The following is a 72,089-nucleotide window of genomic DNA, read 5'->3' as shown; positions in this document are numbered from 1 at the left end:
CTTGTAGTGTCAGTTTCTAAGAATGGTGCCCTGCCACACATCACAGAGGCAGAGATTGAAACGGCAATCCAAAACTGGCTCAGGCTTAGCCAAGATAGACTTGGAGGGCGGAGGAGGCAAAGACCGGAACGTTAAAGGTGAGCCAATCAATGAAACTACATCTCAACAGTCGTAGCCAAAAGATACAAATGTTTTTTTTTTCACAAAGTCTGATGCTTCAGTGTTTTTATCTTTTTGTCAGATGCTGCTTTGGTATATATAAGGGATAATCAATGGCTTGTCGTTCATTTAAGGATTTTAAATGCAAGATGTGAGTTGCGAAGTGCATTTAAAATTGTTTAATGCATGGCAGACTGTTGAATATCCTTCTTATTCCATGGCCATTTGCCAACTTATAGACAATTTAAAACTAGTATTGTTCTTTGCAGATCAATATTTTAAGAATGAGTAAAAATGACAGTAATTTTCGTCAGTTACGTCACAATTAATTTGCCTACTTTAAATCCGACACAGGCAGACATAAGGTAGAGTGATGAGATTACATTTATTTAAATGAAATATTTATTTAAAATATTTAGAGAGAGAAAGGTTCTCTAATAGCTGAAGTTTGCTTCAAGTGTACTTAAAAATAGACATGAAGAAGTGCTTTAAAATTATATTTATTGAAATGCATTTAAATGGAATTAAAATCAAACTGAAAATCTTCAGCAGTTTAAACTTGACTTTTTAGTCAGGAGGAAGAAGTCCTAGGAGGGAAAACACCTTAAAGGATTAGTCCATTTTCTTAAAAGAAAAATCCAGATAATTTACTCACCACCATGTCATCCAAAACGTTGATGTCTTTCTTTGTTCAGTCGAGAAGAAATTTTTGAGGAAAACATTGCAGGATTTTTCTAATTTTAATGGACTTTAATAGAGCCCAACATTTAATACTTAACTCAACACTTAACCCTCTGGGGTCTAAGGGGTTTTTAGGGCCCTTGGGAAGTTTTGACATGCACTGACATTTGTGCTTTTTTCAGTTGCTTAAAAACATATTAATGGCAAAAGTCTCATAACACTGTGTTCATCACAAACTGGGCTACAATATCATATAATCAACATGTATGTACATGTTTGTATTTTTGAGAGAAAAATGTTTATGCGTGGTTTTTGAAAAAGCAAAATTTTTAAGTCACTGATATAACTCCACAAAACTCATTCTAAACATGTTTTCCCAAGACTTTCCAAACTGGATCTAGTAGTCTAGAGTTTTTTCTTCAAAATGATGTGAAAATCATATGGCCTACTCAATCACATAAAGCAAGATATTGATTTACAATTTCTAAGACACTTTTGCTTGGGAAAGGCTGTATGCATGGAGGTGGGAAAGCTCCTGAATAATCAGTGATTGACAGCTGAGAGACAAAAGAGTTGAATAATGAGCCACTAATGAGCCTTGTGTTGATGTTCAACAGGAATAACTTTCTCTGTAGTAAAACCATGATAAGGTTTACTTTTCAATATAATGTAAATACACACACACACACACACACACACACACACACACATTATATATATTTATATATATTTCTATTGAAATATTTTCTATTAATTTCACAAGTATAAGTTACCTTTTAAAAACCATAGTAGCTTAATCATGGTAAAGATACTGTTTGGCCATCTTAACATGAACACACTTCAACCCAGGGTTAGTGTTTGGTTGGCCAGCGAGAGGTTTACTTCTGTGCAGTAAAAAGCTCAAAAGAACAACTGACTATCGTTGTCTGGACTCTTATTTGTGTATTTGTAATCATTATAGTAGAAACACAACAAGGGACACTTCAATGGCGCGGGGGTGTGGCGATCCGATCTCATTACAGATAATGAGGTAACTGGCGAAATACGGTACTTCTCCTCCTTCTCATACAGTTTACACCGAATGACAATATCTGTTTTCAATTTCACTTATATCATTTAAAAGGAGACATTCCAAGCATTATGTAGACATTTATCTTTTGTTTCTACACCAAGTATTCGTTAAGTTACAGTTTATTTTTCTGACGCGTTTCTGAAAGGACTTCACTGAGGGAGAGAGAACAGAACGTGCATCATGTTTATTTTCTTAATTTTGCGAAAAGCACAACATTCTGTTTTTATTGGGAGTGGACAGAAAAAAACTAGACACTTTAACGTTTGAAATGATGTATAAATCATATCTGTATGTCAAAAATCAGCAGAGTAATTTAAGTCTCTTTGCGGAGTGATTGAAAAATAAAGAGTTTGCGGCGCCCGCGCCACCGTCGACCCCAGAGTGTTAATGTCTTTGTGTCAGTTTATTGTTTAAAATGGTCCGCAAATGTGCGCTTATTATATATGTAACACGTGACCTCCCTACGTCACTACGCATTTACGTCAGGTCGGGCTGGACCGGACCTAGACGAAAAGTTGTGGTTTTAAAGTACATATTTTTTATTTTTTTTGTCAAAAATGACAATCGTATTGCTAGATAAGACCCTTATGTCTCGTTTGGGATCATTTATAGACCTTTGAAACTCAGTTGAAAAAAAGTGTTGAATTAAGTATTAAATGTTGGGCTCTATTAAAGTCCATTAAAATTAGAAAAATCCTGCAATGTTTTCCTCAAAAAACATAATTTCTTCTCGACTGAAAAAAGAAAGACATCAACGTTTTGGATGACATGGTGGTGAGTAAATTATCTGGATTTTTCTTTTAAGAAAATGGAATATTCCTTTAAGAGAGCCAAACATGGCTGATTCTATAGGATATGCCTTATAATAGACACAATTTTATAAAAACATTTTAAATAATATATACTTCACTTCCGATTTGGACTCACAGACTGATTCATGAGCTAGGGAACTTATTGAGACACACAGAAAGTGTTTAAAAACAACTTTTGAGCCTATGGATGTGTGACCATCCGCTCTGGTGGCAGCTTTCTCCAGTCACAGTTATGTGATGTGAACGTATGGCTCAAGTGTTTAAAGAAGCCTCCTTTGCTTATTCTAAAATGACCAATAGGTGATTGAATGATGCAAACGGTGAAGTGGTTAATGTGATGATAGTAGTAGAATATTCCATGACTGGGAAAGGCTCTAGGCCAATCAGATTTGAGAACTGGTGTATAACAAGATGCATATCTATTTATCTACGTTTTCTTTAGATGCACCCTGATGTTTACACTTCATTGTTAAATATGGCCTACTGTACAAACATGAAAATGCTATAAAATGAATAAAGTGCATTTTAATGAACAAGGGATTTTTTTGTATTTAGACTTAAATTTACCTTTCATTTAACTAGATCATTCAGGGCCCAGTAGATGTCTGTAAACGTTTTTGTTTAATCTTGGATTTGTGCCTCCACAAGAACAATAGGAAGAAAGGAGCTATATATTTTTACAAACATGTGGCATTTTTAGGTGAAATCATTACTGCTTTCATCGTCTTTTGTTTCAGAGGTGACATGATATCAGCGGTTACTCTTGAATTTGCCTAGATAAGCCAGTAGCCTCGCTAGTCAATAGTCTGGACACACCTACTCATTTATGGGTCTTTCTTTTCCTGACTATTTCTACGTTGAAATTCAAAACAGCACATCCATGTAGTAAACAAAAATGTAAACAAAGCTAAATTTAGCCATGAATGTGGTGATGACTTAAATTCATTTTTAATTTTAAGAACCACCTTAACATAGACCCTAAGAATGGTTTGCCAACAGAGTTCCTATACATGTTGACAATTTGGCCACTTTTTGTTTAATAATGTTAATTGATAAGCATTCCAGCTGACTATTTCATGTATACTATATAAGTTAAAATAACTTAAGATAAACGATAGTATATTGAAATTACTTGTAAATCTGAGTTGATTAAACAAAGGGGCAAAGGATTTTTATACAGCGTGGGTTCTTCAATGTTTATTGGTTTAATATAAAATCAACCACTGGCATGATTTTAAATGTGTGATGTTCACATGTCTCTCACTGGCTTTCATATATTCTATTAAATTTAGAAGGCCATACTTAAAAAGACTAAATATTTGCGACATTTGAGACATTGTATTATAAAGCTCTTAATTCGTTCTCTGAGTTTAATAATGACCAAAGGTTGTGTCTAATATAATGTGTACATAGTAAGCACTGATTTGCACTGTCCTAAAGTAAGTGTACAATAAAATGTAGTTTATAAACTTACATTTTGTATATAGAAACTGTCACGGTAGAGAAATCCACTGTTTCCACCGTGTCATGTGTGTGTGTGTTTGTTTGTTCACCAGCCATGTGCTCATTAGAGCGATCTCCTGCACCTTTTTACTATTCAATAAACATTGTTTTTTACCTGCATTTGCTTCCGCGCATTTCGTGTCATTACAGAAGGATCTGGCCAACATGGAAGCAGCAGGAGAACAACCCATATCTGCGTTGGAGTAATTCCTTCAGCGATCTTTGGCTCGTATGGATCACCAGGACAAAGCCATCGAGGATATGCGGAAGGCCGTCCAGGCAATGGTGGCAAAAGTGTCCGAGCTCTCCCAGCGATCTCCACACACCACGCCACCCACTGCGCCGCCCACGCCGCCCGCACCATCTTCACCTCCAGGGGGCAGTTTTTCTCCTGAACCCAGACTGCCGATTCCCAAAAAATATTCTGGTGAGCCCAACTACTGTCGCATTTTCCTGTCTCACTGCTCTCTACATTTCGCCCAACAGCCCCGGTCATTCTTCCTGGAGGAGACAAAGGTTGCATTCACGCTCTCGTTGCTCACAGGAAAGGCTGCCCTCTGGGGGACGGCGGTGTGTGAGAACAAAGACATCTGCTGCTCCTCGTTCGCCCGTCGGTCTGAAGAAATGAAGAGGGTTTTCGACCGCTCCGTCGCCGGGAGAGAGGCCGCCCGTCTCCTCACGGAACTACGGCAAGGGGAGCGGTCGGTCTCGGACTATACCATCGAGTTCCGGACCCTGGCGGTGGAGTGTAGGTGGAACGAGGAGGCGCAGTGGGATCACTTCCTGCATGGGTTAGCGGATCGGATCCAGCGAGAGATCGTTACGGCGGAGTTACCGACATCCCTCAATGGGCTGGTAGATCTAGCTATCCGGGTAGACGCGCGCCTAACCACGGCTGCCAGGAGGAAGACGTCTACCAGAACCCATCAGTACACCGAGTCTACCAGCCTCTCCAGTGAACCCTCCGCCGGCGGTCTCTCAGATCCAGAGCCCATGCAGGTGGGTCGAGCTCGGTTACCCCGGGAGGAGAGGATACGGCGGAGATCCCTGGGACTATGTATGTACTGCGGCGAGCCGGGTCACCAGTGTTTTAGGTGCCCGGTAAAAGACCAAGCCCGGTAGTAAGACGGAGGCTACTATTGGGCGGGATCTCTGCCAAGAAGACCTCGACTACATCTACTCTCCTTCTGGCGAGACTACGGTGGTCCACCAGATCACACACAGGTCACGCTCTTCTGGATTCAGGGGCGGAGGGCAACTTCATCGACAGTACCCTCGCACGTAAGCTCCAGCTACCCACTATACCACTCACTTACCAGATTGCGCCCTTCGCCCTCAATGGTCATCAGCTTCCCACCATCAAGCACACCACCACTCCGGTCACTCTCATCACATCTGGCAACCACACGGAGAAGATTTCGTTTTTTATCACTGACACTTCTCTCTCCCCCATTGTTCTTGGACATCCTTGGCTCCATTCCCATAACCCCACTGTTGACTGGAAACTGGGTTCTGTTACCAGCTGGAGCGAGGAGTGTCATAAGTTCTGTCTTGTCTCTGCCTGTTTAACTGTTTCTGAGTCTGTGTTTCAGGGGGAGGCAGTGGATTTGTCGAACGTGCCCGCCGAGTACCTCGACCTGAAGGCGGTGTTCAGTAAGTCTCGTGCTGATTCTCTTACTCCACATCGTCCCTATGACTGTGCGATAGACTTATTGCCAGGTACGTTTCCGCCTAAAGGCAAGTTATACTCTCTGTCAGTTCCTGAGATGGAGGCCATGGAGAAATATATTTCTGATTCTCTGGCAACAGGGTTCATTCGCCCTTCCTCTTCTCCAGCGGGGGCGGGGTTCTTTTTTGTGGGTAAGAAGGACGGGTCCTTGCGACCTTGCATTGATTACCGAGGGTTGAACAACATTACGGTAAAGAATACCTATCCTTTGCCGTTAATGTCTTCAGCCTTCGAGAGGTTGCAAGGAGCGTCTGTCTTCACTAAATTGGACTTACGTAATGCTTATCATTTGGTCCGCATCTGGAAGGGGGATGAATGGAAGACTGCTTTTAACACCCCTCGTGGCCATTTTGAGTATTGCGTGATGCCTTTCGGTCTCACGAACTCACCAGCGGTCTTCCAAGCACTCGTTAATGACGTGTTGCGAGACATGATCGATCAGTTTATATATGTTTACCTGGATGACATACTGATCTTTTCCTCGTCTCTCCAGGAACATTTGCGACACGTACGACGAGTGCTTCTGCGGTTGTTAGAGAATGGGCTTTTTGTCAAGGCGGAAAAATGCGTTTTTCATGCACAGTCTGTTTCTTTCCTAGGACACATCATTTCGACTGAGGGTGTTCGCATGGATCCTGAAAAGGTTAAGGCTGTGGTAGATTGGCCATCCCCAGAGTCTCGCAAAGCCCTGCAGAGATTTCTGGGGTTCGCCAATTTTTACCGGCCTTTTTTTTCGCAATTTCAGCCAACTAGCCGCGCCTCTGACCGCTTTGACCTCCCCTAGTTTGACGTTCAGGTGGTCAGACGCAGCCGTGGCTGCGTTTGCCAAACTGAAAAGCTGCTTTGTTTCAGCTCCTATTCTCGTCACCCCTGATCGCTCACGTCAATTCATAGTGGAGGTCGACGCGTCAGAGGTGGGGGTAGGAGCAGTGCTTTCCCAGCGGGCATCCTCAGACGGAAAGGTGCATCCTTGCGCGTATTATTCTCACCGTTTATCTCCTGCGGAAGTTAATTATGACATTGGCAATCGAGAGTTGTTGGCAGTCAAGCTAGCATTGGAGGAATGGCGTCACTGGCTTGAGGGGTCGGGTGTACCCTTCATTGTGTGGACGGACCACAAGAATCTCGAATACATTAGAACCGCCAAAAGACTTAGGCAGGCTCGGTGGGCACTGTTTTTCGGACATTTCGATTTCACTCTTTCATACCGGCCGGGTTCCAAAAACATAAAACCCGTTGTTTTATCCCGTCTTTTTGAGCGTTCCGATCGTACTGCTACTCCCGAGCCCATTTTAACGGAGACCATCATTATCTCCGCGCTCAGATGGGAGGTTGAATCGAAGGTTTTGACAGCCTTAGAAGGGGTAACGCCCCCGGCTCGTTGCCCACCGAACCGTTTGTTTGTGCCGGAGAGGTTTAGGTCTGACGTCCTCCAGTGGGGCCATTCTTCCACTGTTGCTTGTCACCCAGGGGTTAGTAGAACTAGATTCCTAGTCAAGCAACGATTTTGGTGGCCTGGTATGGCTCGTGACGTCCACGACTTCGTCTTGGCTTGTTCGGTTTGCACCACTGGTAAGACTTCCAATCGACCTCCGGATGGGTTACTATTACCGCTGTCAGTCCCTTCGAGACCCTGGTCCCATATCTCGCTAGATTTCAATACCGCCCTCCCACCCTCTAAGGGTAATACGGTGATTTTAACCGTAGTGGACCGGTTCTCGAAGGCGACTCATTTCATTCCCTTGCCCAAATTACCGTCAGCCAAGGAAACAGCGGTAGCTGTCATTGACCACGTCTTCCGTATACATGGCCTCCCGACAGACGTGGTCTCTGACAGGGGTCCCCAATTTGTGTCCAAATTTTGGCGAGAGTTTTGTAAATTACTAGGAGCGACTGTTAGTCTTTCATCCGGGTTCCATCCCCAGAGCAATGGTCAAACAGAACGTCGAAAGGGTGTTGCGATGTTTGGCTTCCAAGAATCCTTCGTCCTGGTGCCAGCAACTCTCAATTGTGGAGTACGCACACAGTTCTCTGCTAGTGTCAGCTACGGGCATGTCTCCTTTTAAGTGTAGCTTAGGGTACCAACCACCTAATTTTGTCAATACTGAATCTGAGGTGTCGGTCCCCTCCGCACACGCACTAGTCCAGAGGTGCCACCGTACCTGGAACAGAGCTCGTAGAGCTCTGCTCCAGGCAAGGTCACGCACCAAGGCTAAGGCCGATCGCCACCGGTCGAAGCCTCCTCGTTACGTCGTCGGTCAAAGAGTGTGGCTTTCAACCCAGAATATTCCGATGCGTTCCGTTTCGAACAAACTTGCTCCCAAATTTATTGGCCCAAAATCATAAATCCGGTAACAGTGCGTCTGAGCCTTCCTCCGGCGTACAGGAGGGTTCACCCGGTGTTCCATGTATCTAAGATTAAACCTGTGATTTTTTTCACGCCTTAATCCGCCTGCCCCGGTTCCCCCCCCGCCTTGTATCGTTAATGGGGAGTCCACATATTCGGTTAACCGTATTCTGGACTCCAGACGGAGGGGACGCGGATTTCAGTATTTGGTGGATTGGGAAGGTTACGGTCCGGAGGAGAGAAGGTGGGTTCCTGCTCGGGACATACTGGATCACCGCCTTATAGATGATTACAATCTACAGGTAAGACAGGCTGGGAACGTCAGGTGACGTCCTAGGGGAGGGGGTACTGTCATGGTAGGAAATCCACTGTTTCCACCGTGTCATGTGTGTGTGTGTTTGTTTGTTCACTCACCCCAGCCATGTGCTCATTAGAGCGATCTCCTGCACCTGTGTGTTGATTGTCTCGCTCCAGCTGATCATCATTACATCACTCCATAAATACTCACCTGACTTTCTGTTCCTCGCCAGATCCTCACTTTGTGTTGGCTCCCGTGTTGTTTGGTTGTTCCGTGTGTCTTGGATTACGTTTTCAGTTGGATGTTGTTTGTCATCGTCTTCATTTGGATTTACCCGTGTTCAGCCTGGATATCACCACTGCTCACCACTCCATTACCGACGCACTCTAATCCAACATCTGCCACCGTAGTCAACGCCACCATTGCCCACAACACCGGACTGAGCTACTTCCGCATTGCCTTTGAATACTCTCTCTTTGTTTACTATTCAATAAACATTGTTTTTACCTGCATTTGCTTCCGCGCATTTCGTGTCATTACAGAAACGAATAAGATATTTATATAAACAAATACTACTTATATTATAAACTTTCAGGTTTTATTCGGTAAACTCTGAGTTTCTGGCAGTCCCCTTCCCTTTTTAAATACTGCAAGTAGCTGTGTTTAACTATCTTGTTAGTTCATTTAGTACATTCATTCATTACATAGATTTTTATTATGCACTGTAAAACATTTTTTAGCTGTCTTTAAGTTATAATCAAATTGCCAGTGCAAACCATTTTTACTTACTACTTTACATTTTTATATATTACACTAAACTTTTTAACTACAAATTTAAAACCATGAATTGAAATGCCTTGTAAAGCTAATGATATACTTGGGTACAGAGACCGTCTAAGTGACTAAAATGTCATGTACTTTTATAGAGGATCCTGTAGATGATAATGTTGAGTTAATTTGTAGAAAGTGATATTTATGTTATGAGAAGATTTTGAGACACTGAGTGTTTTTTTTGCCACAAAATAAAACGTAAAAATATACAAAAATAAAATAAAATGAGAACCATTTTGTATGGCAGAAGAGCACTAGCTTGCAGCACCTCCACCTCTGGTGCAGTAACATCATCACATGTTACTGCGCCAGAGGTCGAATGCTGCAAACTAAGTGTTCTTCCGCCATACAATATGGTTCTCATTTTTAGCCGCTTTAAAAGTTGCAACACTTTATTTTGTGCCACCATACTTACTCATGTAACTACTCATGTAGTAGTCTTTAAATAGGGAAAATATGGAAGTGTTTGGTAGCTTCTAAATTCATCCCTGTTTGGAGCCATAGGAATGAATGGGGCTAGGGTAAATGCTAATACATTCACATCACGCTGTATAAAGATGAAGTGCACGCATTGAAAAAAAACAGGGATGTATTATTTCACCTAAGTTAAGGTAAGAACATAGTAAAATATAGAAAAACTGTGTAGTTTTCCTTTAAGCTGTAGCTTATAGCGCTAATCCATTGCATAGTACCCCACAGTTTGGCTAGGGCCGGGTCCGCTTACTTTTGGGAGCTTTTCCACTGAGTTCAGTTCATACCCAATACGTTTTTAGTACCACCTCGGTCAGGGTTCCAAGCGACCCAAGCTGATACCATAACGTGATGCGAAGAAACACCGAAGTGTTACTAAACTCGATGGAAAAGCTTATCAAGCCAAAGTGAGATGAGGTAAGTTGACCCGACCTGACCCAAACCATTGGGTAGTATGCAATGGAAAAGTGCCATTATTGTTAATACACGTTTCCCGAAATGTTCTTAGTTACGTATATCCTCTTTAAGTCATACATTCGGAAGGTTGGTCTGGAGCACTCTTTGCTATACCTTATCCCTTTTGACTCAACTAGGTGCCATCACTATGATAAAAGCTTGTGTACATGGCAGTCTAAATATCTGTAAAAAAACGTTGCAATACACTCTGTGTTCAAATAGGCAAATCTTTTTTTTATTTAAAGAATAAAACATTCACATTATTATAAATTTTTCAAAGGTACATCAGCTGCAAACTATTAGACAGGCTTAAGTGTAAGGGTTTGGTGTTGTCGTATTTATGTCTTTTATTTTAAAGTTATTTTTTCATGTTCAGGTCTTTTTGTCACGACAGGGTTGGAGAGACAGGACGCAAACGCAGAGTTCGAACCAATAAATAACATTTAATAATAAAACTGGAAACAAAACACGAGGAGTAAAATAACAGGCATGTAAGTAACACAGGAACATCCAACGTGAACAGGAACAGACATGGAAGTAATGACAATGACAATCTACCGGCAACCGGTGTGACAGAAACAAGGCATATAAATACAAAGACAATTAAACATAAGACAGGTGTGGTGTATTGGCTTAATGAGTCAATGAGAGTCCAGGTGAGACGGATCAGTGCAATACACAAAACATGACACGGACTAGCCGTGACATAACCCCTCCCTCTACGAGTGGCTACCAGACACTCAAATAAACACAAAACAAAAACAAAGTCTGGTAGCAAGAGTCCAAGGGAGGGGTGGAGGGCTTGGGGACCCTGGCGAAGCCGGCAGCCGCCGGGACGAGACCAACAGGAACGGTTGGCCGGACTGCGCCAGGAGAACCGGAGCGATCGCTCCGAGAACCGAGGCAGACGAATTACCCCCCTCCTGGGAATCGTCGGCGATCAGCTGCCCCCGGAAGTCATCTCCCATCCCCTCGCGGAAACGGAGACCCTCTCTCGGTAGCCACCCCGGGGAAATGATCGGGCGTGGTCCGTTCCGGATCCCCCTGCGAGCAGGATGGTGGTCCTCCGAGGGACCGTCGTCGACGACTCAACCGTTGGGGGACCGCCTGGGCCGATCCCCCTCCCGCATGCTCGCGGGAGCGAGCGATCGCTCACGGTGGTCCCCAAGAGACATCGGGGCTGATGGGGAATACACCCCGATGTCACTACTCCCCCTCGACAAAACTCCTGGGGGAGCCGCCCTCCGTGAACCCGCTGCGTCCAGTGCTGGCCGGTAGATTCTGTCACGACAGGGTTGGAGAGACAGGACGCAAACGCAGAGTTCGAACCAATAAATAACATTTAATAATAAAACTGGAAACAAAACACGAGGAGTAAAATAACAGGCATGTAAGTAACACAGGAACATCCAACGTGAACAGGAACAGACATGGAAGTAATGACAATGACAATCTACCGGCAACCGGTGTGACAGAAACAAGGCATATAAATACAAAGACAATTAAACATAAGACAGGTGTGGTGTATTGGCTTAATGAGTCAATGAGAGTCCAGGTGAGACGGATCAGTGCAATACACAAAACATGACACGGACTAGCCGTGACACTTTTATTTTGATATATTCATTGCCATGTTTCTCTCTAGTTTCACTATTCACTGATGTGTCATGTTCTGATTGGTTCCTTTTCTGTATATATTGCCCTCATGTTCCCATTGTCTTTGTTAAGCTTTGTTAAACTGTGTTTGGTAGGTTTCTGTTGTTCATGCCATGCAATTATGATTTTGAAATAATCGGGTATATTAGAACAAGTGTAGACAAAAGTACTACAACAAAATGAATGTGTTTTCTTTACTTTCCTTTTTCATAAACTTAGGTGGAATAGACCCGTGTAGGTGGGTTCCGCACTCAGGAGTGCAAACTTGTCACCTTTCGGCGAAATTCGCCGTTTTTGATACAAAATAGGTCATTCTTGTGATTCGTCTAGATCCGATGAGTTTTTGAAAATGAGGGGTGAGGGGGGTCTGCGACATGGTAGCAGTAAATGAAATTATGAAAATCATGTCCAGCTATTGTGGTAACGATGTCAAATTACTAGCCAGTTTGGCGGGTTATGTTTTACAATTTATAGCCACCTCATTTGCTGCCGAAGTTTAAGCAGTCTGCAGATTGAGTGCACATACTTAACTCGTAGTATTTTCTCATTTGAGGTTACGCGCCCACGTCACGTTGCTGTGCGTGTGGTCATAAAGCTTAACATTTGTTCACGCACCGCAGTTTTAAGTTAAGTGATTTTAAGCCGTTGACAACAGTGCTATATGCGCTATATACCTGTTTCTGTTTAAGAGGAGCGTGCAAGCCGCGTATCCGCTTATATAAGAGCGCTTGTGTCTTGTCACCTTTTTCACCCCTGATGAGTTTGCACCCCTGCGCACTAAAAAAGGTTTGAGCACCCCTTATTACACTATGGCAAATATATTATCTTTATTTACTCCACGACCCAGGTGGATACCTACTCTGTAAAGGCACAACACGTGAAACATATTTTACAACAGCTACTATGCAGAGATAAAGAGAAGCTAAATAGTGAGACTATTCGCTGTATAACAGCTAACAAAGAAAAGTTCTAAGAACGTTCCCAATGTTCCCAAGAATGTTCTGCCAACATAAAAAGTGTCCAGTTTTCTTGACATTCTAAGAACGTCTGGGTTGTCTGAACGTTAGAGGAATATTACATTTTACCATTTTCAAACGTAATGACAATGTCATGTTTTAATGTTTAAAACAACTGTTTGTTTATATTGACTTGTTTGTTTGTTATGTAAATGATAGAGAAACATTGCATTTTATTATTTTAGAACTGTTATAAAACATTATTTCTGAATGTTCGATAAAAATACTGCTGTAGAAAACAAAATTCAATTATTAGGTTTAGATGTTAATGATTTGATTTATTTAAAGTCAACATTATTGTGATTAGTGTTTGTTTTAGTTCTCAAGGGACTCTTGACCCTTGACTTTTTGTTTGTTAGTTTTTTCATGGTTGTATTACTTTGTGTGTATAAAGCACATTTGTCACAGTAATGTAAAGTTGGTGAATTTCTGTAGTGGTTGGTACATAGTAGTAAAGATCATATTCTAATTAATTGATTTACCAATCAAGTTTCTGTTCTGTCAACAATGTATGTGAGATCCAGCACTTTCAGTTTTTTATTAAGGAGTTTTAGAAGCTTTGGACAAAAATAGTGAGAGTGCTGGATCTCATATACATTATTGACAGAAAATAATCTGGTAAGTAACTACTATATTAAATGTGCTTTATACACAAAAAGTAATCCCTAAAAGTTTCCCTTAAAAAGGGAAAAACTAACAAACAAAAAGTCAAGGGTCAAGAGTCTAATCACAATAATAGTGCCTTCAAATGAATCAAAACATCAACATCTAAACCTTATAAGTACTTTTGTTTTCTACAGCAATATTTTTACAGAACATTCCGAAAAAAGGTTTAAAAAAAGTTTTAAAATAATAAAATGCAATGTTTCTCTCTCATTTACATGACAAGCAAACAAATCAATATAAAAAAGTTGTTGTTTTAAACATTGTCAACATTAAAACATGACAGTGTGATTACGTTTGAAAATAGTAAAATGTAACATTCCTCTAACGTTCAGAGAACCAAGAAACATTCTTAGAACGTCAAGAAAACTGGGCTGAGTTCAGTCAGCACAAAACGTTGCACAACGTTTATTAAACAGAAACGTATCTCAAACCCTGTTGCACACCGATGCACAGTGTTTCCAGAAAACATGTCGTTCAACCCGGAACCGTAGCAAAAACGTTGCGCACCTTTTTGAACTTGAACATGTCCCTGGACACTTTTTAGGCCCTATAACGATCTAAGCACATTGTCTAAAGCGCACTGCGCAACGTCTAAATGGGCGTGTCCGAATGCACTTTTGCTAATTTAACGACGGGAAAAATGGTTTGTGCGCCGAGCGCATGGTCGAAAAGGGTTGGTCCTTTTTTTTTTATGTTTAATGGGAGTATTTTGGGCGTAACGTGCAATAACCCAATGAGACTCTCGGCTCTCATCCGCTTTAAAAGCCAGTTTGCGCTGGCGCTATGTCTAATCCCTATTTAGATTACGGACTTTGTAAACTGAAAAACTAAGCGGAGGAAGAAGATCCCCAGTTTAAGATTAATGTTAAATAATTGTGTTGTTTTTCACTTGTATTGAAATTGTTATTTTTTCATTAAAACCTTTAAAACCCGTTTTCTTTTAGTCATGGAAGTAAAAAAGCAGGCTTTTAATTGCTTTAAATGTATGGCTATCCAATATCATCAAAAAATAATTTACAAGTATGTAAGAAAAGGTTTGTACTGTAAAAATACTTTATTTGTAACAAACAGGAGATAAAGAATTTACAAACGGCTCTCCGCAAGTCTCAGCACTTGCAGCATCAGTTTTTTTAAGCATTACTTAAAAATGTTTCTCATCTCACCACAGAGTTGTCATATACAATAAATCTGTGAGGTAGCATTTAAAAAAAATATTTAAAAACAAATGCATTTGTTTAAAGCAAAGCATTTATTTACTTACCAGGCTGCAGGTGAAGCAGCTCTTTGTGCCTTCTAACGTCTCATAAGTCCTCATTTATGTCCAAGAGACTCAATAATAATCTTTTACATTCCATCCTTTAATCTTTCATATTTCAAAGCGTTTTTGTGCTGCTGTACATTCATATGTGTTAAGCAAACCCGTGTTGTCGTCCTGTTTAGGCGCATATTACTAATGCGCTCTTTAAATAACAAAAAAAACATATTGCGCCATTGACTTTAGACTTTAGACCAGGTTTTTGTTTCATTTAAAAAAACTTTGTTGAAAGGCAAACAACAGCTTAATGTCTACAGGTTAAACAGCACTTCTGCCAGTTGATCTCAGTTTCATGTCCTGTAATCTGTCCTCATGTATGTCAAAGAGACACAATTATACTCTAACATTTTTATATTTTAATCTTTCATGTTTAGAAATGTTTATGTGCTACTGCCCGTGCCTGTGTGCGTTGTTGTCCGGTTTATGCAGATATTACTTGGTCTTACAAGGATATATGTTCACACCATGTTCTTTTATGTTGGATGCTCTTATGTAGAAAACAGTAAATCACAAAAAAATGGCTATAGGTTTTTCCAGACCGAGTGACATTTATATAGGCTATACAGCATATTGTCCTCTGCAAAATAAACGGACCCGGTGGGTAGGCAAATTGTGACGGCTTACGGATGACAGGGGAGAGCAGTGATGCAGACGTTAAAAAACTGAAGCCCCTGATCTGGTTAAAGCAAACTGAAACTACTGAAAACTATTTTTTTCCTAACTGCATTTTCTCCATGTTTTTACTCTGTTACAAGCTGCCAGAAAGAATGTCTCTACCATCTCTACTGTGGGGCTACATTGTCGCAGTTCCTTTATCGCCCTTCTTCTCTGTTAATAAAGTATTTAAAGTGTTTGAACTTGAGTTGTGTCTGTTCTTTATATCAGAGACAGGGGGCGGGTTTACTGTTCACAGAAAAATAGCAATCTCTCTGTGTGCGTGTGTGTTTATGGGTCTCATTTATAAAGCGTGCATACACAAAGATTTGATTGTAGAGTGAAAAAACGTTAGGCCTAAATAAATTAAGGCCATAGAAAACTGCATGCAGACCAGCCGGGATTTACATTATTGCATCGCTCAAACATCGGCCAAAGAGCTTTTGCGATCAGTTGCCGACGTCTCGGCAACATATTCCCAATTAGCAAACGCTCTCTGAGCGACATCTTGCCGATGGAACTTTGAATATCGTGCCGACATCGGCCAGACGTACGTGTGCTGTCTGGGTGTTCATTAAATCACTGTACATTTCATACATCTGATATACAATAACGTAAATCAGATTGCACTGTGCATAACAAAATGGTTGTCAAAGAATCTGAACTAAATTAAATAATGTCAATGTAAACATCTCTTGTTTGTTTTGTTTTTAAATTTGCTGCCATTGTAAGCACTCAAACTATCATACAGATAGATCATAATAATACACTTTATACAGGAACTAAAACTGCCAGAGCATCATAAATATATATAGAGACAAAAATCATATTATTCACACTCACTAAATGTGTTTAAAATGACAATTTACCTCAGACAAGATATTTGCAAAAGCTTTTCTAACAAACGGGACAGAACAATTAACCATAATATTATGTTGATCATTTAAACATCAAACAAACACTCATAATGAAATGAAACAACCTAAATTATTATGTTATTGAACTCAATTATATAATCATTGATAATCATCCTCATATTTTTCCTAAAATTTAAATTACCTCAGAATACTTCCAACTGCTGTTCAGAAAAGCAATGGCCATCTGCCTATATTAAGTTCATCGTTTATATAGCAACAAAAACACAATACTGAACAAGTGAAAGGTATTTAGATTGATAAAAATAATGGAAATTATAATCTCAATTAAATAATACACAAACATTTTAGCAAAAATGCCTCAAATCTGAATAGCGCTGCTAGTACTACAAACGTTACTATGACTTTATTTGCTGTGCTGTAGTAGACGGAGTGCCTTATACTAACTTTTAAGACTTTTCATATAAGATTTTTGTCGAAAACTTACCTGAACCACGTACATCTGCGAAGTCAGCTCCCCCATTTTTTCCATGTTCATGGCAAGACGAGACTGGAGTGGCTTCTCTGGGTTAAGGAATATATCGCCATCTGTTGGTTTGGCATGCTCATGACAATGCTTCATACCGGGGTTTTGCGTGTTCGAGTTGACGTGGAATTGTCTGTTTTTTTACGAAGGAGGGGAACACAAAACAATGATACGTGTAAAACAAGTCAATAATCCCTTATTTTTCCTTACTTTTCCAGTTGCCTTTTCTCTAACTTACTTGAGTATTAACGGCGGCTGGCAACCAGCGTATGTACATTACTGCCCCCTCCTGCTTCGGAATAATGGAGCTTAGCAGCTGTGTGTCATTAAAAGCAAAGAAAGCGCTGCTATTTTATTTATTTTTACTTGTATATTATATTAAAACATTTACATTTACTTAACGGATTCCATTTTTCTTCAGTTATTATCATTTACTTAGTTCTTGTACATACTTGATACACCCATGATGTCGCCTTTGCTCTGGTGGGTTGCAAAGGGAGGAGTAACTGGACACGCACCAACAGAGAGAAGCGCGGCATCGGCCTCCGGTATAGTTATTCGACCCAAAGCCGACGTAACAGACAAGCTTGATGAGCGGGAAATACTGTTGACTTGACTGAAGATTTGGCCGATGCCTGGCCAATACTTATTAGATGTTTCAGATAAGGAGGCCGACGTACGCTCTTGAGCCGACGTCGGGCAGACGTACGTGTGCTGTCTGGGTAGTGTTTCACTCTTATTCTTACTCTAGTGAATAAATAACTCAGACCACTGCTAGATGCCCGTGACTATGCTTTTTCTGAACAGCCTTCACTTCCTCAAGCGCAACATACAAAAAGGTCCGTGCTGCAACACGAGTCAAATAACAATTACATTGTTACATCCTTCCTTTTTTTTCACATTTGCAACAATGCATATTTATCTTTACATCTGAACATGGTTTCTGTCTGAACATTTCAAAATATTTTATTTTCCTCTCTAATTTATAGTCTTATGATTTTTTCAGCCTGCAGAACATGTCAGGGTTTTTTTTTTTCAAAAAGAGAGGGTATACAAATCAGTAAATGTTTAATTATGTAACATAGTCCTTCAAATACTCTGGTTTGACACTAATCCAACCTGCTCTGGTAGTGACCGTAGGCTTTGTATCACCACTTGGCAGAACAAAATGCTCCATTTGTCTGTTGTTCTCAGCAAACTGTTCTTGTTTCGTGACCTGGTCTTGATGGCCTGTGTGTCTGAGGTAGGGATGTGCGTTAATGTCATTTTTTCATTTCGATTAATCCATAGGTCTAAAGAACGAGTACTCGATTAACTGGGGGCGGGGCAATCAAAGGGGCGGGGCGTACACGTCATGGTGAAAATGAAAATATTTTTATTAAAAACACTCAGATAAAACTTAATTTCGAAGAAACTATGACAGAACAATGAACACATACTAGATTTTTAATGAATTAAATGTTTTTAACAGAAACCTCTAACAGGAAAAGCTGCGTGATGGAATGAAACTAAAGGGTTAACAAACACAAACCGAAGCGCTTTTTATGTGACGCACTCTGCATATTATTAAGCCTTTATACAACATAAATGTACAACGTCCATCTATCTGCATAAATGCAAGACTTCAACCAAGTTTTCAACTAAGTTATCTACAAAAAAGAAAGTTTAACTCCCTTTGTGGATGTGCATCATAAACAGCGCACTTTTAAACACGTCCAGTCAAAGCACAAGCTTCATAACATTAAGCAGCTTTAAGTGTTTTGCTATCAATTTAGCATTCAGCTGTGTCGTGTCGTCCTCTTACCTCAGTCAAGATGTACAGTCTATCTCTTGACATTTGATGTTAAAATATGAGATGATAACCCATTGAACTTTTGACGGCACTGTACATTTTGCAACTGACTGACTGAATCCTTTTAAACCATAGTGCCTCAGTGATGTGAGGTGTGATCGGCTTCGCGGGCTCGCGGGCTGCCGCGCATTACGCGGACCGGCGGGTTGCTGATGCGCGGTTACGCGGAATTATCTGTTTTTTTTTAATCACGCATGGTAATGCTACTGATGTCATACGTCGGTCTGCGTAGCTCGACACGACGTCAAACACGCATCTCCTGACCCAGTCTTTACTACCACAAGCGCTTGTAACGCTAACCAGACACCCAAATGCCGCCATATCCACAATAAATAAATAAATAAACCCACATGATCATCGTTTTCGTGATCGATCATCGATGCCACGTTCGAGTACTGTGGCAAAAACACCACATTTTGAGCAAAAAGCAGAGATAATTCCATTTTTGTGACTGACTTTTCATAGAGATCCCATTCAGAGCGATCTTTAAAACAGACACGGATATGCAGCCGCTTGCCATAGGGCAATACTTCCGGGTTTAAAAAGTTGCGGAAGGGCGCCACCTGGTGGATAATAGCGGTATTGCGGAAAGACTAAAAATCTCGTCATTGGCGGGGAAGCGTTTTCTCTTAATTGACGAGATATCTTGTCAATGGCGGGGAAAGAGTTAACCCAGCAAGCAAAAACCAAGACGTTGAAATGACGGCTAACTATAGACCCGATATAGACCGGCTATGAGTAACCCACTTCTACCCTAAATAGCCTTGAATTTGGTTACATGCCATTTGTGCCAAAATAACTTGAAGATGTATGATATTCCAACACGTAGGCAAAGTCAACAGGTGTTCAAGGTGTTTGCTTTCATTTGTTTTAAACTTATATGTATCGTCTATTCTTGGGCTATGTTAGACGTCTATTAGATTTTCACTGACAGCCCAAATTTAGCCTGGTTTTAGCCCAAATTGCTTGCTGGGAAGAGTCTCTGAGCAGGGCTTGCATTCAGACCCTGAGACGGAGTGTTTCTGTGATCTAACATCGCCAGGTATGGATCTTGGCCTGACATTTTGGCTCCCTGCATCAGATGTTTTGCTGTCTTGACAGCAGACTCTGCCTTCCCGTTACTTTGAGGATGAGTGGGTGATGATGTTTTATGTTGAAACTCCCAGCGTCTCCTGAACTGCTGGAATTCATTTGACATGTATTGGGGCCCATTATCTGAGAACACAACGTCAGGTATGCCTTTGCCTGGCAAAATGAGCTTTCAGCTTCTTAATCACCATAGAAGACTTTGTGTCTGGTAAGTAATCCACCTCCCAGAAATTTGAGAAATAATCCACAGTGATGAGATAGTCACGATTATTGAATACAAACAGATCTGTGCCCACCTTGGACCATGGTCTTTCAGGCAGTTTGTGTGGGTAAAGTGACTCTTTCTGTTGTTTTGTTTCCAGTGATCTACACATCTCACACTTTTCAATGTATCTCTTTATCTGAGCACTCATTCCAGGCCAATAGAGGCATTCCCTTGCTCTCCTCAAACATCCTTCAATACCAAGGTGTGCAGAGTGAATTCTGTGTATCATGTCGTTTTGGAGTACATCTGGTATCACAGCTCTTTTACCTTTAAACAAAATACCATCCTGCACAGATAACTCATCCTGGATTTAGTAGTAGTGAGCTATTTTGTTTGGTATGATTATTTTGTTCGTAGGCCATCCTTCTTTTATTGTCTTTATCAGTATCTGGAGTGTCTCATCTGTTGCGGTCTCATCTCTGATTACTTTGAGTCTCTCTTCAGATATTGGGAGGTACTGAATCATGTTAACACTTTCTATCTCTTTCTCTACTGATCCTTCCTGTGCGGTGTCCTCCAGGTACGCCCGGCTCAGTGCATCTGCTAACAGCATCACTTTTCCTGGAACATAGTTAATGATAAACTGCACCATAAACTTCCGTCCATATGTGTATTGATGAAATTTCTCCATGTCGTACACTATGGCTAGGCACTCTTTTTCAATTTGGGCATAACCACGTTCAGTCAGTGATAATGCACGGCTACCAAAAGCAACAGGCTCTCCACACTGTAACAATGCTGCACCCAGGCCTGTCTCAGATGCATCACACTGTAGGACCAACTGTTCTTTGAGGCTGTAGTAGCGCAGTATCGGTGCCCTGGTTATGAGGTCTTTCATGCTCTGAAATGCTTGTTCGTGCACCTCAGACCAGTCCCACAAACTATCCTTGTGTGTTAGCTGCCTGAGCCCTTCACAGTGATCTGGAAGATGTCTCCAGAATCTAGACAGATAATTCACCATGCCTAGAATTCTCTGTACCCCTTTTACGTCAGTTGGTCTTGGCATTTCATTTATGGTCCGTACTTTCTCTGGATCTACTTTTAGACCATCAGATGTGAGCAGGTGTCCAATATATGGCACTTCATTTTGCCTGAGTCTGAATTTGTCTTTGTTCAGCTTGATATTTCTGTCACTGCATCTGTCAAGGAACAATTTGAGTTTTTGATCATGGTCTATACTTACCATTTTTAGTGTTTCACCTTCCCCAGTTATTAGCACGTCGTCTGCGATCAGTGTTGGGGAAGTTACTTTAAAAAAGTAGTGTTTGCTCGTTACTCGTTACTTTTTAAAAAAGTATTCCATTACTTTACTTAGTTACCGCCTTTGGAAAGTAACTTTTTACGTTACTCGTTACTTTTACGTTACTTTTATGTTGCCTGTATTTTGAAAATATTTTGGAAACACACACAAACACACGAACACATACACACACAATACCCTGTTACTCAGGCATTTGATCTTGACATTGTTAAAATCTTGTCTTTTTTACATGTTTTAACACTGTACATTTAACTTAAAATATTTAATTGTGTACAAGAAAACAGCTCTTATTAATGAATTATTAGTAGCATGTTGTAGTGTCTCGGGAGATTGTGCTCATTGTTAAATAGCTTCGTGGCTATACTGCACTGGAGCGGCAGTTTAAAATATAAACCCAGAATTCAGCGAACATCAAGAACAAGAAAAAAACAATAAGGCCAAGACGCGGGATTTAAATTACGTTACACGGACCATGTATTAATTTCAATGTTTCTGGACAGAAATACCAACTTTGTCTGGTATTAATAAGCTGCACATTGGAGTGCTGGCTGCTCCCCGCGGTGCTGAAGACGCGTGATGGCACATATACACAGATATCTATGTGCAATCTATTGGAAAGTGGAGGAGTCATTAGTTGGGTTAGTAAAATAACGAAATTACAGCTTTTAAATAGAAGAAAAAAAGTTTTTTTTTGTAAAGAGATTTTTTTGTTTTGTTTAAAAGTGCAGAACTCTTCTCAAGGGGAAGAAAGCTATACTTTTCCCCTTACGTGCAACCTATCCGAAAGCCCAGATGAGTTAGTTGGGTTAGTAAAATAATGAAATTATAGATTTAAGTACAAAATAGTATTTATATAAAGAGAAATATTGAAATAAAAAGTGCATAACTCTTCTTAAGTGGAAGTAATAAAGTAAAATAACGAATAATAATTATATAATAACGAATAATAGTTTCCAATAGGTTGCACGTAAATATCTGTGCTGCCACCAGTACTCCGTCCGAGCGCGTCTTCAGCACCGCGGCCAGCACTCCAATGCGCAGCTTATTAATACCAAACAAAGTGAACAAGTTGGTATTTCTGTGCAGAAACATTGAAATTTAAACATGGTCTGTGTGACATTATGTAAATTCCGCGTCTCTGTCTGATTGTTGTTTACGTTTTCTTGTTCTTGACGTTCGCTGAATTCTGGGTTTATATTTTAAATTGCCGCTTCAGTGCAGTATAGCCACAGAGCTATTTAACAAGCACGATCTTCCAAGATACTATGCTAAGATACAATTAATACAAAACGAAATTCACTTCAAACAGAGTGGGTAGACATGATTTTTACCACTTTATTAAGATTGTTTTCGTAAAAACCTTTCTCTAAAGTGAATTTCGTTTTGTATTAATTGTATCTTAATTTCAATCAATGTTTTATCAACCAATTGCTTGAATTTAATAAATAAGAAATAAATAAAAGAAAACGATTTAGTTTTATATTTATGTTTAAAAAAAAAATTCATTAAAACATAAATATGAAGCTGAATCGTTTTCTTTAATTTATTTCTTATTTATTAAAATCAGGCAATTGGTTGATAAAACATTGATTAAAATTAAGATGCCTCCATTCCTCAAAAGTTAGCGTCAGCTGCTTCTTGCTTGCCATGATTTCTTTGCAGACTGATACGAGCCTCTGTCATGTGTGTGGACCTTGTCACTATTGCGCAAGCGCGCAGATGGCAGTGTCGCTGTCAAATCTAACCAAAAGTAACGTTGCGCTGAATTGGAAAATGAACTACGTTACGTTACCAAATTTTCAGTAGTAACGCGTTACACTACTTTTTTCTCAAAAAAGTAGTTACGTTACTGTAACCCGTTACTTTGTACACAACACTGTCTGCGATTATATGTATGCCTTGGAGTCCTTCTAATGCCTGGTTTAGCATTCTCTGAAAAACCTCAGGTGCTGGGCTTATTCCCATAAGCATTCTTAACCACCTGTATCTCCCGTAAGGTGTTGCAAACGTGGTGAGATAACTTGATGGGTCATCCAATTGGACATGCCAGAAGCCATTTTTAACATCACAGACCGTGAACACTCTTGCTTTTGACAGCTCTGGCAAAATATCCTCAATCATGGGCAGAGGGAAGTGACTCCTCTTTAAGGCTTTGTTCAATGGTCTGGGGTCTATGCAAATTCTCAACTTGCCACTGGGTTTGTTTACGACAACCAGACTACTTATCCAGTCAGTGCTTTGTTCTACCGGTGTGATTATACCTCGTTCTTGGAGATTATTTAGCTCCTCCTTCAGTGGTCCCATCATTTCCAATGGTACTCTCCGCTTCGCAAGTTTAACCCTCTGGGGTCCGACCATTTTGGGACACTGTCAGAGGTTCTGACATGCTCTTACATTTGGTCTTTTTTCAGTTGCTTTAAAACATAATAATGGCAAGTGTCTCATACCACTGTGTTCAGCACAAACTGGGCTAAAATATTATATGAGCTACATGTATGTACATGTTTGTATTTTTGAGAGAAAAAGGTTTATGCGTGGTTTTTAAAAAAGCCAAAATGTTAAGTCACTGATATAAGTTCACAAAACCCATACTAAACATGTTTTAACAAGACTTTCCTAAACAGAATCTAGTAGTCTAGAGTTTTTTCTTTAAAATGATGTGAGAATCATCCTGCCTACTGATTCATATAAACCAATATATTGATTTAGAAATTGTAAGACACTTTTTGTTTAGAGTGGCCGTATGCGAGAAGGAGTGATTGACAGCTAGCAAACAAAGCCTCGCATAAAGAGATGCATAATGAGGCAGGAGGGAACTACAGTAAAGAATGTGAGGACAAATGTATACATGTTTGTTTGAGGTTTATTAAGAAGTTAACAATATAATCAAAATAGAAATGAAGGTCAGTAGGAAATTTTCAATTTATTTGGAAACGAACCCTATTAAAAAACTTAACTTGTATAAGAAACTGATAAACAACAGAGCTGTAAACTTCATGTGGCTCATGTTACCATATAACTTTATGTCCAAAGAGTGTGAATATGTTTTTCCACTTCATAGTTTTGTACTGATGAGAGGGATGCAGACCTGTAAGAGAGTTATGAGCAGCTGTCAGCACAAATTGTCCACAGAAATATCCTTACATACATAACTGATGGGTAAATGATAGCACTACATTCAGATAAACTATCATAAACTAAATTAGTATCTCAGATAAACATCTGCAATGATTAGTTATATAAAAAGCTGTTTTCAGATGACTGTTTTCAGATGCCCATCCCCTTATTGTCTAGCTTCTGTTTTAAACGCGTTTCTGTAAGTGAGTATGAACTTTAAAAACACATCGCAAATGGATGTGCGCGAGCTCGCGTCTACGTGTAAACAACGCAGAGCTCATAATAAAACGGTGTGGCATGTAAAGCGCAATGTATGGAATGGGTTGCATGTAAAACAATATCATATTACAGCAGATCCCCCAGTGCAGTATTACTCAAAGTTGCCATGAAGGATACGAAAGTGAATAACTGTGTCTAACACTGTACAGCATGTAACAATGAAATCCGCCATTAAAGCAACACCAAAGAGTTTTGGCTCTTTGCTCCCCCTACAGGTTAGAAGCGTAATTGTCCATTACCCACTGTCATAAATACTGAGGCATAGCTGGCTCTGATTGGATTGTAGGTCTGCCGTAAAGCAAGTTTTTGTAGTATTCACTCGGACTACAGGACCACTACCCGACGTTTGGAAACTTCTTTAGTGCGGTTTTGGCCGATAGAGGGCTGCAAAGCGAATGTGAAAGTGCTGTTCACCCTGTTTAGAGTGGATGAACGACTGAAACTGTTTTGGAAGCGTTATTTTAAGGTAAAAAAAACTCTTTGGTGTTGCTTTAACGTTACGTGATCACGCGCATACTCGTTTGTAAATAAGCATGTAAACATGGAATCATACAGCACACACTTAAAAGATACAGCAGTGCAGCATTACTCAAAGTTGCCATGAAGGATACGAAAGTGAATAACTCTGTCTAACACTGTACAGCATGTATCAATGAAATCCGCCATTACGTGAAATCACGCGCCCTCGTTTGTAAACAATGCGAAAGTTTTTAAATCCGAAGCGTGCAGTCTGCTAAGGTTGCTTATGTAGGCTGAACTGCACAAGCCATAACATATTACATGATAGCAAATATAAATGAAGACAAATGACTTACAGTTTCTTCAGGAATATATCCTTCTCCATTGCGTCTTCCATTGTTCTTCTTCTTAGGTAACGTTAAAGATAAACGCTTCTCTTCCTCAATGTCCAGACATAAATGAAGATATTCCTCACGTGTGTGTATAAAGTTTATAATCCAAACATGCGGTAAAGTATTTAAATCTGATAAAACTTTATGCTTTGCTTATTATGGTTTGAATAGCTCGTGTCTTCATTACCATGTCAACAGCCTGAGGGCGTGACCGCATTAGAGATAATGAGCTCAGCCAGGAAAAACAGTACTCTCTTTACTTCAATGCAGATTATATAAACAGGAAATATTTGTTTTTGATTATAATTAGCTTGTTTAAAAGTAGATATTTCAGGCTTTCTTTGGATATGTGTATTATGTTTGTGTGACAAGTATTCGCAGAGTTTCAACTGATTTTTGTAACGTGTTTTAAGAGACAGCTGGCGGAGACAGAAATGTCTGAATGCGCACCCTGTTTATTTTCTTTATTTGACAAAAACACAAAGATCTCTTGTTATTGTGAATGCACACTAATTAAAGAGGACCCTTCAGAGTTTCAAATGATGTCAAACACGCAAGTGTTTGATTATTAATGATGGAGTATTTTAAGTTGATTCTGCTATGATAAGGAGAAAACACGTCAAAAACGCGTCCCCGCGTTTTTGGACCCCTGGGGGTTAACTGGCTCCACCCCAGACTCAATCTCAACTCAATCAGCGACCTGGCAGACAACCATCACCTGTGAAAACATCTGAGAACTCACTTGTTATTTGTTCCATCGTCCATTGTTCACTTGTGTCGTCACTGTGTGTCTTTGTCACAACATTATCCATAATCAGTATATTCTCAGATTGTACTTTAATCAGTTTCATCCCCGGGACTGCTTTGTTTCCTAGTAACGGTACTGCATCAACAGTGCATCAACGACCATAAACTCCAGTCTGTACAGCTTTTTGTTACATGGGTTTCTCAGCTTCAAATGGCACTTGCCAACTGGTTTCAGTGTACTTTTATTGTACACAACAAGTAACTGGTCTGTTTTCTCAATTTGAACATCTGGATTCACAAGGTTTATAGGGATAATGTTACACGTTGCACCACAGTCCAACTGAAATTTGACTATGTTTTTTCCAAGCAGCATACCTGCAAACAGTTGAGATGGCTGCCCATCCAGGCTCTTTGTAACTTTGTTCACAGACTCAGTTGTAATGCTCCATATATCCTCATACTGCTCACTCTCAGTTTCTGTTATATTATTCACAACCTTTCCACATTGACGTTTGGACTTGCACAATGCAGCAAAATGATTGGCTTTTCCACATTTCCTACAGGTTTTCCCATAAGCTGGACATTTTTGTTTGTCTCTTTCATGTCTCTTTCCACAAAATTTGCAGGTAATCTCAGCTTTCCACTTGTCATCCTTGAGGGTTTTGTGTGTCGGTACCGGTTTCAAAGCGTGAATTTCCTCCACCGCTTTTCCCTCTATGGTTTTGCTGTTCTCTCTGGATAACTCGGTAGCCCTACAAATCTGGACACATTTCTGCAGCGTCAAACTGTCCTCTCTTAACTCTTTCCCCGCCATTGACGAGATATCTCGTCAATTAAGAGAAAACGCTTCCCCGCCAATGACGAGATTTTCCGTCTTTCCGCAATACCGCTATTATCCACTTATCAACTTTTTAAACCCGGAAGTATTGCCCTATGGCAAGCTGCTGCATGTCCGTGTCTGTTTTAAAGATCGCTCTGAATGGGATCATTATGAAAAGTCCGTCACAAAAATGGAATTATCTCTGCTTTTTGCTCAAAATATGGTGTTTTGCAAAAACCTACCCATATTCAAAAGCTGATTGCAAAAGAACCACTAAAGGTAGGATGAAACTTTTTTTTTGTTTAAAAGCAGAGGGTCTGTTCTTTCATTTGGTATATTGTATGTTTATATATTTAAAGAAGAACATTTTCTGGAAGGCATTAAACTTTGGTGAAAATCATGAAAAACGCTGGCGCTGGCTGGCAACTTTTTTTAAAAACGCTGGCGGTGAAAGAGTTAACAGTCTCTCTCTCAAACTTGGACTATTTGTACCGCACACAATCCTGTCACGGATTAGAGAGTCTTTTATGTCACCAAAATTACATGTGCTAGCGAGCATTTTCAGTTCAGTAACATATTTGTCAAACCCTTCTTCAGTCCCTTGATTTCTCATAAAGAACCGATATCTCTCAACTGTTTCATTTAGCTTTGGGTTGCAGTGTTGATCAAATGCTTCCAACAATAGCTTTATAGTCCTGCCCTCCGTTGATGAGCCACCAAAGTTTCACATAACTCTCTACCGGTTTCTCCTACCAGATAGTAGAAAAGTTTCACCTTCGTGCCTTCCGACGCCTCTGTTAAAGTCAGATCAAGATACAGCTGAAATTCTTCCTTCCATGACTTCCATGTCTTTGCCAGATTGCTCGAGTCCAGCATCAAAGTCGGCAGTGGTTTTAATCCAAGTGTGCCGTCCATTTTACCAGTTGAGGCTCATGTCAGCGCAAAAGGGCTCGCTTTTTTGCTAGCACGTTATCTTCCCGCGGCGAACTTCACACAGCGAATTTAAGCACTAAAACAACACTCGTTCGCCAGCAGCAAAACAAAATCGCTGCCACCATGTTTAACTCTTATTCTTACTCTAGAGCAGGGGTGTCAAACTCAATTTCATCCCAGGCCACATCAGCATTACGGTTACTCTCAAAGGGCCAGTTGTATTTGAATGACTGTATGAATGTATCTCTCTTATTACTGTACATTGCATAATTTTTTCTGCATTTGCTTACTATTGGTTTTGTTAATAACTCAATTAATACCTAGGTTTTAAAGTAAGCCCAGACAAAGTGTATAGAGTACAACTATTCAGATTATTTTAAAAATAATTGTGGTGACAAAAACACATGGGGTAGTGAGTACACTCAAAAAGTTCTATTATACTTTATTGTGCAGGTAAGAAAATTAGAGGCATTTTTAGATACAAATAAAGAGTTTTACAATCTCCACCACAAAAGACACATATACTCTGGCTTGTCATTTCTTGTCCTCTTTACAAAAAAGCTGTGATTTTTTTACCTGGCTTGACTGACGTCTCATGAGTTCAGTGTTGTAGGCTACAGATCAATAGTTTCAATCATTTATTAAAAGTAATCTGTTCAGATGAGTCATTAGTTTACGTATTTAGCGGGAATAGACGCATTGTAAACTAATCCCAGCTGGACATCGCAAAACATTTCTGTAAACGAGACGGAAAACATTTCCTCGCTGGATGCGCGTGAGCGTGCGCGAGAGAGGGAGAGAAAGAACGAGCAGATACTGTCCGTTTCTATATCCAAAGGTTGCAGCCTGCGGAGGTCGCATATGCAGCGTCATCAAGCCTGGTTTATTTAAGTTAACTGACCATAACATTCGCAAGTCATACACATATTACAACTATTTACTATAAATAAAGAATAATATTTAACCTTATAATTGTTTATATTCTGAAACAAGACAGTCTTGATGACGTATGCAGCCTGGAAATGCGACCTCCGGACACTGCAGCCTTTACATTAAGACATGGCCACTCTAGTAGTGCGCGCGTGCAGGGCACTGCTCGTTCTCTCTCATGCAATCATCAAAATTGTCACAATAATTACATTACAAAAAGACTTTGGCGGGAAAAATTTTTATTTTAGTGGCTGCTAGAAAAATCAATGTAGGAAATAACCTGCAAAAAATTAAACTTATAATAATTATAATAACAATAAAATAATCTGTAAACTCTCGCGGGCCACATCATTAACATAATTTGTAAACTCTCACGGGCCAGATGAAATGAGGGGGCGGGCCGGATTTGGCCCGCGGGCCTTGAGTTTGACACCCCTGCTCTAGAGTAAGAATAAGACTGAAACAACTAGCGTTACAATGAAGTGTTGAAAAATTAATTAAAATTTATTTTAAAATGACATTTTGTGCAGCAACGTCAGTTAATGAGCATGCGCGCAGCTTCAGTTAATGAGCATGCGCGCAGCTTCAGTTAACGAGCATGTGCTTTAATCACTTATCGGAGGACGCGCACTAAAATGGATGCAGAGTGTGGTGGTTGTTTCTTCAAGTGGAAATACAGACATTATTTTGATTTCATTGAGCGTAAAAAAATATTACTGTTAAATGCAAACTGTGTGCAATTCCTAAAGAGTTTTTTACTGCTCTTAACTCGATGAGCAATTAGTTTAAGCACTTAAACAGAAAGCATTCCACAACAAAACTCATCGCCAAGGATAATGATGCATGCGCCCAAGAAGAAAGCAGCCCAACAAAGGTTAAACAGGCTAAATTGGATTTTTGTTCCAGTTCAGAATGGAAAGTAACTTCGGAACAAGTGAAGAGAGGTGTAGCAGCATATATCATGGAGGAAATGCTCCCCTTCTAGGCCTGGCAGACTCGATTCCTTTTAAGGATCCGGGTTATTGTGAGTCACTTACTAAAGTGATCCGGGTTGTGTGAGTCACTTAAAGGGACACAAGGCAGCATTTTTATGTTAATAAATCATCTTCGTAAGTCGGTATATGGTTAAATGACTCATTACATGACGAATGAAGACTCTCTCGCCCGCCCCTACCGTCTGTAGGAAGAATACTCCACTTGCAAGTTCGCTGTATCCGACCCGGTGTCCTTCAGTCTCGTATAGTCTTAGATATAGAACGCATTTACTCCCAGACACTAGGGGGAGCTAGTAGAGAAATAATACTCAGACTTGCCTTGTGTGCCTTTAAGTCAGTATTGCTAAATCTGAGTGAGAATCTCGAGTCAGACAGTTCGCTCGGATCAGCCTGAGCCGGTTAGTGGATCTATAAAGCGACTGATGTCTCCTAAAAATCAAATCCACAACAAAAGCCTTTCACTACTGAAACAACATGCTTACAGGTTTTAGGTTTGGTGTGTCGACCATTTAAAAAAAATAGGCCTAATAATAATAACATAATAATATAGAGAAAATATAGAAAAAAAACTTTGCAATTTAAATTTAAATCACCTTTTATATGTTGTTGTAGGAGTCCTCTAATGCATAAATAAATTAGGGTTTTACATTTTAAGTTTTTATGTAAATGTTGTAATACTGGGTAGCAGATTTTCAGTAATTTCACTCACTGTCTGAACAAATGTAACGTAGAGAACATTTAAGGGTGTCCTGCTTATGTAGTCCAATAAAAGCCAGAGCAGCCAGTGAACATTGCAGATTCACATGTCTCTCGAGTCCGCAATGTTTCTGGCTCTGAGTGAGAATTAGGTCAGTTTGCGGCTTGCGCGGATCAGTAGGTCTCTCGAGTTTGCAATGTTTCCGGCTCTGAGTGAGAATCTCTGGTCAGTTCTCGCGCAGATCAGCCGGTTACGAGTGGATCTGTAGAGCGAGCAAAGTCTCATCAATAATGTTGCAAGAGGTTTGTGTGTGTGGTGGCACTGTTTATGGTTTTACATTGAATTGTAGTAGGACTCAACTGATCCGGGTTAATGATATTAGAGACTTGCCACTTATGAGTTCATTTTAAGATTGAGTGAGTCACAACTCAAACAGGTCTGTTGTCCACTGTGGAATCACAGTCATTCAGAGACATTGCGATGATACCTGTGACGGACCGGTATGTGACCTTGCAGGACATTTTCAAGGTACTTGGATAAATGTTATACTGAGATGGAGCATGAACCTAAAAAAAAAAAAACAATTGAGCGTCTAGAGTATGTCTCCACAAATTATGTTTTATTAACAAAGTTCAGGAGGAACATATTCAAACTAGAAAATGCATTTCTGGACGAACTGCAAAAGTGTGCTTGCTGTGGTGCCGCCGATTTAGTTTGTGCATCCTCACATTGGAGTCCCAAGTTCATGTACAAAGTTTGGTTTCAATACGTTAAAGCGTTCCTGAGATATAAACTACTTCCTGTTTGGCAGCGTAAAATTTTAGAAAAAAATGTGTTCTTATGATGTTGTGCATCCTTCCATTGGAGACCCAAATTCATGTACAAAGTTTGGTTTCAATACGTGAAAGGGTTCCTGAGATATAAACTACTTCCTGTTTGGCGGCGTAAAATTTTAGGAAAAAAATTGTTCTTTTGATGTTGTGCATCCTCACATTGGAGACCCAAGTTCATGTACAAAGTTTGGTTTCAATACGTTAAAGCGTTCCTGAGATATAAACTACTTCCTGTTTGGCATCGTAAAATTTTAGAAAAAAATGTGTTCTTATGATGTTGTGCATCCTTCCATTGGAGACCCAAATTCATGTACAAAGTTTGGTTTCAATACATGAAAGGGTTCCTGAGATATAAACTACTTCCTGTTTGGCGGCGTAAAATTTTAGAAAAAAAATTGTTCTTTTGATGTTGTGCATCCTCACATTGGAGACCCAAATTCATGTACAAAGTTTGGTTTCAATACGTGAAAGCGTTCCTGAGATATAAACTACTTCCTGTTTTGGCGGCGTCGACGCACATTTAGTTTGGGCTGTGACGGACAAATGCTTCTGAAAATCAAAAATCCTTCTAGTAACTTTTGTGAGGCTTGGTCCAAGGATCGTGTACATGGAGTTTCGTGAAGTTTGGACAAAATTTGTGACCTGTGAAACTTTTTTAAGGTTTTGTGTTCTATCCATTATGGCGGACGAACGACATGGATCTGTGACTTCATCTTCTCAAGCAACTTACACCGGTACTGCCCGAACATTTTAAAGTTTGAACGGTGTCTCTGCGTCAAACGGTCTAGTCGCTAGAGCTGGCCAAAAAAATCTTCCCGGGAAAAATAATAACTAGAAAATGCATTTCGGGACGAACTGCAAAAGTGTGCTTGCTCTGGTGCCGCCGATTTAGTTTGTGCATCCTCACATTGGAGTCCCAAGTTCATGTACAAAGTTTGGTTTCAATACGTAAAAGCGTTCCTGAGATATAAACTACTTCCTGTTTGGCGGCGTAAAATTTTAGGAAAAAAATTGTTCTTTTGATGTTGTGCATCCTCACATTGGAGACCCAAGTTCATGTACAAAGTTTGGTTTAAATACGTTAAAGCGTTCCTGAGATATAAACTACTTCCTGTTTGGCGGCGTAAAATTTTAGGAAAAAAATTGTTCTTTCGATGTTGTGCATCCTCACATTGGAGACCCAAATTCATGTACAAAGTTTGGTTTCAATACGTGAAAGCGTTCCTGAGATATAAACTACTTCCTGTTTTGGTGGCGTCAACGCACATTTAGTTTGGGCTGTGATGGGCAAACGCTTCCGAAAATCAAAAATCCTTCTAGTAACTTTTGTGAGGCTTGGTCCAAGGATCGTGTACGTGGAATTTCGTGAAGTTTGGACAAAATTTGTAACCTGTGAAACTTTTTTAAGGTTTTCTGTTCTATCCAATATGGCGGACGAACGACATGGATCTGTGACTTCATCTTCTCAAGCAACTTACACCGGTACTGCCCGAACATTTTAAAAACACACACACACAAACACACACACACACACACAGAAATTTATACAGACTTGTAACAACTGTTTCTCTAAAATTTACCATAAAAAAAAATATTTCACTCAGTGATTGACAGCATAATGCAATCAATCGTGTTCCTGTTCAACAGTATGTAAGCATCAGGGACGTGCACAGGAATTTTAAGGGGCAGTTGCTCTAACCTAAAAAAAGGGCACCTCCCCCCACAAAAAAATGCAACATCCAGACATGTTCGTATTTTGTATTTTAAAACTGCATAATAACATAAGTTACGCGTTACTGGAGAGCAGGGGGACAGTTCTGTCTTTAAACTGTCTCCCTGCTTTTATTACTCAAAACAAAACTGACTCGATGGCGAAAGGTCGGAAGACCAAATCATATCCACCGAGGAAATGTTTTACGCGTTGTTACAGTAACACTTTGTTTACAGTTTTGCGCTGCTCAGCCTGGATTACAACACAATGCGTCCGATTCGCAAACTGACTCCTTTGAACGGATTCGTTTGAATGAATGGTTGAAACAACAGATCTGTCCCAACACTAAACTCACAAGACGTCACTGTCAGCACAGTCAGTCACTTATAGCGCCTCAGAAAGGAGAATGTAAATGTGTTTAGAAAGATTTGCCCTAAATAACAGTCTCAACTAAAAAACATAGACATTTACTATGTTAACTTTATGATGAATAAATAAATTATCAGGTCTACCAAATAAGGATTTTATCCTACAAAGCAATAAAAGCCATGGTAAAAAACTGATCAAATATGATGACAGCAGAGTGTCAGGTAAAATCTGTGTCTGATAAATGCATGGTGCAGAGGAGGTTGTAAAACTCTTCAGAAAGACCAGTCATAATTTTTTTTAAAGACTTTGACTTAAATAGTGACATTTTTACATTTAAAATATCTGCTAATGATGAGAACATTTTGATAATTATGTACATATAGAAAATCGGCCTAACATATCGGCCATCGGCTGCCCTGATTTCTAAATATCGGCATCGGCCAGAGAAAAAGCCATATCGGTCGACCTCTACGTGAAAGCATTCCTGACACATACACACACACACACACACACGCACACACGCACAGAAATGTATACAGGCATGTAACCAGGGGTGTTTCCAGCATTGAAGGACATCCGGGGTTTAGCACAGACCATTTTATGTAAATACAGGGATCACAAGCCTAGATAACCCGCTCTAGCTAGCCTAGAACCAACTATAACAGCTATGCTGCACATGTTCAGTGTTTTCTTATTAAATTTTTTTAGAATTGTAATTTAAATAATTTTAATTTTTGGGTGAACAATCCCTTTAAAGTGCCCTATTTTCACACACTAGTTTTGTACATAATATACCAAAAATTCTTCTTTAGTACTTAAGATAATCTTAAAAACATGAGACTTAATGTAGGCCAGAGTTCACGTCACCAAAAGCAGCAGATGTAAGCTGCATTTTATTGATCATAAGCTCATTTTTAAAATAAGCGATAGGAGAGAGCGACAGCAGCACTGATAGCCTAATATCATTTCATTTCTTTACTATTTATGAATATGATTGTGTGTTGAGCGTCTACGACAGGGCTATTCAATTAGTTTGTCATGGGGGCCAGAGATACATCAGTGATGATGACTACATATACATTTAAACATACTCATGTTGTATTTTGAAACTGCATAACAACAAAATCAGTGCATTGTACAATATACTTTTTCTACAAACATGTATTTTCAAACTGCATACAACAAAACCTGTGCATTTTAATATGACCAAGTAAGCTTTATCTACATCCAGACGTTCGTATTTTGTATTTTAAAACTGCATAACAACATAAGTGCATTGTAAGATGCCCGAGTAAGCTTTATTCTACATTTAAAGGGGTAAATAAGAGCCATATCACACTCATTGAGAATTTAACTTATTTACTCACTTAAGTATACATAACCAAAAGTTTATAATATGGAACATAACATTGTTTTATGCAGTTTTTTTGTCAAAGCAAATTATTTCACTACCTCTATTTAAACTATAACCGCCATCTTAATAACTGGCAAACATTAGGATAGCTTCTAATAAGAGAAATTATACTTTTAGATTTCGCCAGAGCAGTAAAATCAGGTGTATGTTTGTCAGCGCGACACGCAAACAGTGGTGCAGGTGCTGGGCTGTGAGCGCTGGGCGATTAACTGTAACTCGTTGAAATTGCATTCTTGTGTGAGAACGATGACTCGCATAATATTTGAGCCTTTGTCTGCTTTGAACTTCGGAGAAACGCCAGGATCTTTTATCTAGTTCACAAAAATCGTTTCCTTTATCAAGACATCTATTGTCATTGTGGAAAAGCAAGTGATCATTTGGCCAACATATCAGACAACAACTGTCGGAAAAGGTGGTGTTGTAAGCTGGAAATACAATAAATAAAGTTAAAACAGCCATAGAGTCCGTGGTGTCTTAACTCACCACTTCGCATCTTGATGCGGGCGGACCAAAGCGCGAATACATGTGAAGGGTGACTCGCGCGCCAAACGATCACTGGTGATACTGACGCGCGAGGATACGCGTCTTTAACTAATACGTTTACAATGTATTACATTGATGAAAAGAGGAATTAAACTTGTCATGCCATATATCACTGAAATAAAAGAAAGGGTTTAAAAGATGTCTGAATGTCATATCATTCCTACCTGTATACCTTATTGTGAAACTGCAAGTTCTCCAGGAGCTCGCGTTGATTCATAAGCGTTCAGAATATAAAATCCATTTGCAGTTTTGTGCACAAACGTATATGAGAAGTATTAATATTCCATCGGAATAAGTATTATCAAATAATACTAGTTTTCAATACCGTATTCACACAGTCAGTTTCTGTCTAGTCACGTGTGAAGGCACGTTTGAACGTAAAGGCTGCCCTCCAGTGGTGAAGACGCATTGCTTTTTTCTTATTTACAGAGGGTTCAATTGGACATTTTAAAGTGGAAATAACATAATATAGACATGTTACTGCAATGTTTTTTTATCTTGGGCATCTTCACATTGGAGTCCCCAGTTCATATAAAAAATTTGGTTAAGAAATGTTACAGACATATTGAGATATAAACTACTTCCTGTTTTGGGGGCGTCGACGCACATTTAGTTTGGGCTGTGACGGACAAACGCTTCCGAAAATCAAAAATCCTTCTAGTAACTTTTGTGAGGCTTGGTCCAAGGATCGTGTACGTCGAGTTTCGTGAAGTTTGGACAAAATTTGTGACCTGTGAAACTTTTTTAAGGTTTTCTGTTCTATCCAATATGGCGGACGAACGACCTGGATCTGTGACTTCATCTTCTCAAGCAACTTACACCGGTACTGCCCAAACATTTTAAAGTTTGAACGGTGTCTCTGTGTCAAACGGTCTAGTCGCTAGAGCTGACACAAAATCTACCCGGAATAATAATAACAATAACTAGAAAATGCATTTCGGGACGAACTGCAAAAGTGTGCATGCTCTGGTGCGGTCACTAACGTGATTTGTGAAATGTAAAATTTTAGAATATTTTTTTATCTTGTGCATCCTTGTATTGGAAATCAAATCCTCGCATTGTGAAAGCATTGCTGAGACACACACACACACACACACACACACACACACACACACACACACACACACACACACACACACACACACACACACACACAATGTACACAGGCTTGTAACCAGGGGCGTTTCCAGCATTGAAGGACATCCGGGGCTTAGCCCAGACCATTTTATGTAAATACAGGGATCACTAGCCTACATCACCTGCTCTAGCTAGCCTAGAACCAATTATAATGGCTGTGCTGCACATGTTCAGTGTTTTCTTATAAAAATAAATTAGAATTGTAATTTAAATAATTTTAATTTTGGGTGAACAATCCCTTTAAAGTGCTCTATTTTCACACTAGGGCTGAACGATATGGACAAAATTTCATATCTCGAGTTTCATGCCGGATATCTAGATATCGATACGATATGGCTACGGGTTCGGTGAAAACCAAGCATTTCTCAGAAAAATAAAAACATCAAAAATTTTGGAAAGTGTAGTTTTATTTTTAAGAACTCACTGCCAGTCATCAACATTAACATAAATTACTAAAAAAATAAATTACAAATCAAACATTTTACTGCAGCTCTGCTTTAACAATAAATAACAAATGCAGCAGCTGGTGGAACATTGAAAGTGCATTGAAGTGCAACATTTATATTCTTCAAAAGATCACATAACTGTATGCAGAGAGGTAGTTACAGGCAGCACAACTTCTACAGATTCTTTGCCAGGAACACTAGCTTGTTAACCATGCCTGGCTTCAGACAGGACCTCTGACAACTCACAATGTTGCCTGATGCACTAAAAATTCTCTCTGAGGGAGAGCTGGTGGCCTGCATGCACAAGTATTTTCTTGCCATGTTGCTGAGCCGGGGAAAGTTGACTTTGTGAGTTAATCTCCACCACAGAAGGGGGTCCTCGTCGCTGTCAATTGTGGGGGCCTGGATGTAGGCACTCAGCTCAGCTTCTATGGCAGCAGTGGGATCGATTGGTACCGTTGCACTTGCGGTGAATCTTTTGAAGAAACTTCCCAACGACTTCTTAGCCTTTTTGGTGGGTGGGGTTGAAACTTCTTCCACTCTGGTCTCTCTGCACTTAACAGAATGCTAGAAAATAGTAAAAACAAAAGAACAAACAAGAAAAAAGAATGTAATTAGTTTTATATATGAATGATCATTACTGTATGAACAACACAATTCAGCTAAATTTAAACTTAAATATTTACTAAAATGTAAGATAATGCATTTAAATAGAAGGAACTCTTCTCATTTACTCCATTCTAACCATTATTTTTACCTTGTGTTCCATCATCTTCATCTCTGACACCAGTCTGGCTTTGATGATGGGGACGTCGTTGTCACTGATGTATTGTGTCTTGTATCTTGGATCTAAGAAGGAGGCCACATCCAAGAGCTCTTGTGTAACTCTCTCTTCATACTTGCTGTTCAAGTACTCCAAAATTTTCTTTTTTAAGGACTTGGTCATGTCTGTATCACCCTCCACTGGTGCCAAGATGGTTGTGTTAAACAGGCTGAGTACTGGTTTGCAGTGCTGGACTGGTAATCTGGCATACCGGGCAAATGCCCGGTGGGCCGACGTCCTTGGGGGCCGGTGAATATAATATGATATTTTTTTATTGGCCAACGACCGGCCCATAAAGCAGGGACAGCGGCCCATTGGTTCATTTTCCATACTGACACTGGGCTGGTCCAATCATCTCTTAACAAGCTACACCTCTCTGTTTCTTGTGTCAGATGGACAGAGCGATGATCTGACGCAAGAAACAGAGAGCGAGTATCATACAGACGTATCATACATCTGACACTATTTTTGTCTGACCAGCCCATAACACTCATACATCGCGCAACGCAGCCCGTTGCTTTCTTTCTTTGTTTTAATGTAATTCATTAATGGCGCAAAAAGGCGCGGTGGCAATGTACTGCATTTAAAAAAAAGTTAGCGTAAGATGGGTTTTTTTTCCGGACAGACCGGCCCAGGAGACACCTAATCAGCAGCCCATTGTTTCTTTTTTATTTGACACTTGGCTAGCCCAATCACAACTTTTAGGGCATTTTATGAAGCATCCAGAGTTAGTGTGCGTCTGTCAAAATAAGAGACGACTGAGAACCGAGTGGACGTGTGGTAAGCAGAACTGCATCTAAACACTGTTGTTAGATATCCTCTTGATAAAACGCAGTCAAAAACACAAGTGATAGACCAATGGCTGTTTGCAAATTGACAGTGATTACACTGCAATAAAATACAGTGTGGGCAAAATTATTAGGTAGCTACATTAAACTTTTGATCACAGTTTTTATCAAACATATTTTACTAATTCCAAACCAAATTAATCTTAATAACTACCATTCATTTTGTAAATAAAGCATTTATAAGTAATACATTATTGTTAATGATGTCTGGCTGGAGACAAAACACCTTATATTCAAGTGTGCAGAATTATTTGGCACATTTTCTTTTACATTTAAAAATGAGCTAAAAAAATTTTATTACATACACTGGAAATTCATTATTTAATGTCCATAAGAAAGATGCCATGCATGGAAATTGCAAAATTGAGGTTTGACCATTATACAAGAAATCCTGATTTGGGCAGCAAGGGCATAAAATAGGATGAAAGGAAAAGATATACAAAATTAATGTTGGGTATTAAAATTATTGTGTTTTGGAATCGGTAAAAGGTGTTCAGAAAAAAGTGATCAAAATATTCTGCACACACTTTAATGGGACTCGTGGCTCAGAGAAGACTGCGACTTCATTGTAACATTTATCAGGTGCCAGTGTTATCATAAGGTGTTCAGAATGGTTAGTTTAAACATTGTGCACTACCTGGCTAACACTATTATTTTTAAAACCTGCAAAGCCTTTTACAGCGCTTACATTTTTGTAATGTCACGTGTCAGCTCTTATACTTTCCTACTTAATCATTATATGGAGTTGGTAGTCAAGGTTGCACAAAGATTTGTGATCCTATGTAGTGGGCCGGTCTGGGCCAAAATGCCAGAGCTAATTTTTTGTCCCAGTCCAGCCCTGCTGGTTTGATGTGTGAAACACTAACGTAATCCTCCCCTGACAGAGCATCCGTGAATTCAAGCAGTGGTCCCAGTGCCTTGCTGACTGACTCCAGCACATCCAGATCTTGATATCCAAGAATTAGGTGCCGGGTGTTTCTGTCCTCTGAGAGGACCTCGTGGAGTGCTTTCTGCTGCTCCAGAATCCTGTTAATCATGAGCACCCTAGACCCCCATCTAGTTTGACACTCAGTGATGAGTTCGTGGACTGGAAGGTTGAGGCGCTTCTGGGCTTGCTCAAGTGCCACTCTCTTTTTCCAGCTATGTGAGAAGTGGCACACCAACTTTTTGCAGACACCTGTTGCACGGCTGATCCGGCTGTCACCTTTCACTGTGTTTTCTTGGAAAATAGATGTACAAAAATAATTAATGATTATATTACAACAGCTTAATAACCACATAATAATGCAGATTGTTCTCTCTCTCTCTCTCTCTCTCTCTCTCTCTCTCTCTCTCTCTCTCTCTCTCTCTCTCTCTCTCTCTCTCTCTCTCCCTCTCTCTCTCCCTCTCTCAATTTTCAATTTCAATTTAAAGCACTTTATTGGCATGATTGTGTCACTTACAGTACAATATTGCCAAAGCATTATACATAAAACAAGAAACATACATTAACACAATATTAACAAACATTAAGGTGCAATTAAGCTAAGGTGCTGGGTGATGGATGAAGTACTACTGCAAATAAAATAAAATAGAATCAGAGGATATTTACAATATAAAGTAGACTTTGAAATATAAACATTTGAAGTATACAAATGTACATTTATGGAGGCAGATGAGAGGTAAAATAAAAGTACTGTACTCTCTCTCTCTCTCTCTCTCTCTCTCTCTCTCTCTCTCTCACACACACACACACACACACACACACACACACACACACACAGACAGACCTCTCTGTCTCAAAGTTATTAAAAATAAACATAACGTACCTATTGCCAGGTGTAGCCTGTGTCCGAAGCACTGAAGGCGCGTCCAGCCATTGTGGGATTTTTATGTTGTTTTATTAATCAGTATGTTATGTTATAATTCATATGTGCCATTATGCTTTTTGTGCTGAGATATGTGAGAGATTGTCTGTGTGAGTGGAAAGGCTGTTTCAGTTGGGGGTAGGAACAAACCCCTGAAGAGAAAACACGCAGAACAGATGGTTTCAATAAACAAGTTGTTTGCTTTATAACTATGTTATATTTAGATAAAGTGAAAATTAGTATGTTTAACTAATGAATGCATTTAACCAATTCTTGAACAATGGAGTACTGTTGTGTTGTTGAATAATTATGTTTTACATATTTACTGCCTACATTTCATGCTGATTGCTGAAAGTGTTAAAGTTACAAAGATGTCCAAATAAGGACTGTGGAAATTGATTTTGTTCCATTTTATATTTCTTTAATTAATCATTTTATTCTATAAACATTGTGTGTTTCATATATGCACTGAGCTATTATGTAGAAATGAGGTCCCAGACAGCACACGTACGTCTGCCCGACGTCGGCTCAAGAGCGTACGTCGGCCTCCTTATCTGAAACATCTAATAAGTATCGGCCAGGCATCGGCCAAATCTTCAGTCAAGTCAACGGTATTTCCCGCTCATCAAGCTTGTCTGTTACGTCGGCTTTGGGTCGGATAACTATACCGGAGGCCGATGCCGCGCTTCTCTCTGTTGGTGCGTGTCCAGTTACTCCTCCCTTTGCAATGCAACCCACCAGAGCAAAGGCGACATCATGGGTGTGTACAAGAACTAAGTAAATGATAATAAGTGAAGAAAAATGGAATCCGTTAAGTAAATGTAAATGTTTTAATATAATATACATGTTGCGAATTCTTTATGGTTTATCTATTATTGTACGTAACTTATCTCGTTAAAGTGTTGGGTTACGTGAAATGCGCAGTGCATAGTTTAAAGCATATACGTTTCTAGCGTAAGTGTGGTATTCTCTGTTACGAAAGTATACTAGCTGGAGTTTTCGTAGAGTTCGCAAGCTTTTCACTCGTGTGCAGCATCCTTCAGTGCAAGTTAAAGTTTATGACACAGTAAGTTCATATCATTATACTATGTTTAATGATTAATGTTTGTGTGCACCGTAACTATTTCTGGCATTAGGCCTACGCCAGTTTTGCCGCTGTTTCGTGATCTGTATAATTATCAGTGTAATCGCGCTAACACTTGCGTTAGCACGGGTGCTTATAACACTAATACCTGCAATATATGTTTAGTTCTTCTTATTATGGGCATAATCCTGTATTCTACAGTTTGTTATCTGTTGCTATAATAATGCTGCATAACGTGATTTATGCTATTATATTTCTTTCCGTAGTTTATATCCTTGCTTAGTGTATATATGAGAGTTCATGATGTTTCATTTGTAATACGGTTGAATCCGTATGTAGACAGGTTATTTTTTATGTCTTATTTGTTTATTACAGAAACTACCTCAGTTGAATACTGGCATGTGTACAAGGTTGAAACTTGCATAAATAAAAGCGAAATCTGATGACTCCTCCCTAATCAGAGTACTGAAGTGGTTAACAGCCTTTAAAACTAGCAATCAGTGGGGTAATTCTCAACAATAAAAGTAAAAATAAATAAAATAGCAGCGCTTTCTTTGCTTTTAATGACACACAGCTGCTAAGTTCCATTAATCCGAAGCAGGAGGGGGTAGTAATGTACATACGCTGGTTGCCAGCCGCCGTTAATACTCAAGTAAGTTAGAGAAAAGGCAACTCGGGAAAGTGAGTACAAATAAGGGATTATTGGCTTGTTTTACACGTATCATTGTTTTGTGTTCCCCTCCTTCGTAAAAAAACAGACAATTCCACGTCAACTCGAACACGCAAAACCCCGGTATGAAGCTTTGTCATGAGCATGCCAAACCAACAGATGGCGATATATTCCTTAACCCAGAGAAGCCACTCCAGTCTCGTCTTGCCATGAACAAGGAAAAAATGCGGGAGCTGACTTCGCAGACGTACGTGGTTCAGGTAAGTTTTCGACAAAAATCTTATATTTAAAGTCTTAAAAGTTAGTATAAGGCACTCCGTCTACTACAGCACAGCAAATAAAGTCATAATGTTTGTAGTACTAGCAGCGCTATTCAGATTTGATGCATTTTTTCTAAAATGTTTTATTTAATAGAGATTATAATTTCCATTATTTTTATCAATCTAAATACCTTTCACTTGTTCAGTATTGTGTTTTTGTTGCTATGTAAACGATGAACTTAATATAGGCAGATGGCCATTGCTTTTCTGAACAGCAGTTGGAAGTATTCTGAGGTAATTTAAATTTTAGGAAAAATATGAGCATGATTATCGATGATTATATAATTGAGTTCAATAACATAGTAATTTTTGTTGTTTCATTTCATTGTGAGTGTTTGTTTGATGTTTAAATGATCAACATAATATGGTTAATTGTTCTGTCCCGTTTGTTAGAAAAGCTTTTGCAAATATCTTGTCTGAGGTAAATTGTCATTTTAAACACATTTAGTGAGTGTGAATAATATGATTTTTGTCTCTATATATATTTATGATGCTCTGGCAGTTTTAGTTACTGTATAAAGTGTATTATTATGATCTGTATGATAGTTTGAGTGCTTACAATGGCAGCAAATTTAAAAACAAAACAAACAAAAGATGTTTACATTGACATTATTTAAGTTAGTTCAGATTTTTTGACAACCATTTTGTTATGCACAGTGCAATCTGATTTACGTTATTGTATATCAGATGTATGAAATGTACAGTGATTTAATGAACAGGTGTTTCATATCATAGTCATTTGCCATACTGTGGATTTTAAACACATCAAGGGCTGGAAATGACTGAATAAATTTCTTGCCTTTTTCCTTAGCTAATATTTCCCTCATATATGTTTCCTCTCTTCTTGTGTGTTAACAGGTCATTGGCACTGCTGTGTAAGTGTTTCACTGACAGACACCTCAAGACATTTTAGTGGGTGTAACTGGACATCATTTATGTTAATCTGTAATATTCAATTATTATGTTTTATGTCTTTGCAAAACAGATCACAACATCATTTGCTGTAAGTTGTTTTTAACCAGCGGTTACAAACATTTTTATTATTTGACTTTAACCCTAAGTGTTTTTGATCTTAACCATACTGTCATATTAGTTTTATCGGAGATAGGACATAGAGGTACTAAGCCATCTGTTTCTCTGTGCAGGGCATGTACATCTAGGATGCGATCAATCCAGATGAGATTCTCTCCAATGCCAGCAAACCGACAGTGAAAGACACGAGCCAGCACGTCTCCCACCACATTGCCTCAGGCTTTTGAGATACCGACTTATAACTGCTTCTCCCCCCTATGTTGGAATCACCGGGGCCTCCATCGCCCGGCATGTACACGCTACATTAGGTGTAGGTAAGACGCACACTCACTGCTTCCCTGGTGCTTGTGTTCTCAATGTTTCTGTGCAGGTGCCTGGGATAATGAAGACAATTTGGGTTGTCGTGTTACACGCCAGGTGAACAACATCAGAGTGCGGCAGTCAGAGATCCTAAAGAAGGACTCCATATGTTTAGTCGAGACAGTACGCCGTACATCTCTTACGACGAGGATATTTGTTTCAGGACCGCTTTCCCGATACTGACAAGGACATTTAAGGTTCAATGGACAACTTGCTTTCAATGAATGGTTAATGTCTGTAGCCCTTTTCACACACATATTATGGAAAAAATACGGAGTACACATCCGGGAGTTGTTCGGGATTATTTGATTTTGGTTAATTCACGCTGCCAATAGTTATCTAGATTTGTTTGTGCTTTCACACACATGCACTTGGTAGGTTTTTCGTAGTATCTGTAGTTTGCTTATCCGTGATTTCTCTCTCGAGAAACCACACGTGTATTTTTTTGTTTATGATAAGATCATAAAGGAGTGCGTTACACCAGTGCTTCCCAATCCTGGTCCTCGAGCACGCCCTCTCAAAAAGTTTTAGATGTCTCCTTATTTAACTCATCAGCTTGTTAGGGAGACATTTTTACCATTTTGGAAGGAGGCTGATAAGTTGAATCAGGTGTTTTAAATAAGTTTTTGGGAGGGGGTGCTCGAGGACCAGGATTGGGAAGCACTGTGTTACACGCTGTTTTGTTATGCTGGTGAATGTTCATAGCTGATAGTGACGAGCCCCCTGATTTCTTCTTCAGTCCAGTTTGCAGATTTTTCTCATTGTGAATGTTAATCTGCATTTAAATCTGCCATGTCAAAGGGGAAAAGGCTATATTTTTGTCGTGATGACACAATATTTATGTTGACTAATTATCGACGTTGAAATTGACACCGCCGATTCTATCCACCAAAAGCAACAGCTCGAAGTCTAGCATACACATAATTGCATTCACTAACCTTTGCCTCAGGTTATAAATAACTTAATAATCACAACCATCCACTACCTAAAAAGCTATGAACAGCAGTCATGCAAATTTTCTCAATTTGCTTTTCTATTTCTACTAGCATTTATGTGAGCTGCAGTCTGGATCCTGCCTCTGTCAGATGACCTAACACAAATGGAAAGATGACATCGACCCTTGCAAGGACTTCAGACGATCCCAGCACTGGACTACATACAGTGGTAATCATGTGCGTTTCATGTTTAACTTTGGATACTTTTGGAGATCATTTCATCTTCCCCTCGCTTAAATGTTTACATTATCAGAATTTTTTTACCAGGGGTGCCCAAACTTGTGCATGTCCCTGTACTGATATATACTATACAAATAATATTAGTTGAATTTACTTATTTGAAACGCATTATACTAAACACTACACTGCAATGTTGTTTTTAACGTTTGTGCATAATATATGATTTTTTGTCTTTTTCCTTCATTAGATTTTCAGTAGTCCGTGTCAAATTTTCTTTCAAGGTAAGATAGCTTTACATGTTTTTTATTGTGCTTTAGTGGTCACACAGGCCCGGTTTATGTTCTTAACCAGCATGAGTTTATTTATTGTGATATACACAAAACAAGATATGTTGATAAATGATGTTAAGTACACAGCTGCTCATTTACTTCAATAAAATGTCTTTTTCCTATTATGGAAGTCAATGGGTACCATCAACTGTATGATTGACATCATTTATCAGATTAAAGAATTTTTGGCAAGTTTATAACAACATGAAGGTGAGTAAATGATACAATTATAATTTTTACGTAAACTTTTAGCTTTGAAGGATTATTTACTCAACCCCATGTTATCCAAGATGTTTGTCTTTCTTTCTTTAGCCAAACACAATCAGAGTTATATTAAATACTGTCCTGGCCAGTGGCGGCTCGTGACTGCTCTTCTGAGGGGTGCGAATTCAAAATAAGTGTTCAGAGTGTCATGTGTGTTGCTCGTGTCTTCAAAAATATGTGTTTGTTACATCATGTAAACCATGTGCATCACGTGTCTTGTCAAAAGAAGTGCCTGCTGCACACGCGTCAAAACCTTTTATCATAAAAGAGATGCTCACGTTCACAAAATACACAAAATACACACAACACATTCACTTAACATTAAACTCTGATTACGCTTGAGATAATGCAGGTATCTTTTATCATAAACCATTATGACGTGTGTGCAGCAGGCACTTATTTTGAAATGACACGTGATTCACATGCGATACGCCTAACACATATTTTAAAATGACGAACCACACACATGACGGGCTACATACATGTTGGGATGAGCTTCGCATTGCATTTTGCGCCCTCGGAAAATAAGTCATTGTCCGCCACTGGTCCTGGTTCTTCAATGCTTAAAGGAATAGTCTACTCATTTTCAATATTAAAATATGTTATTACCTTAACTAAGAACTGTTGAATCATCCCTCTATCATTTGTGTGTGTGCACGTAAGCGCTGGAGCGCGCTGCGACGCTACGATAGCATTTAGCTTAGCCCCATTCATTCAATGCTGCCATTTAGAGATAAAGTTAGAACTGACCAAACACATCAACGTTTTTCCTATTTAAGACGAGTAGTTATACGAGCAAGTTTGGTGGTACAAAATAAAACGTAGCCGTTTCTAAGCGGATTTAAAAGAGAAACTATATTTTATGGCATAATATCACTTTTGGGAGTACTTCGACTCGCCTGAAAAGTCCGCTCCCCTTCTCACTCTCATAATGGGAGAGGGAGGGTGTTACTGCGCCAAGTCGAAGTACTCCCAAAAGTGCTATTACGCCATAAAATATAGTAACTCTTTTAAATCCGCTTAGAAAAGCGCTATGTTTTATTTTGTACCACCAAACTTGCTCGTATAACTACTCGTCTTAAATAGGAAAAACGTTGATGTGTTTGGTCACTTCTAACTTTATCTCTAAATGGTACCATTGAATGAATGGGGCTAAGCTAAATGCTATCGTAGCGTCGCAGCGCGCTCCAGCGCTTACATGCGCACACACACAGATGATAGAGGGATGATTCAATAGTTCTTAGTTAAGGTAATAACATTTTTTAATATTGAAAATAAGTAGACTATTCCTTTAATAATGGCATTGACTGGGCATCAATGTTTTGAAGTTCCAAAAGTGCATCCATCCATCATTAAAGTGATCCATATATAACCCAGTGGGTCTTCTGATGCAAAATGATAGGCTTGTGAGAAAAACTTTATATTTTAAGCTTTAAGCGAGTTACGATGTATATGTAATGTAAACAGACTACAACAACTCAATCGCATTGTTTCTCATGTGTCTCTACTGTGTTTCATCACAATTCATTTTACGACTAGTCATGAGATGCATAACGTGCCGCCATATTTAAATTGTCTTTTTAACTTTGTAAATGTCTTGTCTCTATCATAAAAAGCTATAAATATGAAATAGTTTTTCTCACAAACGTATTGTTTCGCTTCGGAAGACATTTATTAATCCACTGGGTTACATATGGATTACTTTAATGATGGATGGATATACTTTTGAGCTTTGAAAAACATTGATCCCAGTCAATGACATTATAAAGCAAAAATATAAATACAATATATAAATGTAAAGAACCAGGAAATGATTTAATATAACTCTGATTGTGTTCTGTTAAAAAAGTAATAATCAGTCAATTTTCATTTTGGTGGGAGGAGTAATCCTTTAACTCATTTGAGTCATCAGACAGTCATCTTATTGCTTTTACTGAATTCAGTTACAGATCAAAATCCCTGGTGGTAATTCAACACTGCTCAGTCTTATCTATTTAGGTACACTGACGATCCTGAAGGTGTGTTAACATTAATAAAATAATAAAGTAATGCATAAAGTGATAATTGAACATTACTGATGATGTGTGCTGTTAACAAGCAGAAGGCTAAAGATAAACTAAAACAAAGACGTCAAAGCAACAAGATGACTTGGTTCAGACAACTCAACCCTTTTAAAATGTCTTTTATTTAACAGTGCATTTTATCCTTTATCTTAGACAAAGCAGACCATGTTATTTTCATTTAATACATTCTGGAACAAATCTGGGTCCACTTATCATTTCTACTTACAAATGAACATTTCTGTTCTGCTCCGTTTACAGTGTTTGGGTGAGATCTAGACCGAGGACTAAGGCGTATACTAGGACAGAACTAAGTGTTGTGGCCCACAGGTGAGACAAACTTTGCTACTTGGTATCTGTTAGACACGATACATTGAAGAAGGGCCCATTCATATTATACTTAAACTTGGTCCAGGACCATTTGATTTTTGGTTCATTCACACTGCCAATGATTTTCCGGAAACTGTGTTTATGCCGTAAAGACACATGATGTGTTTAAAGTCCTGCACTTGATAGGTTTTATCCACAGTGTCTGAAGGTTTGTTATTATTGGTTATTTCTCTCTGCAGATGACTGGATTTTTGTTTATGATAAGACTATAATGGAATGCGTGATGCGCTGTTCTAGTATGCACATGAATTAACCCAATTTCAAAGTGGATTTTTGAAACTCCCTGAACCCTGTTCTAGTCCAGTTTGCAGACATTTCTCATTGTGAATGTAAATGTTCATTTAAACCCCCGTTTTAAAGAGCTGAATGGTATATCTTGTTGCGATGACGCACATGTATTTTGTTTAATATAAGCTCATGTGAGCACCTGATGCGCTAGAACTGTTATGCTGCTAAATGATCTCTGCTTCAGCGTGGATAGTGACAAGTTCCCTGATCTCTGCTTCGGTCCAGTTTGCCGACCTTTGTAAAACCCTTGTTTTAAAGAGCTGAACCATAACTTCAAAACTACGCCATTGTTTTTGCGTCTCATTCACAAAGAGGGCTTTCCAGGTATCTTACGGTAATGTTACTAGGTCCTCTTTCCTGGAACAATCCCAGAACATCTTTGCGTTCACACAAATGCCTGTCTGCCAATTTTACGGATATTTTCTGGGACCAAAGTGCTGTGTGAATAAGGTTATACTTTACTCGATTACATGAACACTGATGAAAGCACTTGTTCAACACAGTTTGGTGGTAAGCAAGTGGGTGACTGTTATCTTTAGATATCTCTAACAATAAAATGTATAATTTTCAAGACATTTGCATTAATTCCTCCTATAGCACTCATTTTAAGTATAGCTGAGGATGCAAAGAAGAATTAACACTGTTAATAATGCACAGCCAGACACTCAGGAATGCAACAACACAGTAGACCAGATGTTTTATATGCTTACATAAAGTACTGTATGCTTTGTGGGTCCACTTTTTGATTATCTATCCAATATACACGATTGTTCATGTTTGCCATAGGCACCTAAATTTAAATATAAAAATGTGATTGTATGATTAATAATTTTTTGTTGGATGTTTAGGTGATCCTAAAGCAACAAAGAGGAACCATGGAGAGGAAGAAGTAGTATCCAGATGTTTAAAAGGCGGTGTTCGGGACAGGAAACAAAGGCAACAAAGAGGAACCTCTAAGGTTTAAAGGCACTGCTTGCAGAGACGAGTGCAGAAAACAAGACAGAAGACCTGTCGAGAATGTTTTATGATTAAATGTTTTTGTTATGTACATGCACATTATTATTTACAATATATTTCTAAGATACATAAATATGTGACCTTTTAATGAAATCCAGGCTACTGTCTTAAAATCTAATGACATCTAAAGTTTGAATTTACTGATTTAACATTGAGTTCAGTCTTTGGCATGACCTTACTCAGTCAGTATTGAAGTTGTCAAGATTATATTTTCAGAGAATGTTTTCTGAATTGTGTAGGATGATTTTACAGTATGTAGAAAACAGTAAGTCACAAAGAAATACTTTGCTGGGATTTCACAGGCCGTGTCCCATTTGTACAACATATGTGAATTATCTTGAGACTAAAACTTCTGAAATCCAAACTGTTATATTTTAGCATTTCAAATGCAGCCACCCTTTGCCTAGAATTTGAAATATATACCCTTGGGTTTTTTCAGTAATTTTTTGACAACTCACCCTGAGATATTTTTAAAGAAATTTCTATGTATTATGGGCTTGAATTACTTGTTTATTTTATCATTTTGTCCAAGTAATTTGAAAAAAGTTTTAACTTAAATTTTAGTTCTCAATTAAAATAAATGTATATGTTGAGACTATATTTTTGTCCACAAACGTAATTGAATCATATACTTTAAGAGTATATTATTTTGAAGGGTATAAGAAATATTTTAGTTAAGTGTAAGTAAAACGTTTACACAGTAGTATAGCAGTGTATAATAGTTACAGAATATGTAATTTATGTGTGACACATGTAAATATTCTGTTACTGATTTATCCAAGTTGTTTATGTGTTATATTTGTCAAATGAATAAATTTGCAACGGTTATTGACAGTGGTGTACTTGTTTTTAGTTATTATTGCAAAGAAGCACATTATTCTGCATAAGTGTGAATGAATAAAGGTTTAATTTAATAAATAAATGCACGGTAAAGCCCGTGCAGAGCGGCTGTAATTGCATCGTTTAAACATCGGCCCGAGGGCATTTGCGACGAGATGCCGACATCTAGACGACATCTTCCCAATGAGCAAACGCTCCCTGAGCGACATCTTGCCGATGGAACTTTGAAAGTCGGCACAACGTCGGCTAGATGTATGTGTGCTGTCTGGGGTGTTTGTGTTTGAGAGTGGAAAGTTACCAGCTTTTGTGTGTGTGTGTAAGAAGCTGCAAGGAGGATTAGCGAGGAATTTACGTCTGGAAATTGTTAAGATAAGAGAGAGGCCTGAGGGGGAAAAGTAAACAGGCATCCATGTTATTAACCAATGCTTTAATGCTCACAGGATAAAATATGCAATGTATTTCTTACTTAATCAGTATTAATCATTGAATAATTGATGTAATAAATATAAGATGTTGTCTTTGATAAATTTGTATTAACCAATGAAATGAAGGTTGCATACAGAATAACTTAATGGGGGCATGGCAGCTCAACCTTGAAGAACAGAATCTCCTGTGCTTGTTCTGTGTGTGTGTGTGTGTGTGTGTGTGTGTGTGTGTGTGTTTTCTTTCCTAACAGATGGTTTTTAATAATGATTAAAGTGTTTCCTTAGAAGTAGTATTGCAGTAAAAGATTTAATATGTGTTTATCTATCTAAAGAAGTTAATGTGTGCCTTATTCATATAACCAATTTTACGAATAATAAAATGATGTCATGATATTGAAATATGTTTTACATAATAATCACTTTCATCTTACAGCTTATGTTTTTTATAAATGAATGTTTTATTAATGATTTGTTTTTAAGAAAGCATTATAACATGCTATGTGAAGTCAACCATATGTGAAGTGGAGGAGTACTAGAGAGGAACTGCAGGGCTCCCAGGGATGAGAGGAGAACAGTTTGATTTTTCTTTGTCTATGTGTGTCCATCTTTGCCTACAGGCTGAAATTGGGTGTGGTAAGGGAGTCAGATTCACGAGGAAGAGCAGCCTTTGTGGGTGGAGATTCTAAGAAGAACGACGACGTCATATACTCTTTAAATAAATGTTTTCCCAAATGCTGTGCATTCGTTGCTTGCCGCTTGTGGCCTTGAAACGATCCAGTGCGCTGTTAAACTTTTTCATATCTGATCAATAAATATTTGAACTTAGATATTTGTATCTTTTGCCTTTCCTCTAAATTATGAACATGCAATGGACGCCTTAAAGTCCAACACCATTCACCTCCATAGCCTTTATCATATTCGACGCATTATCAGTTGTCACGCAAACTTGTTGGTCCTCCTTCAAGTTCCAGTCTGCTAACGCACCTCTCATCTCCTCTGCTATATTATCCCCGGTATGCTCCGCGGGGAAGATTGATGTCTGCAGAGAGTGGGTCTTGAGTTCGAAGTTTGTTGTGATAAAATGGACTGTTAAACTTATGTATGGCTCAGTTGTCCGGCTCGTCCGTGGTTGTGGCGAAATGATCGATTTCACGGAGCTCGGATTCAACACTCATTTTACACTCATTATAAAGTTTCGGGATGGCCACTTGATTAAAATGTGTTCGGGATGGTATTTTATAACGCTTGTCCAGCGTCAGAACCATTTTTTTAAAGCCTTCTTTTGAGACTGTGTACACGGGTACCATGTCTTTTGCAATGTGGTATGTTATAGCGTCTGTAATTTCTTTGTGTCTGGCGGACGTCGACTCGTACGGTGTAACGCTACTGAACGCGTCAGCAATCAAACTTTGCTTTGGCTTATTTTGGGATGACTGAGAAGTCCCCGGTGTTTCTCTCATTTTCATGCACTCTTCATGCAGCACGCGATGGTGTTGTTTCAGGTGGTGAAACATGTTTTCTTGTGCTACCTTGCTTAGTCGCAATTTTTGTTAAGCACGACCTGCACAACACGTCACTCTGGTTTACATCGTCTTTTCTGAATCCAAAATACCTCCAAATAATGGAAGATGATTTATGTTTTGGCACCAAGTCAGATGCACTTCCACCGACCACATTATCTCCCGCACTCATTTTCTTTCTTTTTAATTTCTCCGCTGTCTCTGTATTGTACGCGCTGTCTTTAGCGGTCCATTCAAGCCAGGGCACTCGTTAAACTGATGTTCGTTGTGTGACTGCCAGAGTTGTATGCAAGGGCGGGGCGAGCGCGGAGAGGGGAAATCTATATTGTCTATATCGTTGCTTTTTCGATAGTAATATATTGAAAGTTCATATCTAGATATAGATACGATAGCGATATATCGTTCAGCCCTATTTCACACACTAGTTTTGTACATAATATACCAAAAATTCTTCTTTAGTACTTAAAGCTCCGCTGTGTACTTTTTTGAGTTAATTCTTAGCAAAAACCCATGTTTTCTTTCAAAAGTATGTGCTCATTTATGTGTAATTACTTCCACCCACTAATCAAAGTATTCTCGCAAGTGTAGAATCTGCTATTTAAAATACATACGGTCGAGTCGCTCGACTGGCTGAATCCATGTTGTGCTCAGTTCACAGCTCACCCCTTGCTTTTGAAATGCATAGAGAAGCTACGGTAGCCACCACCAGACAAACATGTCATGATTGGAGACAACGTAATAAAAAAGTTTGTCCGTTAAGACTGTAGAAACATGGTGGCACAAAATGGCGACTTCCATGGAGGGGGACCCTCGGTGTATGTACATAAAAACGTCTCATTCTAAAGTAATAAAAACATAACGGTTCATTATGAAAGGTCTTTATACACCCCTGATAATATAGTTTTGTATATTATTTTGCATTTCTGTCAAGAGATCATTCTAAAAATTACACACTGCACCTTTAACGTAGGCCAGAGTTCACGTCACCAAAAGCAGCAGATAAAAGCTGCATTTTATTGATCATAAGCTCATTTTTAAAATAAGCAATAGGAAAGAGCGACAGCAGCACTGATAGCCTAATATCATTGCATTTCTTTACTATTTATGAATATGATTGTGTGTTGAGCGTCTAAGACAGGGCTGTTCAATTAGTGTGTCATGGGGGCCAGAGTTATATCAGTGATGATGACTACATATACATTTAAACATACTCATGTTGTATTTTGAAACTGCATAAAAACAAAATCAGTGCATTGTACAATATACTTTTTCTACAAACATGTATTTTCAAACTGCATACAACAAAACTTGTTGTATGGCCAAGTAGGCTTTATCTACATCCAGACATGTTCGTATTTTGTATTTTAAAACTGCATAACAACATAAGTGCATTGTAAGATACCCGAGTAAGCTTTATTTTACATTTAAAGGGGTAAATAAGAGCCATATCACACTAATTGAGAATTTAATTTATTTACTCACAAGCACATAACCAAAAGTTTATAATATGGAACATAACATTGTTGTTTGACTCTCTATGTAAATGCATTGATGAAATTAACTGTTGGATGCGTCAAAACTTCCTCCAGTTAAACAAAGACAAAACCGAAGTCATTGTATTTGGAAATAAAGATGAAACTCTCAAAGTTAACACATACCTTGACTGTAGGGGTCTAAAGACACAAAATAAAGTCAGAAATCTTGGTGTAATTTTAGAGTCTGACCTTAATTTCAGTAGTCACGTGAAAGCGATAAGCAAATCAGCTTACTACCATCTCAGAAATATTGCCAGAATTAGATGTTTTGTCTCAAGACAGGACTTAGAGAAACTTGTTCATGCTTTCATCACCAGCAGGGTGGATTACTGCAATGGACTCCTTACTGGGATCCCCAAAAAGACCATTAGACAGCTGCAGCTCATACAGAACGCTGCTGCCAGAATTCTGACCAGAACCAAAAAATCTGAGCACATCACTCCAGTCCTCAGGTCCTTACACTGGCTTCCTGTTACATTTAGAATAGACTTTAAAGTATTGTTACTCGTTTATAAATCACTTCATGGCTTAGGACCCAAATACATGACAGATATGCTAACTGAATATAAACCTAACAGATTACTCAGATCATTAGGATCAGGTCAGTTAGAAATACCAAGGGTTCACTCAAAACAAGGTGCGTCAGCATTTAGCTTTTATGCCACCTCTAGCTGGAATCAACTTCCAGAAGAGATCAGATGTGCTTCAACAGTAAACACTTTTAAATCTAGATTAAAAACACATCTGTTTAACTCTGCATTTACTGAATGAGCACTGTGCTGCTTCACACTGACTGCACCTTTAACTCAAGTCACTTTTACTCCTGTTTTATTCTTTTTAACATTTTAAACTGTTTTATTAAAATCACATTTATTTTCTTTAATTGTTATTTTAAATTCTCATGTATCTTTGTCTTTATTGTGATCTTATCGTGTAAATCTTATTTTAACATTTTCTTTTACTTTTTTATATATTGTTTTCTCATTTCTGTGTAAAGCACTTTGAATGACCTCTGTGTATGAAATGTGCTATACAAATAAACTTGCCTTGCCTTGCCTTGCCTTGCCTATGCAGTTTTTTGTCAATGCTAATTATTTCACGACCTCTATTTAAACTACAACTGCCATCTTAATAACTGGCAAACATTAAGCTAGCTTCTAATAAGATAAATTATACTTTTAGATTTCGTCAGGGCAGTTAAATCAGGTGTATGTTTGTCAACGCGATACGCATACAGTGGTGCAGGTGCTGGGCTGTGAGCGATAGGCGATTAACTTACTCGTTTAAATTGCACTCTTGTGTGAGAACGATGACTCACATAATATTTGAGCCTTCTGGAGCCTTTGTCTGCTTTGAACTTCGGAGAAACGCCAGCTAGTTCACAAAAATCGTTTCCTTTATTAAGACGTCTAATGTCATTGTGGATAAGCAAGTCATAATTGAGCCGACATATCAGACAACAACTGTCGGAAAAGGAGTTGTTATTGTAAGCTGGAAATACAATAAATAAAGTTAAAACAGCCATAGAGTCTGTGGTCTCTTAACTCGCCACTGTCAGTCTTCGCATCTTGACGCGAGCAGACCAAAGCGCGAATACACGTGAAGGGGTGACTCGCGCTCTGCATTTCATGCAAACGATGCACGCACATCAAGATTGCGACCCTGTCCTCTTGCTTTCCATGTGAAATCAATGCTTCGCTGAGTGATTGACAGCATAATGATTGACTGCATAATGCAATCGTGTTCCCGTTAGTTAAGCATACGATTTAGATATATAGCTTTTTTCTTATCTGAAGATTATGTAAATGGCATATACGCAGTCTTCTAGCTGTGGCAAGCTGTGTTTTAATGTGTCATAAATTTCTCAAAGTCATGACTGTTTAAATACACTTGGCATCACATGCATGATTTAAGGTAAAGTGACACTTTTTCCGCGTCAATTCACAATCATTTAAACCATGCAGCTGTTATAGAGCCGATGCCAAACGATCACTGTTACGCGAGGACGCGAAACTGACGCGTCTTTACAAACTAATACATTTACAATGTATTACATTGATGAAAAAGGGAATTAAACTTGTCATGCAATATATTACTGAAATAAAAGAAGGGGTTTTTCGTCTGAATCCCTGAAACATACCTGTATGTGAGACTGCACGTTCTCCAGAGAGCTCGCGTTGATTCACGCCTTCAGAATATAAAATCCATTTGCAGTTTTGTAAACAAACGTATATGAGAAATATTAATATTCCATCGGATTTAGTATCAAATAATCCTCAGTATATATAGTTTTCAATAGGCACGCACTTAGTTTCGGTCTAGTCACGTGTGAAGGCAATTAAACACGCTTGGGCTGCCCTCTAGTGGTAAAAGCTAATGACATTTTTATTTTTACACAGGTTTTAATTGGACATTTTAAAGTGGAAATAACATAATATAGACATGTTTCTGCAATGTTTTTTTATCTTGGGCATCTTCACATTGGAGTCAAGAGTTCATATAAAATTTTTGGTTAATAAATGTTACAGACATATTGAGATTTGAACTACTTCCTGTTTGGCGACTACGCCATAGGTATATTTTGGTCTGTGATGGGAAAATGCTTCCGAAAATCAAAAATCCTTCTAGTAACTTTTGTGAGGCTTGGTCCAAGGATCGTGTACGTGGAATTTCATGAAGTTTCGACAAAATTTGTGACCTGTGAAACTTTTTTAAGGTTTTGTGTTCTATCCAATATGGCGGAAGAACGACATGGATCTGTGACTTCATCTTCTCAAGCAACTTACACCGGTACTGCCCGAACATTTTAAAGTTTGCACGGTGTCTCTGCGTCAAACGGCCTGGTCGCTAGAGCTGACACAAAAAATCTACCCGGGAATAATAATAATAATAAGAAGAAGAAGAACAAGAATTATAAAACTTAAGAAGAACAATAAGTGTGCTTTTGCAAGCACACTTAACTAGAAAATGCATTTCGGGACGAACTGCAAAAGTGTGCTTGCTCTGGTGCCGCCGATTTAGTTTGTGCATCCTCATATTGGAGACCCAAGTTCATGTACAAAGTTTGGTTTCAATACGTTAAAGCGTTCCTGAGATATAAACTACTTCCTGTTTGGCGGCGTAAAATTTTTGAAAAAAATGTGTTCTTTTGATGTTGTGCATCCTCACATTGGAGACCCAAGTTCATGTACAAAGTTTGGTTTCAATACGTTAAAGTGTTCCTGAGATATAAACTACTTCCTGTTTGGCGGCGTAACATTTAAAAAAAAAAATGTGTTATTTTGATGTTGTGCATCCTCACATTGGAGACCCAAATTCATGTACAAAGTTTGGTTTCAATACGTGAACGCGTTCCTGAGATATAAACTACTTCCTGTTTTGGCGGCGTCAATGCACATTTAGTTTGGGCTGTGACGGGCAAACGCTTCCGAAAATCAAAAATCCTTCTAGTAACTTTTGTGAGACTTGGTCCAAGGATCGTGTACGTGGAATTTCGTGAAGTTTGGACAAAATTTGTGACCTGTGAAACTTTTGTAAGGTTTTCTGTTCTATCCAATATGGCGGACGAACGACATGGATCTGTGACTTCATCTTCTCAAGCAACTTACACCGGTACTGCCCGAACATTTTAAAAAACACACATACACACACACACACAAACACACACACATTCTGGTTTACATGTTTTGTGGGGACATTCCATAGACGTAATGCATTTTATACCGTACAAACTGTATATTCTATTCCACTAACCTACCCCATTCCCTAACCCCAACCATCACAGAAACCCTTTTACTACTTCACATTTTCAAGAAACATCATTTTGTTTGATTTATAAGCTTGTTTCCTCATGGGGACATCAAAATGTCCCCACAAGGTCACAAAAATACTGGTATTCCTATCTTTGTGTGGACAATTGGTCCCCACAACGTGATAATTACCAGGTACACACACACGCACAGAAATGTATACAGGCATGTAACCAGGGGTGTTTCCAGCATTGAAGGACATCCGGGGTTTAGCACAGACCATTTTATGTAAATACAGGGATCACAAGCCTAGATAACCCGCTCTAGCTAGCCTAGAACCAACTATAACAGCTATGCTGCACATGTTCAGTGTTTTCTTATTAAAATTTTTAGAATTGTAATTTAAATAATTTTAATTTTTGGGTGAACAATCCCTTTAAAGTGCCCTATTTTCACACACTAGTTTTGTACATAATATACCAAAAATTCTTCTTTAGTACTTAAGATAATCTTAAAAACATGAGACTTAATGTAGGCCAGAGTTCACGTCACCAAAAGCAGCAGATGTAAGCTGCATTTTATTGATCATAAGCTCATTTTTAAAATAAGCGATAGGAGAGAGCGACAGTAGCACTGATAGCCTAATATCATTTCATGTCTTTACTATTTATGAATATGATTGTGTGTTGATCGTCTACGACAGGGCTATTCAATTAGTTTGTCATGGGGGCCAGAGATACATCAGTGATGATGACTACATATACATTTAAACATACTCATGTTGTATTTTGAAACTGCATAACAACAAAATCAGTGCATTGTACAATATACTTTTTCTACAAACATGTATTTTCAAACTGCATACAATAAAACTTGTGCATTGTAATATGACCAAGTAAACTTTAACTACATCCAGACGTTCGTATTTTGTATTTTAAAACTGCATAACAACATAAGTGCATTGTAAGATACCCGAGTAAGCTTTATTCTACATTTAAAGGGGTAAATAAGAGCCATATCACACTCATTGAGAATTTAACTTATTTACTCACTTAATTATACATAACCAAAAGTTTATAATATGGAACATAACATTGTTTTATGCAGTTTTTTGTCAAAGCAAATTATTTCACTACCTCTATTTAAACTATAACCGCCATCTTAATAACTGGCAAACATTAGGATAGCTTCCAATAAGAGAAATTATACTTTTAGATTTCGCCAGAGCAGTAAAATCAGGTGTATGTTTGTACAGTGGTGCAGGTGCTGGGCTGTGAGCGCTGGGCGATTAACTGTAACTCGATTAAATTGCATTCTTGTGTGAGAACGATGACTCGCATAATATTTGAGCCTTTGTCTGCTTTGAACCTCGGAGAAACGCCAGGATCTTTTATCTAGTTCACAAAAATCGTTTCCTTTATCAAGACATCTATTGTCATTGTGGAAAAGCAAGTGATCATTGAGCCAACATATCAGACAACAACTGTCGGAAAAGGTGGTGTTGTAAGCTGGAAATACAATAAATAAAGTTAAAACAGCCATAGAGTCCGTAGTGTCTTAACTCACCACTTCGCATCTTGACGCGGGCGGACCAAAGCGCGAATACACGTGAAGGGTGACGATCACTGGTGATTCTGACGCGCGAGGATACGCGTCTTTAACTAATACGTTTACAATGTCTAAAATTCATGAAAAGAGGAATTAAACTTGTCATGTCATATATCACTGAAATAAATAAACTACTTCCTGTTTTGGCAGCGTAAAATTTTTGAAAAAAAATGTGTTCTTATGATGTTGTGCATCCTTCCATTGGAGACCCAAATTCATGTACAAAGTTTGGTTTCAATACGTGAAAGGGTTCCTGAGATATAAACTACTTCCTGTTTGGCGGCGTAAAATTTTAGGAAAAAAATTGTTCTTTTGATGTTGTGCATCCTCACATTGGAGACCCAAATTCATGTACAAAGTTTGGTTTCAATACGTGAAAGCGTTCCTGAGATATAAACTACATCCTGTTTTGCCGGCGTCGACGCACATTTAGTTTGGGCTGTGACGGACAAACGCTTCCGAAAATCAAAAATCCTTTTAGTAACTTTTGTGAGGCTTGGTCCAAGGATCGTGTACGTGGAATTTCGTGAAGTTTGGACAAAATGTGTGACCTGTGAAACTTTTTTAAGGTTTTCTGTTCTATCCAATATGGCGGACGAACGACATGGATCTGTGACTTCATCTTCTCAAGCAACTTACACCGGTACTGCCCGAACATTTTAAAGTTTGAACGGTGTCTCTGTGTCAAACTGTCTAGTCGCTAGAGCTGGCCAAAAAAATCTACCCGGGAATAATAATAACTAGAAAATGCATTTCGGGACGAACTGCAAAAGTGTGCTTGCTCTGGTGCGGTCACTAATGTGATTTGTGAAATGTAAAATTTTAGAATATTTTTTTATCTTGTGCATCCTTGTATTGGAAATCAAATCCTCGCATTGTGAAAGCATTGCTGAGACACACACACACACACACACACGCACACACGCACACACGCACGTTCTGGTTTCCATGTTTTTTGGGGACATTCCATAGACGTAATGCATTTTATTCTGTACAAACTGTATATTCTATTCCCCTTACCTGCCCCATTCCCTAACCCCAACCATCACAGGAAACTGTCTGATACCTTAGATTGTCAATAAACATCATTCTGTTTGATTTATTAGCTTGTTTCCTCATGGGGACATCAAAATGTCCCCACAAGGTCACAAAAATACTGGTATTCCTATCTTTGTGGGGACAATTGGTCCCCCCAACGTGATAATTACCCGGCCGCACACACACACACGCGCACACACGCACACACACACACACACACACACACACACGCACGCACACACGCACACACGCACACACACACACACACACACACACACACACACACACACACACACACACACACACACACACACACACACACACACACACAAATGTACACAGGCTTGTAACCAGGGGTGTTTCCAGCATTGAAGGACATCCGGGGCTTAGCCCAGACCATTTTATGTAAATACAGGGATCACTAGCCTACATCACCTGCTCTAGCTAGCCTAGAACCAATTATAATGGCTGTGCTGCACATCACACTCATTGAGAATTTAATTTATTTACTCACTTAAGTACACATAACCAAAAGTTTATAATATGGAACATTACATTGTTTTATGCAGTTTTGTCAATGCAATTATTTCACGACCTCTATTTAAACTACAATCGCCATCTTAATAACTGGCAAACATTAAGCTAGCTTCTAATAAGAGAAATTATACTTTTAGATTTCGTCAGGGCAGTTAAATCAGGTGTATGTTTGTCAGCGCGATACGCATACAGTGGTGCAGGTGCTGGGCTGTGAGCGATAGGCGATTAACTGTAAATCGTTTAAATTGCACTCTTGTGTGAGAACGATGACTCACATAATATTTGAGCCTTTGGGAGCCTTTGTCTGCTTTGAACTTCGGAGAAACGCCAGCTAGTTCACAAAAAATGTTTCCTTTATTAAGACGTCTAATGTCATTGTGGATAAGCAAGTCATAATTGAGCCGACATATCAGACAACAACTGTTGGAAAAGGAGTTGTTATTGTAAGCTGGAAATACAATAAATAAAGTTAAAACAGCCATAGAGTCTGTGGTCTCTTAACTCGCCACTGTCAGTCTTCGCATCTTGACGCGGGCAGACCAAAGCGCGAATACACGTGAAGGGGTGACTCGCGCTCTGCATTTCATGCAAAAGATGCACGCACATCAAGATTGCGACCCTGTCCTTTTGCTTTCCATGTGAAATCAATGCTTCGCTGAGTGATTGACAGCATAATGATTGACAGCATAATGCAATCATGTTCCCGTTAGTTACAGTTTTTTTCGATTGCTAAACGACAGTGGGCACAACTGGAGTCACATGTGCAAAACTCTAACTACAGTCTGCACAGCAGCAGTTCATGTGGACCAAACTCTAGTTCGTTTTTCATTGGTTAAACACAGTTTTCAAAACTTTACACACTTATCCCATGACTTTAACCACAACCTGCACAACACTGTGGATTTACAGCACTTTGTTCAAATGCTAACACACTGCTGTCAAAACTGTGAACCACACATTCAAAACAGAATTGATTTCAGCCTTGTGCCTTTCAAACACTGCTGATTGCAATTTCATATAAATGTAAATTCCAATTTCATTTATATATTTCATTTATATATAATATTACTTTTTATATAAATATGATAGGTAGAGCTTAGAAAGACAAATTTTGGAAATGGAACAAGGAAGACGGGTTCGTGGAGGGAGAAGGGTGGCAGGTAGTGGCCTGATGCTAGAGAAAGGCAGGATTAGCTCCTCAATTATTTGTTTGAATTACAGTATGTACTTTTAGTTTCTACCTTTTTTCCTCATTACTATAATTCCATAAACTACTACAGACTATTGAAGCAAACTGCAAATTTCATTTACCTTAAAGAATTGTTCTGGTCAAAAAATTTCAATAAATCATGTGATAAATCAATCAATAAATACATCATTATTTGAAGAAAATATTACTTTGTATGAAGTCACTGAAATTGTTCAAACTGTAAAGATAAAAATTAGTAATTTCTGTATTGGTGTTTGATGTTAGTGTTTTTCCTCTCAGTGTGTTGTTAGTGACAGTGTGTGTTATCTCAGTGAGGGTTGTGTTTAGTGTTTGGCTGTACTGAGCTGTTTTGAGTCATGTGTTTAGAGTTGTGCTCAGGTGACTTTTGGTATTGCAGGTTGTAGTTAGAGTTTTGCACATGTAGCTCCAGTTGTGCCCACTGACGTTTAGCAATCGAAAAAAACTGTAAGCATACGATTTAGATATATAGCTTTTCTTATCTGAAGATTATGTAAATGGCATATACGCAGTCTTCTTGCTGTGGCAAGCTGTGTTTTAATGTGTCATACATTTCTCAAAGTCATGACTGTTTAAATACACTTGGCATAACATGCATGATTTAAGGTAAAGTGACACTTTTTCGCGTCAATTCACAATCATTTAAACCATGCAGCTGTTATAGAGCCGATGCCAAGCAATCACTGTTACGCGAGGACGCGAAACTGACGCGTCTTTACAAACTCATACATTTACAATGTATTACATTGATGAAAAAGGGAATTAAACTTGTCATGCAATATATTACTGAAATAAAAGAAAGGGTTTTACGTCTGAATCCCCGAAACATACCTGTATGTGAGACTGCACGTTCTCCAGAGAGCTCGCGTTGATTCACGCCTTCAGAATATAAAATCCATTTGCAGTTTTGTAAACAAACGTATATGAGAAATATTAATATTCCATTGGATTTAGTATCAAATAATCCTCAGTATATATAGTTTTCAATAGGCACAGACTTAGTTTGGGTCTAGTCACGTGTGAAGGCAAGGCAATTAAACACGCTTGGGCTGCCCTCTAGTGGTAAAAGCTAATGACATTTTTATTTTTACACAGGTTTTAATTGGACATTTTAAAGTGGAAATAACATAATATAGACATGTTTCTGCAATATTTTTTTATCTTGGGCATCTTCACATTGGAGTCAAGAGTTCATATAAAATTTTTGGTTAATAAATGTTACAGACATATTGAGATTTGAACTACTTCCTGTTTGGCGACTACGCCATAAGTATATTTTGGTCTGTGATGGGCAAATGCTTCCGAAAATCAAAAATCCTTCTAGTAACTTTTGTGAGGCTCGGTCCAAGGATCGTGTACGTGGAATTTCATGAAGTTTCGACAAAATTTGTGACCTGTGAAACTTTTTTAAGGTTTTGTGTTCTATCCAATATGGTGGCCGAACGACATGGATCTGTGACTTCATCTTCTCAAGCAACTTACACCGGTACTGCCCGAACATTTTAAAGTTTGAACGGCGTCTCTGAGTCAAACGGTCTGGTCGCTAGAGCTGACACAAAAAATCTACCCGGGAATAATAATAATAATAATAATAATAATAAGAATAATAAAACTTAAGAAGAACAACAAGTGTGCTTTTGCAAGCACACTTAATAACTAGAAAATGCATTTCGGGACGAACTGCAAAAGTGTGCTTGCTCTGGTGCGGTCACTAACGTGATTTGTGAAATGAAAAATTTTTGAATATTTTTTTATCTTGTGCATCCTTATATTGGAAATCAAATCCTCGCATTGTGAAAGCATTGCTGACACACACACACACACACACACACACACACACACACACACACACACACACACACACACACACACACACACACACACACACACACACACACACACACACACACAAATGTACACAGGCTTGTAACCAGGGGTGTTTCCAGCATTGAAGGACATCCGGGGCTTAGCCCAGACCATTTTATGTAAATACAGGGATCACTAGCCTACATCACCTGCTCTAGCTAGCCTAGAACCAATTATAATGGCTGTGCTGCACATGTTCACTGTTTTCTTATAAAAATAAATTAGAATTGTAATTTAAATAATTTAAATTTTGGGTGAACAATCCCTTTAAAGTGCTCTATTTTCACACACTAGTTTTGTACATAATATACCAAAAATTCTTCTTTAGTACTTAAAGCTCCACTGTGTACTTTTTTGAGTTAATTCTTAGCAAAAACCCATGTTTTCTTTCAAAAGTATGTGCTCATTTATGTGTAATTACTTCCACCCACTAATCAAAGTATTCTCGCAAGTGTAGAATCTGCTATTTAAAATACATACGGTCGAGTTGCTCGACTGGCTGAATCCATGTTGTGCTCAGTTCACAGCTCACCCCTTGCTTTTGAAATGCATAAAGAAGCTACGGTAGCCACCACCAGACAAACATGTCATGATTGGAGACAACGTAATAAAAAAGTTTGTCCGTTAAGACTGTACAAACATGGTGGCACAAAATGGCGACTTCCATGGAGTCCATATTCTAAAGTAATAAAAACATAACGGTTCATTATGAAAGGTCTTTATACACCCCTGATAATATAGTTTTGTATATTATTTTGCATTTCTGTCAAGAGATCCTTCTAAAAATTACACACTGCACCTTTAATGTAGGCCAGAGTTCACGTCACCAAAAGCAGCAGATAAAAGCTGCATTTTATTGATCATAAGCTCATTTTTAAAATTAGCGATAGGAAAGAGCGACAGCAGCACTGATAGCCTAATATCATTGCATTTCTTTACTATTCATGAATATGATTGTGTGTTGAGCATCTACGACAGGGCTGTTCAATTAGTGTGTCATGAGGGCCAAAGATATATCAGTGATGATGACTACATATACATTTAAACATACTCATGTTGTATTTTGAAACTGCATAACAACAAAATCAGTGCATTGTACAATATACTTTTTCTACAAACATGTATTTTCAAACTGCATACAACAAAACTTGTGCATTGTGATATGACCAAGTAGGCTTTATCTACATCCAGACATGTTCGTATTTTGTATGTTAAAACTGCATAACAACATAAGTGCATTGTAAGATACCCGAGTAAGCTTTATTCTACATTTAAAGGGGTAAATAAGAGCCATATCACACTCATTGAGAATTTAATTTATTTACTCACTTAAGTACACATAACCAAAAGTTTATAATATGGAACATAACATTGTTTTATGCAGTTTTGTCAATGCAATTATTTCACTACCTCTATTTAAACTATAACCGCCATCTTAATAACTGGCAAACATTAGGATAGCTTCCAATAAGAGAAATTATACTTTTAGATTTCGTCAGGGCAGTAAAATCAGGTGTATGTTTGTCAGCGCGATACGCATACAGTGGTGCAGGTGCTGGGCTGTGAGCGATAGGCGATTAACTGTAAATCGTTTAAATTGCATTCTTGTGTGAGAACGATGACTCGCATAATATTTGAGCCTTTGTCTGCTTTGAACTTCGGAGAAACGCCAGGATCTTTTATCGAGTTCACAAAAATCGTTTCCTTCAGTAAGACATCTAATGTCATTGTGGATAAACAAGTGATCATTGAGCCGACATATCAGACAACAACTGTCGGAAGAGGAGTTGTTGTAAGCTGGAAATACAATAAATAAAGTTAATACAGCCATAGAGTCCGTGGTCTCTTAACTCACCACTGTCAGTCTTCGCATCTTGACGCGGGCAGACTAAAGCGCGAATACACGTGAAGGGGTGACTCGCGCTCTCTATTTCATGCAAAAGATGCACACACATCAAGATTGCGACCCTGTCCTCTTGCTTTCCATGTGAAATCAATGCTTCGCTGAGTGATTGACAGCATAATGATTGACAGCATAATGCAATCGTGTTCCCGTTAGTTAAGCATACAATTTAGATATATAGCTTTTCTTATCTGAAGATTATGTAAATGGCATATACGCAGTCTTCTAGCTGTGGCAAGCTGTGTTTTAATGTGTCATACATTTCTCAAAGTCATGACTGTTTAAATACACTTGGCATAACATGCATGATTTAAGGTAAAGTGACACTTTTTCGCGTCAATTCACAATCATTTAAACCATGCAGCTGTTATAGAGCCGATGCCAAACGATCACTGTTACGCGAGGACGCGAAACTGACGCGTCTTTGCAAACTCATACATTTACAATGTATTACATTGATGAAAAAGGGAATTAAACTTGTCATGCAATATATTACTGAAATAAAAGAAAGGGTTTTACGTCTGAATCCCCGAAACATACCTGTCTGTGAGACTGCACGTTCTCCAGAGAGCTCGCGTTGATTCATGCCTTCAGAATATAAAATCCATTTGCAGTTTTGTACACAAACGTATATGAGAAATATTAATATTCCATCGGATTTAGTATCAAATAATCCTCAGTATATGTAGTTTTCAATAGGCACGGACTTAGTTTCGGTCTAGTCACGTGTGAAGGCAAGGCAATTAAACACGCTTGGGCTGCCCTCTAGTGGTAAAAGCTAATGACATTTTTATTTTTACACAGGTTTTAATTGGACATTTTAAAGTGGAAATAACATAATATAGACATGTTTCTGCAATGTTTTTTTTTATCTTGGGCATCTTTACATTGGAGTCAAGAGTTCATATAAAATTTTTGGTTAATAAATGTTACAGACATATTGAGATTTGAACTACTTCCTGTTTGGCGACTACGCCATAGGTATATTTTGGTCTGTGATGGGCAAATGCTTCCGAAAATCAAAAATCCTTCTAGTAACTTTTGTGAGGCTTGGTCCAAGGATCGTGTACGTGGAATTTCATGAAGTTTCGACAAAATTTGTGACCTGTGAAACTTTTTTAAGGTTTTGTGTTCTATCCAATATGGTGGAAGAACGACATGGTTCTGTGACTTCATCTTCTCAAGCAACTTACACCGGTACTGCCCGAACATTTTAAAGTTTGAACGGCGTCTCTGCGTCAAACGGTCTGGTCGCTAGAGCTGACACAAAAAAATCTACCCGGGAATAATAATAACTAGAAAATGCATTTCGGGACGAACTGCAAAAGTGTGCTTGCTCTGGTGCCGCCGATTGAGTTTCTGCATCCTCACATTGGAGTCCCAAGTTCATGTACAAAGTTTGGTTTCAGTACGTAAAAGCGTTCCTGAGATATAAACTACTTCCTGTTTGGCGACGTAAAATTTTGGAAAAAAAAATTTCTTTTGATGTTGTGCATCCTCACATTGGAGACCCAAGTTCATGTACAAAGTTTGGTCTCAATACGTTAAAGCGTTCGTGAGGTATAAACTACTTCCTGTTTGGCGGCGTAAAATTCTAGAAAAAAATGTGTTCTTTTGATGTTGTGCATCCTCACATTGGAGAGCCAATTTCATGTACAAAGTTTGGTTTCAATAAGTTAAAGCGTTCCTGAGATATAAACTACTTCCTGTTTGGCGGCATAAAATTTTAGAATTTTTTTTTTATTTTGATGTTGTGCATCCTCACATTGGAGACCCAAATTCATGTACAAAGTTTGGTTTCAATACATGAAAGCGTTCCTGAGATATAAACTACTTCCTGTTTGGCGGCGTAAAATTTTAGGGAAAAAAATGTTCTTTTGATTTTGTGCATACTCACATTGGAGACCCAAATTCATGTACAAAGTTTGGTTTCAATACATGAAAGCGTTCCTGAGATATAAACTACTTCCTGTTTGGCGGCGTAAAATTTTAGAAAAAAAATGGTTCTTTTGATGTTGTGCATCCTCACATTGGAGACCCAAATTCGTGTACAAAGTTTGGTTTCAATACGTGAAAGCGTTCCTGAGATATAAACTACTTCCTGTTTGGCGCCGTTAAACTTTTGCAAGCACACTTAATAATAATAAAACTTAAGAAGAACAATAAGTGTGCTTTTGCAAGCACACTTAATAATAATAAAACTTAAGAAGAACAATAAGTGTGCTTTTGCAAGCACACTTAATAATAATAAAACTTAAGAAGAACAATAAGTGTGCTTTTGCAAGCACACTTAATAATAATAATAATAATAAGAATAATAAAACTTAAGAAGAACAACAAGTGTGCTTTTGCAAGCACACTTAATAATAATAAAACTTAAGAAGAACAATAAGTGTGCTTTTGCAAGCACACTTAATAATAATAAAACTTAAGAAGAACAATAAGTGTGCTTTTGTAAGTGTTTTTTTTGTAAAATTTTAGGACAAAAAATGTTCTTTTGATGTTGTGCATCCTCACATTGGAGACCCAAATTCATGTACAAAGTTTGGTTTCAATACGTGAAAGCATTCCTGAGAGATAAACTACTTCCTGTTTTGGCGGCGTCTACGCACATTTAGTTTGGGCTGTGACGGACAAACGCTTCCGAAAATCAAAAATCCTTCTAGTAACTTTTGTGAGGCTTGGTCCAAGGATCGTGTACGTGGAATTTCGTGAAGTTTGGACAAAATTTGTGACCTGTGAAACTTTTTTAAGGTTTTCTGTACTATCCAATATGGCGGACGAACGACATGGATCTGTGACTTCATCTTCTCAAGCAACTTACACCGGTACTGCCCGAACATTTTAAAAACACACACACACACACACACACACACACACAAATTTATACAGACTTGTAACAACTGTTTCTCTAAAATTTACGATAAAAAAAATATTTCACTCAGTGATTGACAGCATAATGCAATCAATCGTGTTCCCATTCAACAGTAACTAAGCATCAGGGACGTGCACAGGAATTTTAAGGGGCAGTTGCTCTAACCTAAAAAAAGGGCACCTCCCCCCACAAAAAAATGCTACATCCAGACATGTTCGTATTTTGTATTTTAAAACTGCATAACAACATAAGTTACGCGTTACTGGAGAGCAGGGAGACAGTTCTGTCTTTAAACTGTCTCCCTGCTTTTATTACTCAAAACAAAACTGACTCGATGGTGAAAGGTCGGAAGACCAAATCATATCCACCGAGGAAATGTTTTACGTGTTGTTACAGTAACACTTTGTTTCCAGTTTTGCGCTGCTCAGCCTGGATTACAACACAATGCGTCCGATTCGCGAACTGACTCCTTTGAACGGATTAGTTTGAATGAACGGTTGAAACAACAGATCTGTCCCAACACTAAACTCACAAGACGTCACTGTCAGCACAATCAGTCACTTATAGCGCCTCATAAATGAGAATGTAAATGTGTTTAGAAAGATTTGCCCTAAATAACAGTCTCAACTAAAAAACATAGACATTTACTATGTTAACTTTATGATGAATAAATAATTTATCAGGTCTACCAAATAAGGATTTTATCCTACAAAGCAATAAAAGCCATGGTAAAAAACTGATCAAAGATGATGACAGCAGAGTGTCAGGTAAAATCTGTGTCTGATAAATGCATGGTGCAGAGGAGGTTGTAAAACTCTTCAGAAAGACCAGTCATAATTTTTTTAAAATACTTTGACTTAAATAGTGACATTTTTACATTTAAAATATCTGCTAATGATGAGACCATTTTGATAATTATGTACATATAGAAAATCGGCCAAACATATCGGCCATCGGCTGCCCTGATTTCTAAATATCGGCATCGGCCAGAGAAAAAGCCATATCGGTCGACCTCTATGTGAAAGCATTCCTGACACACACACACGCACACACACAGAAATGTATACAGGCATGTAACCAGGGGTGTTTCCAGCATTAAAGGACATCCGGGGTTTAGCACAGACCATTTTATGTAAATACAGGGATCACAAGCCTAGATAACCCCCTCTAGCTAGCCTAGAACCAACTATAACAGCTATGCTGCACATGTTCAGTGTTTTCTTATTAAATTTTTTTAGAATTGTAATTTAAATAATTTTAATTTTTGGGTGAACAATCCCTTTAAAGTGCCCTATTTTCACACACTAGTTTTGTACATAATATACCAAAAATTCTTCTTTAGTACTTAAGATAGTCTTAAAAAGATGAGTCTTAACCCTCTGGGGTCCGACCATTTTGGGACACTGTCAGAGGTTCTGACATGCTCTTACATTTGATCTTTTTTCAGTTGCTTTAAAACATAATAATGGCAAGTGTCTCATACCACTGTGTTCAGCACAAACTGGGCTAAAATATTATATGAGCTACATGTATGTACATGTTTGTATTTTTGAGAGAAAAAGGTTTGTGCGTGGTTTTTAAAAAAGCAAAAATTTTAAGTCACTGATATAAGTTCACAAAACCCATACTAAACATGTTTTACCAAGACTTTCCTAAACAGAATCTAGTAGTCTAGAGTTTTTTCTTTAAAATGATGTGAAAATCATCCTGCCTACTGATTCATATAAACCAATATATTGATTTAGAAATTGTAAGACACTTTTTGTTTAGAGTGGCCGTATGCGAGAAGGAGTGATTGACAGCTAGCAAACAAAGCCTCGCATAAAGAGATGCATAATGAGCTGCATAATGAGCTGCATAATGAGGCAGGAGGGAACTACAGTAAAGAATGTGAGGACAAATGTATACATGTTTGTTTGAGGTTTATCAAGAAGTTAACAATATAATCAAAATAGAAATGAAGGTCAGTAGGAAATTTTCAATTTATTTGGAAACGAACCCTATTAAAAAACTTAACTTGTATAAGAAACTGATGAACAACAGAGCTGTAAACTTCATGTGGCTCATGTTACCATATAACTTTATGTCCAAAGAGTGTGAATATGTTTTCCACTTCATAGTTTTGTACTGATGAGAGGGATGCAGACCTGTAAGAGAGTTATGAACAGCTGTCATCACAAATTGTCCACAGAAATATCCTTACATACATAACTGAAGGGTAAATGATAGCACTACATTCAGATAAACTATCATAAACTAAATTAGTATCTCAGATAAACATCTGCAATGATTAGTTATATAAAAAGCTGTTTTCAGATGACTGTTTTCAGATGCCCATCCCCTTAATGTCTAGCTTCTGTTTTAAACACGTTTCTGTAAGTGAGTATGAACTTTAAAAACACATCGCAAATGGATGTGCGCGAGCTCGCGTCTCCGTGTAAACAACGCGGAGCTCATAATAAAACGGTGTCGCGTGTAAAGCGCAATGTATGGAATGGGTTGCATGTAAACAATATCATATTACAGCAGATCCCCTAGTGCAGTATTACTCAAAGTTGCCATGAAGGATACGAAAGTGAATAACTGTGTCTAACACTGTACAGCATGTAACAATGAAATCCGCCATTAACGTTACGTGATCACGCGTGTACTCATTTGTAAATAAGCATGTAAACATGGAATCATATTACAGCACACATTTAAAAGATACAGCAGTGCAGCATTACTCAAAGTTGCCATGAAGGATACGAAAGTGAATAACTGTGTCTAACACTGTACACAGCATGTAACAATGAAATCCGCCATTACGTGATCACACGCGTTCTCGTTTGTAAACAAAGTTTTTAAATCCGAAGCGTGCAGTCTGCTAAGGTTGCTTATGTAGGCTGAACTGCACAAGCCATAACATATTACATCATAGCTGCCAACTCTCACTCATTCACCGTGAGACACCCGCAATTGACCCCATTCTCACGCTCTCACGCCACACATCCATTTTCTCACGCAGGCTCGTGCCCACTATTGACATTCCCATTGAGTTTAATAAAAGTCATGAAATAATTGCCTAATATACCTAATTGTACATACTGTAAAACGCCTAGC

This window comes from Paramisgurnus dabryanus, chromosome 5, assembly GCF_030506205.2.
Source record: "Paramisgurnus dabryanus chromosome 5, PD_genome_1.1, whole genome shotgun sequence".
Lineage (NCBI taxonomy): Eukaryota > Metazoa > Chordata > Actinopteri > Cypriniformes > Cobitidae > Paramisgurnus > Paramisgurnus dabryanus.
Note: the sequence above shows the minus strand (reverse complement) of the source record.